We start from the raw sequence: 72089 nt of genomic DNA on the forward strand, positions 1-72089 counted from the left end.
GTTGATATGATGAAGTCCATGGTGAAGCCAATAAATATTCTATTGACGTTGAAGGTGCATAATGACAACAATTATACAACAATCAAACAAATTTATAATGCCAGACATGCTTACCGTTCTTCCATAAAAGGGAATAACACCGAAATGCAACAACTGATGATGCTGCTTGATCGAAATGCAACAATTGGCATAGGCTGAAGGATGATAATGTTGTACGTGACTTGTTCTGGAGTCATCCTGATGCAGTAAAGTTAACAAATTCTTGTAATTTGGTTTTCTTGATCGACAGTACCTACAAAAAAAAATAGGTACAAATTGTCGTTGCTTGATATTATTGGTGTTACATCAACATGAATGACATTCTCTGTTGCTTTTGCTTACTTGGAAGGAGAACGTGTTAATAATATTGTTTGGGCTCTACAGCGGTTTTGGGGTCTTTTCATGAGAGTTGATGCACTCCCCAGGGTTATTGTCACTGGCAAAGATTTGTCTTTGATGAATGCAGTGAAAACTATATTCCTAGATGCTATGAACGTGCTGTGTCGGTTCCACATTGACAAGAATGTGAAGGCAAAGTGCAAAATCCTGGTTGCTCAAAAGAATGCATGGGATTATGTGATGGCGGCTTGAGGGAGTTTGGTTGACTGTCCATGTGAGAGTTCTTTTGATGAGTACCTTAAAAACTTTGAAATGGCTTGCTCTCTGTGACCTATGTTTGTGGACTATGTGTGTCAAACATGGGTGATTCCGCACAAAGAAAGAATTGTGAAAGCATGGACCAACAAAGTGATGCATCTAGGAAACACAACCACTAACAGGTATCAATATTATTTTTTGTTTGTTTTCATTTGTTTAAGTGTTGACTTAAATGAAAATGTTGTAGTTGTTTACATGTTGTTGTATATTTCATTTGTAGGATTGAGAGTGCTCATTGGTCATTAAAGAGACTCTTACAAAACTCTCTTGGTGACATACGCAGTGTTTGGGAAGCAATGAATAATATAATGATACTTCAACACACCCAGATTAAAGCATCTTTTGAGACAAGCATGCACGTGGTTGGACATGTCTTTAAAGTTACCTTGTACAAAAAAAAAACTACTTGGCATGGTATAAAGGTACGCTTTAAATGAAATTACTGCTGAGTATGAGCGTGTACCTTATGCAGGCAAAAACCCTTCACATTGTGGATGTGTCATGAGGAGTACCCACGTCTTCCATGTGCATGTGAGTTGTATAAATATGTTGTTAGTTATATACCACTCGAGACAATCCACATTTTTTGGCGGAGACTTAGTTTTTCATATCAAGGGTTATGTGAGACACAAGTGACCATAATTGAGGAGATGGAAACCATATCGAAATGCTTTGAGCAGATCGATGTTTGTGAAAAAGTACATTTGAAGTCAAAGCTGTGAGAAATTGCTTATCCTGATATAAACTCCATGTGTCCTCTTCCAGAAAAGGTGAAGACCAAGGGCGCTCCAAAAATATCATTGACCAAACAACAAAAGTCAACAAAATGCGATCCGTCTTATTGGGAGTACGTTGATGCGTTACACTCTGTGTAAAATAGTAATTCTTTAGTGAAACATAGTGCATCATCATCTGAGGAACCAATACAGAGAAGGATCAATTTCATTCGTGCATCCAGGATTCAATTGAAAACATTATTCATGTCAAAGTGGATGGTAATTGTGGTTATCAGGCAATAGCTGCATTATTGGGTATGGGTGAAGAATCGTGGTCATTGGTGCGCAACCATCTTTATAAAAACCTGACAAGCTGGTCAGAGAAGAGTATATCAACATGCTTGGTAGCATAGAGAGATTTGAGGAATTAAAGCGTTCCCTACTTGTTGACTGATTATCTATGTAATGTAGCTCCATGTGGAGCTTGTAGGCCTTGGATCTTCTTCATCAATGGATTCCTTTGCTTCTTGAATATCATGGCAGTGGAATGGAGAAGGAACAAAGATGATTGGAGATGCCACTTCAAGGAGAAGATGAGTCAAGAAGAAGTTCACCATGATAGGAAACCATGGATAAGAGCTTGAAGGTAGGAGAAGATGAGTGAAGGGAGAGGGAGAGAAGGGGCACGAAATTTTGTGCCTCAAATGAGATCTGAACTTTGAAGTGTAATTCTCAAATGATCAAAGTTGAAAAAATGCACACTCATGGCCTCTATTTATAGCCTAAGTGTCACACAAAATTGGAGGAAAATTTGAATTTCTATTCAAATTTCACTTGAATTTGAAATTGAATTTGTGGAGCCAAATTTTGGAGCCAAAATTTCACTAATTATGATTAGTGAATTTTAGCTATGGTTCAGCCCACTAATCCAAGATCAAGTCCAAGATTCTCCACTAAGTGTGCTTAGGTGTCATGAGGCATGTAAAGCATAAAGAACATGTACAAAGTGTGACTATATGATGTGACAATGGGATGTAGCAAGAAAATGCTCACCCCAAACTAAAATTTAATTAGATTGGACTTCTAACAATTCAATTAAATTTATTTCCCAACACACACATCAAATATTCACTCAAGGCATGTGAAATTACAAAACTACCCCTAATACAAAAACTATAGTCTAGGTGCCCTAAAATACAAGGACTGAAAAATCTTACATTTTTAGGATACCCGACCTACATTATGGAGCCCTAAATACAAGGACAAAAAATAATGAAACCTTAATCTAATATGTACAAAGATAAGTGGGCTCATACTTAGCTCATGAGCCCGAAATCTACCCTAAGGCTCATGAGAACCCTAGGGCCTTCTCTTGCATCTTTGGTCCAATCTTCTTGGAGTCTTCCATCCAGTGCCCTTGGGTGGGGGGGGGGGGTAGGATTGCATCATTCCCTCCCCCTTGAAAGGGATTTGACCTCAAATCCAGAGGTTCTTGAAACTCTAGGCTTCTTTCCTCAACACCTGTAAAAAGAATAAAAACATATATATTAGTAGTGTTTGGTATGTTTGATGCAATCCTCCCTAGGAAGGGACTAGTCACCCGAGCCATGAGCAAGAGGCTCCAAGAGGATTGGGCTACAGCTGCTGAAGAAGGCCCTAGGGTTCTCATGAACTTCAGGGTAGATTTCTGAGCCCATGGGCCAAGGTTGGGTCCACTTATCTTTGTACATATTAGATTAAGATTTCAATATTTTTGGGCCTTGTATTTAGGACTCCATAATGTAGGTAGGATACCCTAGAAATGTAGGATTTTGCAGCCCATGTATTTTAGGGCACCTAGACTAGTCTTTGTATTAGGGGCAGTTTTGTAATTTCACATGCATTAAGTGAATATTTGATGTGTGTGTTGGGAAATAAGTTTAATTGAATTGGGAGAAGCCCAATCCAATTAAATTTTAGAGGGGGAGCTGAGCATTTGCTTGCTACACCCCATTGCCACATCATATAGTCACACTTTGTGCATGTCCTTCATGCTTTACATGCCTTATGACACCTAAGCACACTTATTGGAGAATCTTGGACTTGATCTTGGATTAGTAGACTAAACCATAACTAAAATTCACTAATCATAATTAGTGAAATTTTGGCTCCAAAATTTGGCTCCACAAATTCAAGTGAAATTTGAATAAAAATTCTAATTTCCCTTAAATTTTGTGTGACACCTAGGCTATAAATAGAGGTTATGTGTGTACATTTTTTCAACTTTGATCATTTGAGAATTACACTTCAATGTTCAGACCTCAATTGAGGCACAAAATTTCGTGCTCTTTCTCTCCCTCTCCCTCCACTCAACTTCTCCTACCTTCAAGCTCTTATCCATGGCTTCCTATGGTGGTGAACTTCTTTTTGACTCATCTTCTCCTTGAAGTGGCATCTCAAATCATCTTTCTTCCATCTCCATTTCGCTACCAATTTATCTTCAAGAAGAAAATGACTTCATTGATGAAGAAGATCCAAGGCCTACAAGCTCCACATGGGGCTACATCAACGTTGGAGTAAGGTAAGGTCTGAAAACCCATTTCCTGGGCATCTTCCCATGATCATGGTTTCTCACCAACTCAATGAGTGGTGCTGCAAGTATAAAAAATTATGGGACAAACCTTTTGTAAAATTTTGTTAAGTCAAGGAAGCCCCAAATTTTTCTTATACTTGGTGGAGTGGGCCACTCAGGAATGACCTTTATTATCTTAGTGTTTGTGGGAACCCCTTGATTACTTTTTAAAAAATTAAAAAAAGTAATTGAATAAAACATACCTTTTTTTGTATTTTCATGTTGATTATTCCTACCAAAAAGTATGCCAAACCTAAGGTGTCCCATATGAGCACCTAAGTTTGTATTAAAACTAAAAATAAGAACAAACCTACCTAATGAGTTCCTATCTACATGAATCTTGAAGTTGTTGGACGCATAAGTGATTTTACAAAAGAGGGTTGTGCCACTCAACACATTCATCATATCACCTATTTTAGGGATTTGATACCTAGTAATACCTATTTTGGGCACCAACAAAGCACAAGGATTTAAGCTCTTACGAACCAAACCCTCCTCCAACAACTTCTTTACTTGAGGAATAATATCAAGCCCAAGAGATGTGGCAGTGCTAACAAGTGTCTTTTTACAAAGGAGAAGATGTGGAGGTTGTCTAAGAGGGGAAGTTTCTTTAATATTTGTATTTATTTCAAAATGATTTTCCTTCTTAGCTAACCTCTTGGAGGAGACACTTACCTCCTTACACTCCTCCTTAACCATTAAAGGTTGTCCTTCTTCTTGGGGGTAGATTTCTTCACTAGATTCTTCCCCTTTTGCTTCTTCACTTTCGCTAGAGGAAGGGGAAGTAGTAGCCTCATCTTGGCTACTATAAATGTCTTGGTCCCTCATAATTATGGTTTTCTTGGTGGGGTATTGAGAAGTAATGTGTCCTCTTCCAAGACATTTATAACACATTATAGAACTAGTCTTCTCTTGCATACTAGCCTTAAGGGGTTGATTTTCTATTGTCTTTCCCTTATCATTTTGGGCTTAGAAGGTGTCACCCCTAAGATTCATTGACCTTGGTCTTTCTTTGGATAAGAGTTAGAGCCATAAGATTTTGAAGTAGACCAAACAAAAATATGATTAGAAAGTAGATCTATAAAATTTGAACCATAGAAATGCAATAACAAGTGCACATCTAAGATTTAATCGGTTTATGTTTTTTAATCAACTCTAAATAGCACCAAAACACAAGACAATGGAGGATATACATGGAGACAAAGATGAAGAACAAGGAATTAAAGTGAATTGACCGAACAAAAAGATAGAGGAAGTAAAAGAACATCACCTAGATGAAGATGCTCTTGATACCACATGATGTAGCTCCTATGTGGAGTTTGTAGGCCTTGGATCTTCTTCATCAATGGAGTCCTTTGCTTCTTGAAGATCATGACAGTGGAATGGAGATGGAAGAAAGATGATTGGAGATGCCACTTCAAGGAGAAGATGAGTCAAGAAGAAGCTCACCACCATAGGAAGCCATGGATAAGAGCTTGAAGGTAGGAGAAGATGAGTGGAAGAAGAGAGAGAGAAGGGGCACGAAATTTTGTGCCTCAAATGAGGTCTGAACTTTGAAGTGTAATTCTCAAATGATCAAAGTTGAAAAAAATGCATACACATTACCTCTATTTATAGCCTAAGTGTCACACAAAATTGGAAGGAAATTTGAATTTCTATTCAAATTTCACTTGAATTTGAAATTGAATTTGTGGAGCCAAATTTTGGAGCCAAAATTTCACTAATTATGATTAGTGAATTTTAGCTATGGTTCAGCCTACTAATCCAAGATCAAGTCCAAGATTCTCCACTAAGTGTGCTTAGGTGTCATGAGGCATGTAAAGCATGAAGTACATGCACAAAGTGTGACTATATAATGTGGCAATGGGGTGTAGCAAGCAAATGCTCACCTTCCCCTCTAAAATTTAATTGGATTGGGCTTCTCCCAATTCAATTAAATTTATTCCCCAACACACACATCAAATATTCAGTTAATGCATATGAAATTACAAAACTACCCTTAATACAAAAACTATAGTCTAGGTGCCCTAAAATACAACAGCTGAAAAATCCTACATTTTTAGGGTATCCTACCTACATTATGGAGCCCTAAATACAAGGCCCAAAAATAATGAAACCTTAATATAATATGTACAAAGATAAGTGGGCTCATACTTAGCTCATGGACCCGAAATCTGTCCTAAGGCTCATGAGAACCCTAGGGCCTTCTCTTGCATCTTTGACCCAATCGTCTTAGAGTCTTCTATTCAATGCCTTTGGGAGTAGGATTGCATCACTATGGTGCGTAAGTTCATTGTTATATCACTTTTTCTTAAAATAACCTTTAAGTAATTGTCATTTGTTGTCTTTTAGATGTTGGTTACTATGGACAAGTGGATGAATATTATGGATATGGGATATGTCATTGCTTCACGATACAACATGATCATTGTTTCTCTTTCACAACAACAAAGCATGACATTTTTCCCTCTTAGAAGTTAGACGCCACTAGATTCTTCTGTGCATCGCGTAATATGCATTGGTCATGTGCATGGAAATCATTTTGTACAGGTAATTGCATAATTATGATGCTAGTATAATGGTGACACTGTAGTTGGTTATCTTACGTTCAATTTGTCATTCTCAGGCAAAGCAGTGGCCCACTCCGTACATAGGTAGAATGAAGCGTTACACAAATTTGTCTAGGCTGAAAACCGAATTTGTTGATTTAGGTGAACCATGAACATAAAATATGTTATTACCACTAACGTTTGTGTAAATAATTATTTTTTTGACATTCATAATTTTGTTTTCAGTCATTATTTTTAAATGTTAGGAAATAATTAAGTACTTTGAAAATAATAAACATACGGTTTCATTAGCTAATGGACACGAATTCAAACATTACATTAACTTCAACATAGTTGAAACAAAAGAAAAATGCATGAAAAACTACAATTATCTAATACCAATTTTGCATTGAATCATGTTAACCAAAAACAGCTAAAATTTCTATTGGCCCAAATTGTTTCCAGTAGGTAGACTGGACTAAGACCTTTAGCACGTCATCGTCAGTTTTTAGCTCAATAATTTCAAATTTGATAACTTTATCTGAGTACTCATAATGACCTGGTTTTCAAAAAAACAAGCGCCTTACTGTTTGTGATTCATGAATACCATAAGAGGAAATCCCTTGAGGTGGAACTTGCTTGATCAAATCCTATCGATGGTACATCCCGAAGGAATGTCAATTTTTTTTGGATTTTTTCCTTTGAACGAGTAATCAAGAAAGTCATGTTGGCGTGGCATGTTCCACCTCCCGTTGTAATATAGTAGGGCATCATGAGTAGGGATCATAGTGACTTCAAGTAAGTTTAATATGTCCTCTGGTGTTCTACCAATGGTGCATAATAACTCAATCGGGCGAACACACGAGAATTGATCATTACGCATTAACATTGTATTAACATCATCATCATTTTTCAATTGCATAGATTGAAAGGGAAATTGGTTACCTACGTCTGTGAATGACCGTCGATAGTAAATTTCATCCAAATATTGATCGTCGGTTAGGTGAAGGGTATTGTGCATTCTGCTTTTTAGTGTTTGAAAACCACAATCGTCAGGTACTCGAATGGGTATTGGAGTGGAACTTTGGAAATAAACACCAGTTTCGTTGTGAATAATCGATCCATTCAGAAAAATAAAAGCTAATCTGGAGTTCACAATGGTTTGACTGCTTGTTTCTTCCAAAAATGCCATATTTTGTTGTAAAATGTGGTTTCTGAAGTTGGATTGGGGGAGAGTCTGTGATTTTTGAGAGTGTTGGTGTCGTATATATAGATGGTGTTCATTGAGACTGATTGTATTATTTTTTTTTTAAAATAGAAGCACGCAAATTTGTCAATGTCTTGTCCAGTAAAACAACTGAGTACTCATTTCTATGTCAGTACATACGTGTACTATTCATTTTTTTTAAAAAGTACACATGTAATTGACAGTGTGTTGTCAACTTTGACAACGATTTATGATTCTACGTGCTTTATTTTTTGTTGGACGAATTAACGAATGACAAAAATTTATATCGCATAATTAAAAACGTGTCCATACATAAATGAACCAAATAAATAAAGTATCCAAAAAATTAAAAAGTTACCAAATGTTACTATCAATAAATAAATGTACCAAATAAATAATTTATCAAAAAAATTATAAATGACATATATAAGGCACAAATAAAACAACTTCAATGACCGTCCGTACGCCGCCTAAGCCTCGATCTGTGACCTACAGTTGGTTGCCTAATGTAGCTTCTTGCGATTCCCAAACATTCTTCAGCAACAATATAGGCTTCTGTTCCTTCAGTCAGGATGCTCAGGTTCAGTAGTCTCTCCAACTTGTCAGCAATTGCTACATAACCATCCTAGCAAGTAAAAAAAAAAACAAAAGAAAACAACAACAAACATAAATACCAAAAAAATATATTACCACTGCATGTTGAAGATGATGCACAACAACTATCTCATTAGGTGCCGCTACCGCCATCGGTTGCTGATACACATCTAGTTCAACAAATGTGTCATACTGCTGTGCTAGACTCATGATTGGGTGCGAAATCATGTAGAACCAATCCATGTAATCTAGCGAACAGTGGCCAGGCACTGCACAGAGTTGCCCAATAGGTGCAATGTAGTCACTGAAGTGCATCCATCTATCATCCATTTCTTTAATAGAGACTAAAGACACAACTAGATGTGGCGAAATAGTTTGGATGTATCCAAATTGTCATACAACCCTCTTCGGTCGGTGAATGACTGTCAAGGGGACCCATCTGAGATGGCCGAAAAATAATGAGATGATCTCAAATTCTCTAAATGAATGGTGGTCACCATACGAAATCCAGCACACCACATTAGGGGTTAGTTTGTCCAAACGCCTACGATAGGTGGAAAACCGCTAATCGAGGTCGTACCCGAATCAAATAAACATGAAAATGTAGTAACTAGGAAGTGATCCTAGGTCGTTTCCCAACGAGCAATGATAAACCAAATGTTCATAATACACTTGCAGTAACAGTAACGATTAGGGGGGGGGGTTGTTTGTTTTATGATTTAAAGGACAGAACAAGTAAACTGGAATACGAAACTACTAATATTAAAAATGGGTTGTTTCCTCTGATTCAGAAGCCATTCTCTTATCCTGGGTTATGGAGAATTCGTCCCTAACAGTTAACCACTTAATCCAACCCTATTTCAATTTACTAAGCGAAAATCAACTTAGGGTTGTCAATACGTGATTAGGCAACACATACACCAGTTAACCCTTCGTCCATTATGCATGAATGCAAGTTAGGCTCAGAGACAATTAGTCGAACACGAAGCGTGCATGGATTAATGTTCACGAATTTGGGTTAACTGGTGAAGAGGAAACTGCCAGGAAACCACATTATAAACGAAACCTCAAAGAGAGTTGGGCTTCGTCCTCAAAAGGAAACAACACCAGAAAATCTAGCCTTCCATAGATTCAAACAGAAAACGCAAATGAAACTAAAAGCAGAAACGTAAATGAAGCAGAAACTTATATGAAGCAGAAACGTAAATGAAGCAGAAACGTGAATGAAAGTAGAAGAAGAAACAAGAACGAAATTGTTATTAGAAGCAGAAAATGGAAAATTGCATTAAGAACCAAACAGTAGCATTCAAGCAGAAAAACGTAAAACCTAAACAAAGCTCTGAATAATGAATAACATAACAGAATAGCCTTCACAAATCCCAAGGCTGCTATTTAAAAAGAGTCACCCAAAGTCACTGGGCCCTATTACAATACTCTGGCCCAAAACGAAATAAACATTAAACCACATAAAATAAAATTACGAAATTTCCTAATTAGAAATTAACTAAGGTAAGCGCTGCTTTATTTGCCCTCTTCAAGTCCTCAACCAAAATCTGAATTAAGCCGAATGTTTCATTAATTCCTGAAATTAGATTAAAAACATCAAATTAGTTAAATGAGCCCAAATAATAAAACTGCCTAATTAATTGACAATTAAGACCAATCAGTAATTAAAATGGTGCAAAAAGGGTTTAGAAAATAGAAGAAAATGATGGCACATCAAAACCCCCCCATACTTAGCCTTTTGCACTCCTGGGCAAAATGAAACAAAGAACAAAGTCCAAGGATATCAAAGAGAGACAAACGAAAACATTCACATATTTCTCAATGAACATCAAGGAATGAAAGGAATGGGTAACATCTAACATAAGGAGATCCGAAAAGTCAAGACATTCATGAAAATCATCCAAGCAACCCAATCATGGCAAAATAGTTAATCAGCTCAAAAATGAAAAGTGATAAAGCCTCACAAGATATACACTCTATCTCTCAAGTGTCTAGGCTACTATTTACCCTCAAAGCACCCATGAAAACAAACACCACATAAACTTGGCAACATTCTAAAATTGACAATCAACCCATAAACACAAGCACATGAGGATCAAAAGGTCTTTTAAGGTTGTAATGGGGCCAAGGACAAGGTATGGAAAAATATGGAATAAGTGGCTGAATCCCAAAGGAATAGATGAGCAATGGGGAATAAGTGCATCTTAAGAAAAAAAATATGAAAATAAAAAGAAGTAAAGATAAAATTTAAATATAAAGAGTAGAACAGAGAGTCTCATCATTCTTTTGTCATTTAAGATCTTATTCACTCAACCTTACTGCTTTTCTTTTTCTTTTTCGATTTTTTTTGTTTTTTTTTTTTGCGTACGCCTTTGAGAAACAACATCTCATTCAACATGTCCAATATTTAACCAATATACAATGTACATGAAGTATGGCCCAAAATACATCATGAAGCATAGCCAACAAAACATGTTATCCAATGAAACAAAAACCCCCACACTTATTCCCAAAACAATTCCAAAGCTCCAAAATTCCTTAAGGATATGGTGATATCATGGTTTTTCATTTAAGGCTTGTAGTGAGCTTCAAAACAAGGAAAGGGAGACAAGGCTCAAAAGGGCTATCAAAGGAATTAATTCAAGGTAAGTCCATTTGGCTAGAAGCTTATAAGAACAAAATTGCCTCAATCATTTCCAAATATTCATGTGAATTAGGAAGCATCAACAAGAATCAAGCCAAGGCTATTGTGCAAGCAATCAATGGGGCAAAACACACCAAATGATTATGATGATCGATGGCTCAAATTCTCACAAAGGTAAACTCATCACTTTCAAATTGAGCTTTCAAAACTATCATGACATGTAGAGGAGAATCAAGGATTTCAAGTCACAAAATGTCAAGAACTTTTATTTTCAAAACAATTACCCATTTCTTGAACATATCCTATAATTCAAATAAAAACATGCAAATTCGTACATGCACACAAAATTGACCCAAAATATTAAACTAGAAGTCTAACAACATTAACAAATTAACACAACTAACAAATTAACAAAACCGACAAAACTAGAAAAACCAAAAGAACACTCCCCCCCATACTTAAACAACACATTGTCCTCAATGTAGCACAATTAAAAGATTAAGAAAAATTAAACCATCAAATAGAATCGGACAAGTGTAATAAAAGAAAAGAAGGAGATAGGAAAAGAAGAACTCCCTAAGTCATGGTGGAGGGAGGGTAGGGTGGAGTAAGGAAGTCTCTTCCACCACTACATCCACTAAAGAAGGGTTTGTGAGGAATGGCTTAAGTCGATGTCAGTTGACCTTGAAGCTCTTGTTTGTGGAGTCGCTTTTGATCTCAACTGTACCATAAGGAAAAACATTAGTAACAACAAAAGGATCAATCCACTTAGACCTCAACTTACCACTCATGAGTCCAAGCCTAGAATTATACAATAACACTTTTTGCCCAACCATGAAGTCCTTCTTAACTATCATGCTATCATAGAACTTCTTGGTCTTTTCTTTGTAGAACTTGGCATTCTCGTAGGCTTCTAGGCGGATTTCATCTAACTCACTCAGTTGCAACTTTCTTTCCTCACCAGCTTGATCCATAGAGAAGTTGCAAGTCTTCACTGCCCAATATGCTTTGTGCTCAATTTCCACTGGAAGATGACATGCCTTTCCAAAGACAACCCGATAAGGAGACATTCCTATGGGTGCTTTGTAGGCAGTCCGATGTGCCCAGAGAGCATCATCAAGCCTGGTACTCCAATCTTTCCTGCTTGGTTGCCCAATCTTCTCTAAAATTCTCTTGATCTCCCTGTTAGAAATTTCTGCCTGTCCATTGGTCTGGGGGTGGTATGGTGTGGATACCTTGTGTACCACCCGTACTTTTTAAGTAGGGCATGCATTGTTCTGTTGCAAAAATGGGTTCCTTGATCACTAACAATTGCTTTAGGTACTCCAAACCTGCAAAACAGATTAGACCTGACAAAATCTGCAACAACTTTAGCATCATTAGTTCTAGTGGGCTTGGCTTCCACCCATTTTGAAACATAGTCAACTGCAAGGAGAATGTAAACATAACCAAAAGAGACAGGAAAAGGGCCCATGAAATCTATACCCCAGACATCAAACACCTCACATAATAGCATAGGTTGCTGAGGCATTTGTTGTCGCCATGTAAGTGCATTTCCTGCTCTCAGACACTGCTCACAAGTGCTGCAGATCTTCCACGCATCTTTAAAGACGGTGGGCCAATAAAAACCACAATCAAGCACTTTGCGAGCTGTCCTTTGAACACCCAGATGACCTCCCGGTGCGGAAGAATGACAGAACTGTAGGACTGAGTCAGTCTCGTGATCTGGAATGCATCGTCTAATTACCTGATCACTGCACAATTTCCACAAGTAGGGGTCATCCCAAATAAAATACTTAGCATCACTTTTAATTTTATCTTTTTGGGCCTTAGATGCTGAGGGAGGAAAAACAGAAGCAACTAAATAATTGACAATGTTGGCAAACCAGGGAGTAGAAAGAGAGTAAAAAATACTATATAGTATATACAAATGATCATCCGGGAAATCATCCCGAATGGGTGAATCCGCATCCGTTACACGTTCGATCTGACTCAAATGATCAGCAACAAAATTTTTTGCTCCGCTCCTATCATGGATCTCCAAGTCAAACTCTTGAAGCCAAAGCATCCATCGGATCAACCTAGGCTTAGAATCAACCTTCTTCAACAAGTACTTTAGAGTTGCATGGTCAGTATAAACAATAATGCGGGTACCAAGAAAATAAGATCGAAATTTTTCAAGAGCAAAAACTATGGCTAGAAGCTCCTTCTCAGTAGTAGTATAATTCGCTTGGGCAGCATTTAAAGTCCTAGAAGCATAATATATCACCCTGGACAATTTATCAATTTTCTGAGCAAGGACAGCCCCCAATGCATAATTTGATGCATCACACATAAGCTCAAAAGGGGTTGTCCAATCAGGTGCCTGGATGATGAGGGTGGTAGTCAGTGCTCTTTTGAGGCAATCAAAAGCCTCTTTGCATCTGTCATTAAAGTCAAACTCCACCTCTTTTTGCAACAAGTTGGACAATGGAAGGGCTACTTTGCTAAAATCCCTTATAAAGCGCCTGTAGAATCTTGCATGACCAAGAAAAGATCGCACCTCTCACACACAAGAGGGGTAAGGCAATTGTAAAATAACAGAAATTTTTGCAGGATCTACTTCAATGCCCTTATTGGAAATAATATGACCTAAAACTATACCTTGCTCAACCATAAAATGACATTTTTCAAAATTTAGAACAAGGTTAGTTTCAATGCATCTATTCAAAACTTTTTTCAAACTATCCAAACAACCATCAAAAGAGGATCCATACATAGTGAAATCATCCATAAACACCTTTATGCAATTTTCTAAAAAATCACTGAAAATACTAATCATGCACCGTTGGAAGGTACCAGGGGCATTGCACAGGCCGAAAGGCATCCTCCTATAGGCAAAAGTGCCGAAGGGGCAAGAGCAATAGTAATTTGCATATAACCAGAAAATCCATCAAGGAAACAGTAGTGAGATTTACCTGCCCGGCGTTCAAGCATCTGATCAATGAATGGCAGGGGAAAATGGTCCTTTTTGGTAACCTGGTTCAACCTCCTATAGTCAATGCAGACTCTCCAACTGTTCTGCACCCGAGTAGGAATCAGCTCCTCTTTCTCATTTTTTATCATTGTGAGACCGGTCTTCTTCGGGACTACCTGGACGGGACTCACCCACTGGCTGTCGGAGATAGGATAAATGATTCCAGCTTGCAAAAGCTTGGTTATCTCCTTCTTCACTACATCAAGAATCACCGGGTTGAGTCTTCTCTGTGGCTGTCTTACTGGTTTAGCTCCATTCTCTAAATTTATTCGATGCATACATGTGGATGGGCTAATACCAGGAATGTCCGCCAGGGTCCAGCCTATAGCCTTCTTATGCTTCTTGAGAACAGACAACAACTTTTCCTCTTGCTCGACAGCAAGGGAGGCAGATATAATCACTGGAAAACTTTTGCTATCATCCAAGTAAGCATATTTTAAATTTGATGGCAGAGGCTTCAATTCTGGTGTGGTCGGCTGGATAGTGGTAGAAGGAGATGGTTTCTCAGCCTGTACCTCATAAAGAAAGTCAGAGGTACGTGTACTTCCTGAAACATGGTTAGTCCTATCTGACTCTATAAAATCAATCTCGAGAGGTAAAACACCACCACCAGACATGCAATCAATATCACTTTCAGCATCAAATTCAGACATATGATCATGTGCAATTTCAAACTCAATGCATGAAGAGTGAGAGGCATGCAGATTAGAGTAAAGATCAGTCATGTATTCATCAACAACATGGTCAATTATTTCAGCACGAAATACAGAAAGATCTTCAGATGGGTATTTCATAGCATCCAGAATATTAAAATGAACGGCTATATCACCAAACTCCATGGATAGTGTGCCTACATAAACATCTATCTTAGTTGTAGCAGTTTTCATAAAGGGTCTGCCTAAAATGATGAGAACTGATCCTTGAGAAAATCCATCTTCCATATTCAAAATATAAAAATCAACAGGGAAAATCAGTTCACCAACTCTAACTAAGACATCTTCTATGAAACCAACAGGGTAGGCAACACTTCTATTAGCTAAATGAATTACCACATCAGTTGACTGCAAGGGACCTAGAGATAGAGAATTAAAAATAGACAGAGGCATAACACTAACAGAAGCTCCTAAATCTAGCATGGCATTGTCAAACTTACTATTCCCTATAATACAAGGTATGCTGAATGTACCTGGATCTTTACATTTTTCAGGAATTTGGGGAATAGATTTACCAATCAGTGCGGAGACATTTCTGCCCATGCTAATTCGTTCACATCCTTTAAGCTTCCGCTTATTAGTGCACAGTTCCTTCAAGAATTTAGCATATCTTCGAATTTGCTTTATTGCATCCAGCAGAGGTATGTTTACCTCAACTTTTCTAAATGTTTCCAAGATCTCTTTCTCTGCCTCTTCCATTTTTTTGTTGGAAACTGCTCTTGGAGGGAATGGAAGAGGAGGGATGTGCTGCTTCTGCAAATCAGAATTACCAGTGGAAGATTCACCTACACAGAAATTGTTAGGTAAATTTTTGTCATCACCTTTTTCTGGAGTAGACTGAAGTTTAGCAGGTTCATTTGCAGATGAGGAAGGTGCTACGGGTTGAGGCCCTTGACACTGCTTTTCCGACCTCAATGAAATGGCACTGACATTTTTGGGATTTTGGACAGATTGAGAAGGCAGCTTGTCAGAATTCTGGGACTGTTGTTGATTTAATTGTGTAGCCAATTGTCCCATATGATTGGTTAAGCTCTGAATGGAGGCTCTGGTCTCTTGTTGAAACTACATGTTCTGCATGGTCATTTGCCTCACAAGTTCTTTGAGGGAAGTTTGTGGAGGAGCCTCAACTGTTGGCTGTTTCTGGGGCTGTTTCTATTGTTGGATTGGTGGAGGAATGTATGGTCTGCTTTGGCCAACAACATTTTGGAAGGAAGGAGCAGACTGCTGTTGTTGTTGCTGAGGGCTAGACCATCTGAGATTAGGGTGATTCCTCCATCCAGGGCTGTATCTGTTGCTAGAGAGGTGATAATTGTTCTGTTGTGGTTGATTTTGCTGTTGAGGTTGAGGGGGTCTATTGTAAATATTTGCAGCATAAGCTTCAGGCTGCTCAATTGCTCCAGGTTGCTGCATGGAAGGGCAAAGGTCTGTATGGTGGTCGGCAGAGGAGCACAAACCACAGACTCTTGCGACAGGTACAAATTTCTGGTTCAAGGCCAGCTGGGTTACCAAGTTAACCAATGCATCCAGTTTGCCTTCAAGCTTCTTAGTTTCAGATGATGCAGCTGAGTTTGTAGCTACCTCATTCATTCCTCTAATGACTATAGCATCATTTCTGGCGCTAAACTGCTGAGAGTTGGAATCCATCTTCTCAATTAAATTTCTGGCTTCAGCAGGAGTCATGTCTCCAAGGGCTCCACCACTGATAGCATCTATCATACTTCTCTCCATATTACTAAGTCCTTCATAAAAATATTGGAGAAGCAGCTGCTCCGAAATCTGATGGTGAGGGCAACTGGCACATAGTTTTTTAAATCTCTCCCAGTATTCATACAGGCTCTCTCCACTGAGTTGTCTAATACCTGAGATATCCTTCCTGGTGGCTGTGGTCCTGGAAGCAGGGAAAATTTGTTTCTAAGAATACTCTCTTAAGGTCATCCCAGCTAGTGATGGACCTTGGAGCAAGGTAATACAACCAGTCCTTTGCCACTTCCTCTAAAGAATGAGGAAAAGCCTTCAGAAATATGTGATCCTCTTGGACATATGGGGGTTTCATGGTGGAGCAGACAATATGAAATTCTTTCAGATGTTTGTGCGGGTCTTCACCTGCAAGGCCATGAAACTTTGGAAGCAAATGGATCAGTCCAGTTTTAAGAACATGTGGGACATCCTCATCAAGGTATTGGATGCACAAGCTTTCGTAGGTGAAATCAGGTGCAGCCATTTCCCTTAGAGTACTCTCACGGGGTGCAGGTTGTGCCATGTTCTCAGAATGTTCAAAATCAGAATGCTCAAAATTATAATGCTCAAAATCAGGATGTTCAAAATCACCAATAACAAAATGCACAGATTCACCAGTAATGGAATGCTCAGGATGATCAAAAGGTATAAAATGATGCCTAACTAATCTATGAAATATCCTATCTATCTCAGGATCAAAGGGTTGTAAGTCAGATGGATTGCCTCTAGTCATACACTACATTCAGCATGCACAACTAGTTGCCTTGTCATGTAAATAAAGGTGTAGGTTTGAACTATAGCTACCCTCAAATGATATCCAAATGACTTGAAATTTTGTGACCAATCTTATAAAATGATGAGAAGATAGCACAAAAAATTTCAGGCAAAAATTCAAAGTCTAACTATGGAAGCTAAAAATGGTAGGTTAAGAAAAATAAGTGAATAAAACTTGAAAAATAAAAAACTTTTGACAGAATCACTATTTTTTGACGATGGAGACCTCAGCCGGCCGGCCAGCTATCATGGCGTAGGAAATTTTTTTCTACCCCAAATACATATATAATAATTGCGATTCTGATAACCGGAGCAAAAGTTATGGCCGTTTGAAGTTTTGACAAACACAAAATTTGCTACTTTTTTGGAACTTTCAAATCTGACCAAACTAAAGGCTCTAGTTATTTTTCCCACAAAATATAGATTAAAAGAAGTTACCACAAAAAAATTCAGCCAAAAATAACAACCCTAGCTACTAAAATAAAAAATCCAAAATAATTCAGCATGGGTGGTCGCTAAAATCCGTCGCTACATGATTTCTACTACTACTTTGTTTTGCCGCAAGCAAAAGTGGTTGCTAAGTCCGTCACAAAATACTATTCACAGAAAAACACCCAAAACTGAAACAGGGGAAACGCTTAATAGGAAAACTGAAACAGAATACACACTAAACAAAATACCAGGACATTAAACAACACTAACACACATACTAACACAATACTAACAATTAAACATAAAACACGAAGGAATTAAACACACAACGCTAGCTATTATGAACCTTTGGACACTGCTCCTTGGCAACACCGCCAAATTTAATCGAGGCCATACCCGAATCAAATAAACATGAAAATGTAGTAACTAAGGAAGTGATCCTAGGTCGTTTCCCAACGAGCAATGATAAACCAAATGTTCATAATACACTTGCAGTAACAGTAACGATTGGGGGGGGGGGTTTGTTTGTTTTGTGATTTAAAGGACAGAACAAGTAAACTGGAATACGAAACTACTAATATTAAAAATGGGTTGTTTCCTCTGATTCAAAAGCCATTCTCTTATCCTGGGTTATGGAGAATTCGTCCCTAACAGTTAACCACTTAATCCAACCCTATTTCAATTTACTAAGCGAAAATTAACTTAGGCTTGTCAATACGTGATTAGGCAACACATACACCAGTTAACCCTTTGTCCATTAAGCATGAACGCAAGTTAGGCTCAGAGACAATTAGTCGAACACGAAGCGTGCACGGATTAATGTTCACGAATTTGGGTTAACTGGTGAAGAGGAAACTGCCAGGAAACCACATTATAAACGAAACGTCAAAGAGAGTTGGGCTTCGTCCTCAAAAGGAAACAACACCAGAAAATCTAGCCTTCCATAGATTCAAACAGAAAACGCAAATGAAACTAAAAGCAGAAACGTAAATGAAGCAGAAACTTAAATGAAGCAGAAACGTAAATGAAGCAGAAGCGTAAATGAAAGTAGAAGAAGAAACAAGAACGAAATTGTTATTAGAAGCAGAAAATGGAAAATTGCATTAAGAACCAAACAGTAGCATTCAAGCAGAAAAACGTAAAACCTAAACAAAGCTCTGAATAATGAATAACATAACAGAATAGCCTTCACGAATCCCAAGGCTGCTATTTAAAAAGAGTCACCCAAAGTCACTGGGCCCTATTACAATACTCTGGCCCAAAACGAAATAAACATTAAACCACATAAAATAAAATTGCGAAATTTCCTAATTAGAAATTAACTAAGGTAAGCGTTGCTTTATTTGCCCTCTTCAAGTCCTCAACCAAAATCCGGATTAAGCCGAATGTTTCATTAATTCCTGAAATTAGATTAAAAACATCAAATTAGTTAAATGAGCCCAAATAATAAAACTTCCTAATTAATTGACAATTAAGACCAATCAATAATTAAAATGGTGCAAAAAGGGTTTAGAAAATAGAAGAAAATGATGGCACATCAACGGCAGTGCCTTGCCAGAGGTCCATCGACATGCACGCGGTCTCCTTTCATCATAATCCTCGACAGGTAGGGAGGAACCAACGGATGGGAAATGCTCGTAGATCCAACACTAAATATATTTTGCAAACATATTCAGTAAAATACGCAACAACATATATAATATTCAACTCCAAAGAAATAAAAAAAAAATTCAAATGTTAACTAACCTGTAACAAAGTGATGTATCCTGCAAGCTACCTCGCTGTGCTCTTTGACGCGTCATTTAAATTATCATACATGAGCACAAGTGCAGCAGTGTCCCAAGCGTAACTCCCACTCTGCGCCAAGTCACGCAGTGCATCCAAGAATACCACGTGCACGTGTGTGTCACTCGATCTTCGTCCAGTGGCACTCGATCTTCATCCAGTGACATGCAATAAGAGTGTGCATCCAAGCAAATGCAATAAATACGCTCGCGCTGCTACAATCTAGTGACATGCCTCGATCTTCGTCTCATACGCGCCTCTCAGCCATCATAGTCGAACATAAGAGTCATGACACTGAATCGTCTCAGCTCTCGCCTCTGCAGTGCTGACCTCGAGTAATTCCACCAACATATCAACAGCGTCGTCGACATGAAGTTGCTTGAAGTTGTGGAATGCCCCTACAATAGGCAGATGTAGCAACGATGTGACGTCATCCAAGGTGATGGTCACCTCTTTGACGGGCAAATGGAAACTACTAGTTTCCTTATGCTAGCGTTCCACAAAAGTAGACATTAGTCCTCGATCGCCCGTATCTAAGGAACAGGCGATCAAAGGACTTAGTCCACTGGCAGCCACAAGGCCTTCAATCTCTGGAGCAGACCTTCCGAACTTAGTCATCTTCCTTCCATGGGAAGATAGCTTCAGCTCAGGACTTTCCTGCAAACAATAATATCAATCATGTAAAAAAATATTAACTTGTAAACTACGTGCTTTATGTTTTTTGAAAATTACATACCTCTCCATTCCAAACACTCAGAGCAATGTGATTTTCAAAATCTCTGAGAATTGATGTGTCATGGGGTCCGCCTGGAAAACCCTCAACATCAGTAGGAGGATCCTCAATAGGTGCTTCTTGTTGCTCTTCATGTAATTCCTCTACAGTAGTAGGAGGATCCTTAACAACACGCTCTTGCTGTCGCTGCCTGCGAGCAGATGCAATAGGTCTTCGCTGTTGGGGGCATCATTATCATCATCACTTGCTTGTGTCCTCCCCAAGGCTTTTCCTATTACTCGGCCTAAAGCACGGCCAAGACTTCTTCTAGCTCTAGTTCTAACCATTATCTGCATAATTTTTGTTTCAATCTTAAACTATTTTCAATTTTTGTTTCAATCTTTTTTAAAAACTAACAATGTTAAAATATTTTGGCCAAACTAATATAATCTTAATTTTGCAAATCTAATCTAATCTAATGTAATCTTATTCTTAGTTTTCGAAATCTAATATACTCTAATGTAATCTTAGTCTCAGTTTTTGAAATCTAATCTACTCTAATGTAATCTTAGTCTTAGTTTTCAAAATCTAATCTACTCTAATATACTCTAATCTTATATTAATAAACTTAAAAATTAAATCACACAACATAATAATAAAAATAATTCAACGCTAATAAAAATATACCACACCACATAATAATAAAAATAATTAAACGCTAATTTTTTTTTTACGAAACAACATAACAACACTAATTTGATTCAAAAAAATAATTCCAGTTTATTAGTTTCAAATAATTTTTTTTAAAAAAAATATCGTACGGATCACTATGGTTCATATGTATACGCAATCCGTATGAACCATACCGGTCAGTTGTATGGTATCCACGCTAAATATTTTTTTTCATTGAAACTATATATTTTTTTTCAAATAATTGTCAGTAAAATTATTTAAACAAATAACTAAATTTTTTTACGAAACATAACAACACTAAAAAAATTTCAAAAAATAATTTCAGTTTATTAGTTTCAACTATTTTTTTAAAAAAAAAACAAATATACGGATTAGTGATTCGTATGGTATCTACGCTAATTTTTTTTCAAATAATTATCACTAAAAAAAGTAAATAAAATAACTAAATTTTTTTACGAAACATAACAACACAAAAAAAATTACAAAAAATAATTCCACTTTATTAATTTGAACTAATTTTTTTTATAAAAAAACATACAGATCAGTTCATATGGATTGTCAATCTGTATGAACCATACGGATTACTAATCCATATGGTATCTATGCTAATTTTCTTCAAATAATTATCACTAAAATAATTAAATAAAATAACTAATTTTTTTTTATGAAACATAACAACACCAAAAAAACTTCAAAAAATAATTCCAGTTTATTAGTTTCAACTAATTTTTTTTAAAAAAAAATATACGGATCACTGATCCGTATGGTTATACGGATTAGCAGTCCGTATGAACCATACAGATCAGTGATCTGTATGGTATCTACGCTATTTTTTTCAAAAAATTTAACGAAACATAACAACACTAAAAAAATTTCAAAAAATAATTCCAGTTTATTAATTTCAACTAATTTTTCTTTTTAAAAAATATAGACCACTGATTCATATGGTTCATACGAATTGACAATCCGTATGAACCGTATCATATCTACGCCGATTTTTTTCAAGTAACTGTCACTAAAAAAAGTAAATAAAATAACTAAAAAATATTTTACGATACATTACAACACTAAAAAAATTTTAAAAAATAATTTCCAGTTTATTAGCAAAAAAAATAATTTCAACTAAAAGAAATTTTTAAAAAAACCATATGGATCACGTATGGTTCATACAGATTGGCAATCCATATGAACCATATGGATCCGTATGGTTTTTACGCAAAAAAAAAATTTACAAAATAACAAATATTTTTTTACAAAATAACAACAGTAAAAAATTATAAAAAATAGCTATTTTTTTTCGAATCAGACAACAACAAAAATTGTAAAAAATATCATATGGATCATTGATCCGTATGAATAGTACGGATGATACGTCCGTATGAACCATACAGATTAGTGATCTGTATGGGTTTTTTCCAAAAGCCATTGACAGAAACCAAACATGAAGAAGAAGAAGAACATCGTTTTTCACACATTCATTCATTCAAACAACAAGAAGCAGTAACACAAGAAGCAACAACAACAAGAACATCATTCATTCAAACAACAATCATTCAAAATAAAAAACAATGGCAATAGGAAGAACGCAAGTGAAATATTTACCTCGAAGGAGAACTCAAACGCATGAACAAGAACAAGCAGCAAAGCATGAACAAGAAGCAGCAATGCACGAATGCCAAAAAATGAAGCACGAATGCCGCAAGAAGCAGTAACACAAGAACCAACACGAACAAGAAGAACTATCAACGCAAATGAGGAGAACGAACGCAAAGAAGATGGAGCAAGGTGAACAACACACAGGAAGGCGAAGAAGAAACACAAAGCGGAAGGGGCATCATGAAGACGAAGAAGAAACACGAAGTGGAAGAGGCAGTAGGAACGCGAAGAACAAACACGAAGCGGAAGAAGCAGAACACGAAGAAGAAGTAGGAAGGTGAAGATGAAGAATGGAAACGGCGCAGATAATGACTCGTACGGACGAGTCACTATTTCTTTTTAAATGCATAGGGTGAAGGGCATTTTAGTCCTTTCACCCAAGTTACTGGGTGTCCCAGCAAAAATGATGAGTACCCAAAGCAACTCTCCACTGTTTTTTGTCTGTCAATATGGACTTTAATCCTAATCCTAGCACAGCCCAGCGTAACCCTAATAGCAACTGACATGGAACTCCTTGCGATTATAAAACAACCCTTCTTAAAGGAAAATTTCTTCCTACACCTTAGAACTTGCTTCCTGTACCCTAATCCAAAATGTAATTTACATTCTAGATTAGTCATTTTGGAATGTAAGATTTACATTTCGAAAAGACTAATCCATAACGTAAAATTACATTTCGGATTATGCTTTTCCAAATGGTTAAAAAGGTGTAAAAAAACAAACCTGGAAGTGCAAGAAACAAATTGTCTTTGTAAAGTTGGCTAAGTAGGGTGAAGCATGATGGTGGGTTAATTGGTTTTGGTGGCAACAAGTCGAGTTCTAAGAATTAGCTAGATATGGTTGTGTAATCCTTGACATGAAAGGGTTGATGGTATAAAACTAAGCACGGATCCGAAAATCTAATAAAAGGAACTCCTATAATTATTTAAATATCTAACTTTTAATAAATAATAATTAAAAAATATATATTTACTAATTTTACGCACAAAATTAAAAATATTTTTTATTTTAAATGATATAAACCTTAATTATTATTGTAATAATAAGTAACATCAAATACAACTAATTTTATATAATTTTGCACTAGCTAGTTATAACCTTAATCATATTGTAGTAATAATAACACAATTAATTTTGCACAATTTTACACTAATTAATCTTTATCAATTTCTTAATAACAATAAACAAAACTAATTTTACGCTATCCAATTTAAAAGTATGTTATATACACAATAAGTTCTATTGGAAGGGGCTAGGACCCTTGCCTTCTCCCATCAGCATCCGTCCAAGGGTAAAACTGTCGCCTCTGGAAAAGAATATTAGGATTTTGGTCATGAAAGGCATATTGAAGCTACATGAAGTACGTGCTTGGTTCACTATTGAGGATACACGTTGAGTGCAAAATGACATTTAAAAAAATAATGTAAAAGCAACTATTAATCTATATCTAGTAGCAACCAACTTCTTAATGTAGTAGCAGACTTATATACACATGAGGGTGTGCAAATGCACCCCAACCTTTCATAAAATTATAAATAATCATCATCAAATTTTGTATTTCACTCCCCTTATATATATATATATATATATATATATATATATATATATATATATAAACTTCCTTTTTTATTTTAATTAGCTCTAAGACATAATTATTTGATTGGAAATATTAAAATTTTATGAATTTAACATTTATGTCTTTTTTATATTTATGATAATAATAATTTTTTAAAATAAATTGTCCCTTTGACTCAAGTTCTAAAATCTGATATGGTACGTGTTATTATTATTATTATTATTATTATTATTATTATTATTATTATTATTATTATTATTATTATTATTATTATTATTATTATTATTACTCTTGTTATTGTTATTATTGTTGTTATTATTATTGTAATTATTATAATAATAATTATTTTTATTATTATAATTATAATTATAATTATTATTATTATTGTTATTATTATTGTTATTATTATTATTATTATCGAGGAAAATAACAATATGCATAAAATCAAGAAAATTAAGGAAAGAATTAAAAATCTACACAATTAAGGAAAGAAATAAAAAAGGTAAATAAAGGAAAGAAATAAAAAAAGGGAAATAAAGGTAACAAATATTGATTTGAAGATTGTAACGAAAGTAAATCAACATACATAAGATTGCATAAAAATAAGAATTAAAAAACAAAAAGATTGAGTTTTGAAATTATCAAACACTTGGCGTGAACAGAAAACGGGAATTCAATCAATGAGAAGGATCGTCGGGGTTTAACTTCATTGGACTTCTTAACAGGCAGTCACCATAAATTACTATTCAATTAAATTTATATTATCATTAACCCACAAAATTATTCAAACCTTAATCCCTTAAGTGAGAGAACCTAAGTTCCTTAATTTCATCATCAATCCCTTGAATTAGTGTAACCAAGGTACTTGCATTAAGAAAAAGGGTTTTAATGATGACTAGTCCTTTTGATCCTATCCCTAGGCATAAAAACAATTGGTTGTCTTCTTTAGTTCATAATTCAAAAGAATTTTCCAATTACAATTGAAATTATATAATCATGCAAACGGGTGATCAACTTATATACAAGCATTAAACATAGAAGAAGAACAATAATAATACTTTATTGAATAGAAATAAGATAGCAATTACATGAAAGTAGGACCAACTGCATTAAACCCAACAAAAGAGAGAAGTAAGGACCAAAGCTGTCAAGAACGTCTCAGTCTCCTTTTTTCTCTACAACATCAAATGTGCATCCCCTAAACTAGATTAGACTTTTTCTATTTAAAGCAATGGGCTAAAATATAGTTTAAGCCAATTACAAAATGAAATGAAAAATAATAGGGAATTCTCACAGCAAGCGTTGCACAGGTGCATGATCCTGCTATGCGAGTGTATAATTCTCAACCACTTCAGATTTCTACATAGCACAAGTACATAGATTCCTTCATAATTTCTTGTAGAAGTGTGTGAGGCTCCTAAACTCTCAAAAACTTCTTTTGCCTTCGCAAAACCTCCGAAGCTCTAGAGTTTGAACAAAAGGATCCTTGACACCTCAAGATCACTCTTAGGACATTTCCTTTGCTCGGTCCTTACTTCCACAAAGCTCCTACAAAACATAAGAAAACAAACCAAGATCAAACACAAAAGTCATAAACTAGTAAATCCTAGTTAAACCTTGCTTTTTATTCAAAATTTACTCCAATGGACAAAAACAAAATTCAAAAGCACAAGAGATATCAACTAATTGCCCCCAAAACGACACCAAAATATACGAATTTATGGTAATTATCAACATCCCAAAATTTGAGCCTTGCTTGTCCTCAAGCAATAAAACAAAACAAGAAAACAATTAAAATTCCTAAAATATATCAAAACAAAAAGACAATACCTACAACAAATTCCCACTCATCATCATCAAGCATGATTTCAAAATAACATTTCAGAATAATTCAGTCCAAGAAAATTGTGGTACCCACACAGAGTCGAAGTGGAAATTCATTAAGAGATTAATATGGATGACAAAGAATGAAATGAATAACCTATGCTCCTTGGTCCTCACAAAGTGTATCACACAATCACATGCCAAAAGATGAGTGTATCTCCCTAGCAACAAATTGAAACCACACTTATCAACTTTGTATATGACAGAGTCAAGAATAGCCACTGAACAATTGGCTAATTTCAACAAGATTCTTGATGATTTGGAAAATATTGAAGTAAAGCTTGAAGAGGAGGATAAAGCTCTCTTGCTTCTAAATTCCTTACCAAAATTCTTTGAACATTTCAAGGATGCAATTCTTTATGGCAAAGATCAAGACATTACCCTAGAAGAAGTCCAGACCTCAATAAGGACCAAGGAGATACAAAAACAACAAGACTCCAAATCTGAGGATAATGGTGAAAGCCTAAATATTTCAAGGGGAAGGAGTGAAAAGAAGGGAACAAGAGGAAAGAAGTCCAGATCAAGGTCAAGGGATTCAAAGAATGGCCAGAAAACAAAGTTCAAATGCTTTAATTGTCACAAAACTGGTCATTTCAAGAAAGACTGCCCAGATAAGATCAAGAAAGGATCTTTGCACTCTGCTGACATTGTTGAAGCCTCTGAAGGTTATGAGAGTGCAGATGTTTTAGTAGCTTCTAATACCAAAACACAAACAGAATGGATTATGGATTTTGGATGCTCATATCACAGCAGCCCGAGAAAGGACTATTTTGAAACCTTGGAATTGAAACCAGCAGGAGCTGTATTGCTAGGAGACAACTACCCCTGCAAGGTACAAGGAATTGGAACTGTGAGATTGAAGATGTTTGATAACAGAGAGTATATACTAAAAAATGTAAGGTACATTCCAGAACTCAAAAGAAATCTTATTTCCATAAACATGTTTGATGATCTAGGATATTCAACTAGAATTTTTAATGGTGTTCTTAAGATTTCAAATGGATCTTTAATCATAGCTAAGGGTAACAAGAATAAAAGTAATGGCTTGTTTATTCTTGAAGGTTCCACTATTGTTGGACATGCATCGGTAGCTAGAAATACATTGATTGATAAAACAAAACTTTGGCATTTGAGATTAGGTCATGTTAGTGAAAGAGGATTACATGAACTTGAGAAACAAAATCTGTTAGGTGGTGATAAACTAGATAAACTTGAATTTTGTGACCATTGTGTGCTTGGTAAATCACATAGAATAAGCTTTGGCACGGGTATTCATGTTTCATCTAGGCCTTTTGAGTATGTGCATTCAGATTTATGGGGACCATCTAGAGTGAAAACTCATGGTGGAAGCTCATACTTTCTCACCATCATAGATGATTTCTCAAGGAGAGTATGGTTCTATGTTTTGAAAAATAAGTCGGAAGCTTTTCAAAAATTCAGAGAATGACATACTCTTGTTGGAAATCAACGAGGTACAAAATTAAAATTTTTAAGAACTGACAATGGCCTGGAGTTTGTTTCAGAGCAGTTCAATGAGCTTTGCAGGAAAATAGGCATCAAAAGGCATAAAACAGTCCCTCACACTCCACAGCAGAATGGTTTGGCAGAAAGAATGAATAAGACCATTTTGGAAAGAGTGAGGTGCATGCTTCTAAGTGCAGGACTGCCAAATACCTTTTAGGGAGAAGCTGCAAACATAGCAGCATATTTGATTAATAGATGTCCTTCATCAGCCTTAGATTTCAAGACACCAATGGAAGCTTGGAGTGGTGAACCACTTGATTATTCAGAATTAATGGTGTTTGGATCGCTGGCCTTTGCTCATGTTAAATAAGGAAAGCTGGATGCAAGGGCTATAAAGTATGTTTTCATTGGCTATCCTGAAGGAGTTAAAGGGTACAAGCTGTGGAAATTAGAATCAGGTGAGACAAGATGTATCATCAGCATAGATGTGACCTTTGATGAGAGCAGAATGACAATGCTAAATAAGGAGCAGAAGGATAACAGCTCAAGTGGTAAGAGTACCAATTTTAAGGTGGAGCATTCTGAAATTTTAGATCATGGCAATGGAGATGCTATTGATCTCACTGATCAAGGAGAAGCTGGAGATAATGAAGAGCTGGTTACTCAGCATGACTTGTCCAATTATCAATTGACTAGAGATAGAGAAAAAAGGGTGATAAAGCCTCCAAAGAGGTATGGTCATGCTGATATTATTTTCTATGCCTTGAGTGATGCTGAGGAGATTTAAAATTCAGAACCAAAGACCTGGAGGGAAGCAATTGAAAGTGAAGACAACCAGCTATGGCTTCAGGCAATGAGTGAAGAAATGGAATCTTTGAGAAAGAACAAGACCTGGATACTTGTGGATCAACCCAAGAAGCAGAAGGTTGTTGGATGTAAGTGGATTTTCAAGAAGAAAGAAGGCATTCCAGGGGTAGAAAGGCCTAGATTCAAGGCAAGATTGGTAGCAAAAGGTTTTACACAGGTTGAAGGAATTGATTACAATGAGATTTTTTCACCAGTTGTGAAACATTGCTCAATAAGAATCATACTTGGTTTGGTAAATCAATATGACTTGGAACTTGAACAGCTGGATGTTAAAACAGCTTTTCTCCATGGAAATCTGTAGGAAACCATTTACATGAACCAGCCTGAAGGTTTTGAAGAAGAGGAAAACAAGGTGTGCTTGCTGAAAAAATCTTTGTATGGACTGAAGCAAAGTCCTCGAATGTGGTACCTGAAATTTGATGAGTTCTTGATCAGATATGGCTTCATTAGAAACAGATATGACAGCTGTGTATATATCCTGAAAAAGGGGAAAGTGTGTGTTCTTTACCTTCTCATGTATGTGGATGACATCCTCATAGCAGGTGCAAACAAGGAGGAGATTAGGCAACTCAAAGAAAGCTTGAACACAGAATTTGAGATGAAAGATCTAGGGTCAGCTAGGAGGATACTCGGGATTGATATTCATAGGGATAGAGCAAAGGGTGAACTATTCTTGTCCCAAAGCAATTACCTCAAGAACGTGGTGAAGAGGTTTAGGATGCATCAAAGCAAACCTCTTAGCACACCACTTGGTCATCATACAAAGCTATATGTTATTCAAGCATCAGAAACAGCTGAAGAAAGGTCTAAAATGAATCAAACACCCTATGCCAGTGGTGTTGGAAGCATAATGTATGGAATGATTTGTAGCAGACCTGACTTAGCCCATGCTGTAAGTATTATAAGCAGATTCATGGGAGATCCTGGCAGCGTACACTGGGAAGCAGTGAAGTGGACACTAAGGTATCTAAATGGATCTTTGAAAGCTGGTTTAAGGTACAAGAAGACAGTACACGAGACAGCAGTCACAGGCTATGTAGATGCACATTTTGCAGGAAATGTAGACACAAGGAAGTCCTTAACAGGATATGTGTTTACTTTGTTTGGTACAACAATCAGTTGGAAAGCAAATCAACAATCAGTTGTTGCTCTTTCAACAACTGAAGCAGAATACATGGCCCTAGCTGAAGGAGTGAAGGAAGCAATCTGGCTTAAATGTATGATTAATGAACTTGGAATAGCACAAGCTTGTGTCACAATTCATTGTGATAGTCAAAGTGCCATTCACTTAGCAAATCACCAAATGTACCATGAGAGGACAAAGCACATAGATGTGAAACTACACTTCATCAGAGATGTGATTGAATCTGAGAAGGTGAAGGTGGAGAAGGTTTCAACAGAAGAAAACCCGACTGATATGTTCACAAAGTCCCTCTCTAGTGTCAAGTTCAAGCACTGCTTGGACTTGATAAATTTTGAAGATACCTAAAGCAGATTGGTAGAAGTGCAGCCCATAATCACAAGGTAGACACTTGCTGATTTAGAGTCAAGGTGGAGATTTGTGGTGTGTGACTCAAAATCACAAATGGCACAAGTGAGAAGACTTTAAAGTAGTGTTGTCATAACTGTTTTCAGTTATTATAACTAAATTGGTTTTGGCACCAAAGCATAGCTAGAGTGTACATATATATTCTTGATCATGTAATGCAGTGGTGGGGGTTTTTGAGAGTGGCTGAAAAACAGAGAAGCTGAAAAATTGTGGAAAAACAGAGAGTTCAATAGAGAAAGAGAGCTAGGATATTGAGAGATGTTTTGTTAAAAGAGAAACCAGGAGAGATCAAAGCTAGCTGCTGCTTGTATTGAACTTGTAATTACATGATCAATGTGATGATGAGGAGCTGCACTTTCCCAGTGGCTGAAAAACAGAGAAGCTGAAAAATTGTAGAAAAACAGAGAGTTCAATAGAGAAAGAGAGCTAGGAGATTGAGAGATGTTTTGTTAAAAGAGAAACCAAGAGAGATTAAAGCTAGCTGCTGCTTGTATTGAACTTGTAATTACATGATCAATGTGATGATGAGGAGCTGCACTTTCCCGTGGATGTAGGCACATTGCCAAACCACGTAAATCTTTGGGTTCTTGCTCTGCTGTGTTTGTTTGCTGTGTTTTCTGTTTTTTTCTTTTTTGATCTTGTGCAGGTTTAAGAGTAGCAGAATTTTACAAAGAACCAACACTTTCCATCTCCAACATCAATAACAACATTGGCAGTCTTCATGAAAGGCACCCTAAGATAATGGGAATTTGTGAGTCTTCATGAAAGTTGGCTTTACTTCCACATTCCCAACTTTGTCTATCTTAGATAGGGGAATCAAATTGATGTTAGTCCCCAAATCAAGCAATGCTCCATCAATAGAGAGTTTCCAATGCTGATGGGAATAGTAAAGCTCCTAGGATCCTCATGTTTGGCAGGCAATGTCTTTTGGATGATAACATTACACTCTGCCTCTAACTCAATGGTGTCCTTTTCAATAAAATTATGCTTCTTCATTGGAAGCTCCTTCATAAATTTAGCATATTTAGGCCTTTATTCTAAGGCTTCTAAGAAAGGAAGGTTAATCTGAAGTCTTTCAAAGATATTAAGGAAGTAGGCAAATTGTCTCTCTTTATCCTTCTTAGTTGGATTCTTTGGATAAGGAAGATCTTTAGCAATGAACGTTTTGGCTTTTAATTTTTCCTCCTTGACACTTAGGTCCCTAGCTTTGCTTACTCCAACACTGTCTGTTACCACTTCTTTTTCACCCTCACTTTCTTTTTCTTTTTCTTCATTCTCTTGAAAGAATGCCACTTTCCCACTCTTCGTCCTCTCATTGCCAGTGTCATACTCACCACCACTCCTAGTAAAGATGGAATTATGATAATTGCTATGCATACTTAGTTTGTGCACTTAAATTACGTAGCAATTACCCAATTTATTTTCTTTTAATGCTCCTTTTGACCTAAAAAGATAAGGAATTTAGGTTCTTTTGAGTTTTTAGCTTAAGAATGTTAAAGTTAGAGAATTTACTGTGTTTTCTTTATGTTTTGTAGAGTTTTGGTACATCAACAAAGGACTAAAATATGTGTGAAGATTTGGAGCATCGCGCTCAGCAGGAGAGGTCAAGCTGGAGGAGCACGTATCAAGTGTCTAGTGGCTTCCTTAAGCCAGCTATATTGTGCATGTGTGTGCACATGCAAGCTTAGTGCATAGTGACTTTTCGAAAAACATGACAGTGCAGCGTTTTGAAGTGTCTTATAAGGGTATGCACTATTCCATTAGAGAGGTGGTCTAAGGCATGTTTTTGAAGACAAAAATCCACTATGGGAGCTCTTCCTATTGCATTTCTTCCATTTTCTTTGTTTCATCTTCTTGTTTTGAGTCTCTCATAACCATGAGAGGTTAACTTACCCATGTTAGGGCTTAGATATCAAAAACTCTGTGATGTAATGATCTTTACTATCCATTTAATGTTATTTCAGTATTATTGCTTTCTTTCTATGTTTATTGCTTTGTTTATGGTTTGATCACCCATTTGCATGTATCTTATAAAATTTTAATCATTGGAAAATGTTTTTACTCTAAGAACTTGAAGGAACTTCTAAGTAACCCATATCTAGGGATAAAATGGTGTTAGTTAGTCTTATTTACGCATCTTTGTTCTTAAAGCAAATTGCTTGGTTTTACTTTCTAAGGGACTAAAAGTGAAATCAAGTGATTTAGGCTCTTTCACTTGAGGGATCATGGTTATAGTAGTTTAATTGATGAAGGTAATAGTTGGAATAACTTTAAAGTGTGAAAAATCTTCAACATTACATCAATAGTACTTTTGGTAGGCCAAACACCCAACACTTCTACAAAAATCTGCACCAAGTATCATTTTCCACACCCAAAGTGTTTATTTTTCTTGTCTCTTGGATCTTGTTCTGTTCTTATGTCCATTATTAGTGTTGAATTTTACACTTCTAGGCTATTACTTTGAAATATATTCTCTTTTAATCATTCCGTTACTTAAAATTTGGTATATATAAACTCCGAGTCCAATCAAAGTTCCTGTGAATTCAACATTCGATCTTACTGTTTATTATTACTTTGACGAATTAGTACATTTGCTAAGGAGTTAACACACTACAGTAAGTATGCTCATGAGAAAGATTTTTCATGACATTTATTTGGTCTTAGGGTTAGAGAGGCGAATCTAGAAAATCATAAGTTATGTGGTTTCGATGTTGCAAAGATAGAAATTACATAGGCTACTATTTAGTTTATGAATCACTTAGTTTGCTATGTCTGGGTATGTCTGGGTTTTCCCCCCTTCAGAGATCATATGTGAAAAGCATACTTCAACTTTTGTAGAGAAAGCATAGACACAATTGAATTATTGCAAGGTCAAGCTTTAGAGCAAATTAACACACGTGAAGTAGTTTCACACAAACTCAATATTAAGTTGTGTCCTTGTTCAATCAATGCGATCTCTCTCTAGGTTCTTTCAAGCTGAGTGTGTTCAGACTTTGGTAGGTTAGTTAGTAGTTTAATTTATTTGTGGATAGTGGTAACATTGATATTGGATCATAGCTTCATATGGTTAATTGAAACACCATTTCTCACCTCTCAATACGGTGATTTGGGTATATGAAGTTTACTTGCTAAAGGCTAATGTAATTCCATGCATGGTAATTAAATTGGATTTTGGGATAATGTTTGGGTTGGAATTCTATCTCACGTGTAATTGAAGGAATTAAGTATCCATCGTTATTTAACTTTCTGGTTTCTGCCAATGGCCCTTCCAATGCATGCCTCTATTCTTTTAGGATGAATTCAAGATGAAACTTAGTAAATGGGAGGTATCTTTGGTATTAAGAGTTTTTATAAATTGATCCAATCCCACGTGAAAAAAAAAAACAATCCAAAAAATCAAAAATCGAATAAACAAAAAATTAAATGGATCAAAAAATTGGAAAACTAAATTTTTTTGTTGAATCAGATCAGATTTCAAATTTGATTTTAGAAACCAATCCAAACTGAATTTATACATATGTATATATTTATACAAATTTATAATATCACTCTTTTCTATTTTTATTTCTTATATATTTATAAAATTATCATATATTCTATTTATTTACAAAAATTATATTTAATTAAAGAAAATTTTACTAATTATTTGAGTTTATATTCATAAATTAGTTATATAATAATGTATAAATGAAATATTTGATATTTTAAATTATTTTTTTATTATATATCTTACCTTTTATTTAATATTTTATATAAAAAAATTAAAAGTATGATTAAAACTGAAAATCGATCTCATCCAAATCATTTTAAATTAAATTGGATCAAATCAGATTAAAAATTTAAATTAAATTAATTGAATGATAAATTAACCAAATCAAAATAATTAGATCAAATAATTTTTCTGTTTAAAACTAATCCAATCCGTCAACATCCTTATTTGATATGGTGAATGGTTGGGAAAAAAATGGTTCCCCACTTAACATTGAAAAGGTACCTTTCAATCGTCAAGCTAAAGTTCATATCTTGATCAACCACGTTTTATGTGTATTACGCATATATCTATATATATATTTCATATATGATTTGACAATTTTAGGACTACCTGTGTTTTCTTTTTCCAGTTTTAACTAGTATATGTTATGCTTTCTTCGGGGAATATAAAATATATTTTTGTTATTTGTACTAAGACGTATTTTGATATTGAAATCGTGTTATTTTTAAAGTAAACCTTAAAATATTAAAAAATTCAGTTATTCTAAATTTTAGTTTTAAAAAAAGGTAGTTGTTTTATTAGATAAAATATATAATAATAATAATAGTAATTCGTATATCACTTTTTATAATTTTCTTTGTGTTAAGGATATTTTTTTTTTCAAAAATTGAAATTAATAAAACAATTATTTTATGCCTGTGAATAGGTTAACATTTCAGGAAGTGTTTGATAAAGTCAAACAACATTTTGAGCTGTTGAAAGCTATAGAGGTGTAAGTGGTGCGGGTTATTTACCAACTTAAATTGACCAAAACCAACTCAAATAGTTTCGATTGAATAATTTTTATATTTGGGTTAAATTCGGACCAAATTAATTAAATTCATTGAGTTTTGAATTGAGTCACAGGTTTTAATATCTAAACCCACTAACCCGATCAGTTAATTTGTATTAAATTATTATTATTATTACTATTATTATTATTATATGTAATATATAATATATATATTTTTAAATTTTAAAAAAATCAAATACTAATAACTATTGATTACATATACTTATCGAGTTAAATTGAGTAAACATCAGTACATCCTTAATCTTTAGGATCAAAGTGACAAGGATATTATTGATTTAAACCACTTCAGATAGACTTCTAAAAATATTTCAAATTTATTTACAAAGAGTAGACATCGTAATGTTCTATTGATTTTGGTAGAAAAAAGTGTTTGAAACTCATCGTCACTATACTTATTGAAACTCCTTATCTCGAATATGGTATGCTATAAATAGTTAATCGTCACTAGAGTGGAGTAGGGTGTAACAACATCACACATTTTTTTAATAAGAAAATCTAACAAGAAACAATTGTTTATGATTCATTTAGTAAAAAATTTAGCTTATAAAAAATATTGTGTTTTAAAAAAGAACAAAAAAAATTAAATATTTTGATCGTTCTGACCCAATCCAATCTAAACCATTTACGGGTTGGGTTTCATTTTCCCCCTTAGAAAACTGACCTAAACCAACCCATTCAAATTTGATTGGATTGAGTCATGTATTTGACCAAACTCTGTAGAAGCAAGCTTCATGATGAATCAAGATTGATTCAAAGAAGTTTTGATGATAACAAAGGTGATGACAAAAAGCTCAAAGGTCAAAAACACTTCATGATAACAAAGATGATGATCTCAAGAATCAAAGAATGAGTTCAAGATGTTCAAGATTGAATCAAGAACACTTCAAGGTTCAAGAGGAAACTTGATTTCAAGAATCAAGATTCAAGATTCAAGGTTCAAGCTTCCAAGAATCAAGATCAAGATTCAAGACTCAAGATTCAAGAATCAAGAGAAGAATTAATCAAGATAAGTATGAAAAAGTTTTTCAAAAACTGAGTAGCACATGGATTTTCTCAAAACATGTTTACCAAAGAGTTTTTACTCTCTGGTAATCGATTACCAGATTGTTGTAATCGATTACCAGTAGCAAAATGGTTTTCAAAAAGCTTTTAACTGAATTTACAACGTTCCAATTGATTTCAAAAAGTTGTAATCGATTACAATGTTTTGGTAATCGATTACCAGTGTGCTTGGACGTTGAAATTCAAATTCAAATGTGAAGAGTCACATTCTTTCACTAAAAATCTTTGTGTAATCGATTACACTGATTTGGTAATCGATTACCAGTGATAGTTTCTAAACAAATCAAAAGATGTAACTCTTCAAATAGTTTTTGACTTTTTCAAATTGGTTATAAGTTTTTCTAAAAGTCATAACTCTTCTAATGGTTCTCTTGACCAGACATGAAGAGTCTATAAAAGCAAAGCTTTGTTTTGCATTTCACAATAAATTCAATCAATCATTCTACATATCTATCTTTTCCAATTCATTCTTTACACAAGCAATTTTTCCACATTGATTTCTGAGTCTCTTTGAACTTCTTCTTCTTCCTTGTGCCAAAAAGTTTTCCAAAGTTTTCTGGTTTTCCAAACCTTGAAAACTTGTGCTATTCATCCTTTTCATTCTCTTCTCCCTTTGCCAAAAAGAATTCGCCAAGGACTAACCGCCTGAATTCTTTTTGTGTCTCTCTTCTCCCTTTTCCAAAAGAACAAAGGACTAACCGCCTGAATTCTTTTGTGTCTCCTTTTTCCCTTGTCAAAGAATTCAAAACGACACAGTCTGAGAATTCTTTTGATTCTTCCCTTTCCCATATACAAAAGATTTCAAAGGACTAACTGCCTGAGAATTCTTTTGTATCCCCATTCACAAAGTTTCAAAGGTTTAACCGCCTGAGATCTTTGTCTTAACACATTGGAGAGTACATCCTTTGTGGTACAAGTAGAGGGTACATCTACTTGGGTTTGACTGAGAACAAGAGAGGGTACATTTCTTGTGGATCAGTTCTAGTGGAGGGTACATCCACTAGGTTGTTCAAAGAGAACAAGGGAGGATACATCCCTTGTGGATCTTTGCTTGTAAAGGAATTTTACAAGGTTGAAAAGAAATCTCAAGGATTGCAGGTCGCTTGGGGACTGGATGTAGGCACGGGTTGTTGCCGAACCAGTATAAAACTCTTGTGTATTTGTCTCCTTCTTCCCTACTCTTTTAATTTTCAGTGTGCATTTTAATTTTCGCTTTTACTTTTGGTTAAGTTTCTCTTCTACTCCTTATTCACTTAACAACATAGTAAAAGCCTTAGAAAAGTAAATTTTTAATTAGTAAAGGTTTAGGAATAATTAATTCAACTCCCCTTCTTAATTATTCTGAGGTCACTTGATCCAACAAACTCAACCCAAACCGACCCCGCTTACATCCTGGGAAGCTAGGGGTGTTCATGGGTTGGGTTGGGTAAGGTTTGTAACTTTTTTTTTTACATATCCGATCCAACCTAACCCGATCGTAAGCGGGTTGGACTAATTGGGTTTAAATATTTAAAATTAATTTTATATTTTTTTGAAATTAAATTTTTTTAGAATAATAATTTATTTTTGTCTAAAATTTTGTAACTATAATAATGACTAAACGTTCTTAAAAGAGACCAAATTATGATAACATTTGACTAATAGAATTAATGATTTCAATGCTAATATGATATTTTTTTAAATGCAAATATATTGTATTAGCATGAAAAAATATAAATAAAATTAAAACACAGATAAAAACAATAACTAAAAAAGAAAAAAATCATTGATGATTTTATTTAATAATTTAATAAATTATGTGAGTTAAAAATTAATGTATTTTGTATTTATTAATGAATTTATATAATAATAATAAATTTAATCAAATGGCTTGAGTTGAATTAAAAATGATAAAACTTATTAGTCAACCAATATATAATCGAGTCTTAATTAAGTTGAATCAAATTGAATTCAAAACTCAATCTCACCCAGACTCACTATTATTGGAAGCCTCATACATAATAATTTATCCGTGGCGGAAGACTCGCATTGACCAAGTCGATTTTTGCGACTAGTATCTCCCCTGCGACGTTTGTGACTAGTATGCAAGGGTTCTATGGCCTAATTAAACTTATTTAAAAAAAGAAATTCCTATTTGTTACAAAAACAGATTTCGTCATAATAAGTGCACGACAAGTGGTTTCCGTGAGTTTTCCTATTACATATTTTTTAAATCTTTTAATCGATATTTATTTTTAAAAAAATCACCACCGTTCATTTTTACATTTGTACAATTCGTGTCATTTTTCTTTCATAACAAATAGCATGATAAACACACATTAAAAGAATAAAACTGATTACTACACTATTACAAAAATGCATTTTTTAAAGAGGGATAGTACTTGTTACGAAAGAAAAATTACACGAATTGCATGGATGTAAAAATGGATGGTGGTGATTTTTTAAAATAAATATTGATTAAAAGATTTAAAAAATATGTAATAGGAAAATTCAAGGAAATCACTTGTCGTGCACTTATGATGTAATATGCTTTCGCAACAAATAGGATTTTCCTTATCTAAATTATTTTTTTCTTAAAAATACTAGTTTTTAAATTGTTTTAAATAAATTCTAACTGCTTGTATAAAATCACTTTTTTTTAAAAAATATTTTCTTATTTTTTTAAAGTTTAAACATGAAGATTCTATCTTGATTGACACCCTACAACATATAAAGGTGCACAATGTGGCATGAAAGGTGAGAGAAAAATATACTTAGACATGATGGGGTTGGTAGCTAGAAAGTTTGTACTTTTTTAGGAATCTTATATTGAAAAATTATGATTTTTATGTTTGGTAGGTAATTCATTAAAAAAGATTCGTAGGAAATTATGATTTTTGAGAATTAATTTTAATCAATTTTCCAGCAGAAAGATTCCCAAGGAAGTGGGGGGAGTCCAAGTTTCCCGACCAGAGGGAATATTTTAATTACGCAAAATGATTAAATTATCTTTTTTTATAATTGCAAATTAAAATCTGTCACGATTGTTTATCCAAAAGCTTTTGTCTCCACTATTATTGTATTGTGTTTATGATATATTTTAATTTTTACATTTTTAAATTTTTCGGTGTTTCTCATTGTCAAAATTTTTTATATTTAACATTGTTCTTGTTAAATATTAGGTGATATAAATCACTTATGTTTATTTTTGTATTATCATACTATTTTTGATTATAGCAATTAGTGATCGTTATCTTCCATAATGTGATTTTGTGAATATAAATCCAAAAACAATCAAAGTTGTTAAGGAAATAATTCAATCGATGTATTTTTTTTAATGAAGGATATACCAATAAAAAATATTATATAGCCAGGATAATGTAACAAAATATTAGTTTTCTGAGTGTATTCTCTCTAATGCTAGAAATTTTCAGTAGGAGAGATAAACACGAGTCACTTATATTATTTTTGTGTATATCTTTCTCCTAGTAATTTTCCGGAGGATACACTCTAATTTGCTGGAAAATTTGCAAGCACGCTTTTGGCGCCATCTTAGTACTGCAGAGCCGTGATGTCAATTGTGTAAAGTGGATAATGAGAGAGAGACATATATATATATAGAGAGAGAGAGTGTATGGAAAGAGGTTGCACACAAAAGGTCCAGAAGGAGGGTTTCATACTCTCATTTAAGGTAAATTTTCTCATTTGGGGTAGTTTTAGAAACTATTTCCCCAGATGGGGTCGTTTCCAAATTATTTGCAATATGGGGCAGTTTTTTACGTGGAAACCATGCATGCAAGACCCAAACCGCCAGAACCAGTGGCGAGTTTGGTGTCCTTGAGCAAATCGCCAGCACCAATGGCGTTTCGTGCATGCAGAGACGAAACCGCCAGTCCAAATGGCGATACGGTTTGCGCTTTGGGAACCGCCAGTCAAACTGGCGAGTTCCATGGCCTGAGGCTGCAGGGCTACGTCCCTGCCATGGCAGTGCAGTGCTGCAGGTGCAGGCGAATGTTTGCCAAGAAAACGCTATTACCATTGGCGGGTTGCATTCCGTTTGAATTTTTTTTTGCCTCTCTTCCATTATAAAAGCAGAAGAAGCTTCGTGATTGCACTGCACTTCCTTCTTTTGCTTCCATTGCTTTGCTATTCTTCTTCCTTATTTCCTCTTATTTGGTTGTTGTTGCCTTCTTCTTATTTGGTTGCTGTCTTTTGTTTTTGGTAAGCATTTTTGAATGATAAATATTTATTGTGTATATATATATTTATATATGAATGGTAAATATTTTGTTAATGTTTGTAGGGGTGTGCTTTGTTTCAGTCTTGGTACGTGATTTCTCTCCTCTTCATATTACGTGAGTTCTTTGTGCTTGGTAAGTGATTATTAACTTGGTAACTTTAATTGATAGGTTAATGTTAGGTTTTAAAAATTATATGTTATTAGTTGTGTTATATATATAGATATATGTTAGGTTAGTTATAGTTAAATTGATATATATTATTTTCTTTAAATTTTGTAAATTAACATGGTATTAATTATTTTATATATACATATTACGTTTGTTGATGTTAGATGAAATTTTTAAATTTTAAGTAGTACATTGAAATATTTAGTTGGTATATTATGATTTGTACGTTAGTTGTAGTGGATTTATTAATATGATTTTGTTAAGATTTTTTAAATTTTTATTTTATTATTTGTGATAAAATTATTTGTACGTTAATTTTAGTTGTTATGTTATTATTATTTGGTTTAGATTTATTAGGTTTGTATGATATTATTTGTATTTTATATATGGTATTTTAGGTTTAGTTGGAATGTGAATATTATTTAATTGACTTATTTATAGTTTTTATTGAAATATATAATATTTTATTAATTATATATATATATATATACACGTTCTTTAAATTTGTTTATTCCATGAAAATTTTTTGATTTAATACCATTTTTTGTGTATAATATTTGTTATTTAATTTAAATTATAATAATTGGAAAAAAATATGGTTATTTAATTAAATTTATGTACGTAGTTGAATATTTAATTTTGTTATGTATAGAGTTTTTTAGTTAGTAAATTAAGTTTTGTTGTGTTAAATTTATGAACGTGTTTTATTTTATAATTTTATTATGTACGTATTTTAATTTGGTCATTTATTTCAATTTATGTTGCTATGTTAATTTTTAATTTTGTAGACTATTTTAGGTAGTATTTTAAGTTTATTTGTGTAAAATTTATGTACGTGTTTAAATTTTTAATTTTGTTATGTATTTTAATTTGGTCATTTATTTAAATTTTTGTAGTTATTTAATTTGTAATTTTGTTATTTGTAGACTATTTTAGGTAGTATTTTAAGTTTATTTGTGTAAAATTTATGTACGTGTTTAAATTTTTAATTTTGTTATGTATTTGAATTTGGTAATTTATTTAAATTTGGTAATTTATTTAAATTTGTGAAGGTATGTCATTTTTAATTTTTTTATTTGTAGACTATTTTAGGTAGTATTTTAAGTTTTTTTGTGTTAAATTTTTGTACGTGTAACAAATCTATGTATTTTAATTTGGTCATTTATTTTAATTTGTGTAGCTATTAAATTTTGTTATTTTAATTTGTGTAGCTATTAAATTTGTATTTTACGGGACATTACGAAATAAATATATAAAACTAATTTAATTAAAGAATTACTAAAAACTATACCTTCTAACTGCTATAAAAATATAGGTTAAAAAAATTATAACACAAATTATTAATTTCAAAATTACAAACTTGATTCAAATATTTAAGTTCAAGCAAACAAACTTAAAACTTTATGCGGATAAAAATCCCTACACACTCAGAAAACTCAAAGCTCTTTGTGCATTCAGAAAACTTAAACCTACTGATTGTGAGCACACACAACTACAGCTGAAAGAGGAAAGAATTTCTGATTTGAAGAACAGCTGAAAACGTGAGTGAGCACACAAGTGAAAGAAGAGTATTTATAACCACAAAATCGCCATTCGTGATGGCTATTTTTTCTGCCTAAATCGCCAATGGGAGTTGCAACTTGCAGGCAACTCGCCAATGGCAGTTGCAACTCCCCTTTCCCTGAAAAAGCTCCTGCAACCTAGCCACTGAAAAGTGCAACTGCCTGCGACATAGGCCTGCACCATCAGACCATGGAACTTGCCAGTTTGACTGGCGGTTCCCTTGCGCTGTGTATATCGCCATTCGTATTGGCGATTTGTGTCTTGCATGGACATATCGCCACTGGCAGTGGCGAGTCTTTCACTGAGACCAAACTCGCCATTGGCAATGGCGGTTTGGCTGCATGTCCCCATGCATTTCACGTAAAAAACTGCCCCATGTTGCAAATAATTTGAAAACGACCCCATCTAGGGAAATAGTTTTTAAAACTACCCCAGATGGGGAAATTTGCCCTCATTTAATGCTCCCGGGGTCCTCAGAAAATGTAAACATGGCTAACGACAAATTTGAATAGTCGTATCCTATCCTACATAGTTGGAGTGTGATATTTGCGTTGGCTTTGGATGTGATATTGAGGAGTCGCAGTGAGTTCGTTAGCTTTGCTAACTACTATTCTCTATTAGGAAACCTTACACTATTATCAGCTTTATTAATTATTATTGTTTTCAAAAAATCTAATTAATCATTTTTAATTAGTTGAGTTTCTTTTTTAATTAATTATACTATCTTTATTCATAATACTTGAATGTGAGAAATTTTTAAGAAAATTAATGTACAAGTTCAATAATACTTGAATCAATGACTTGATAGTGAGTGCTCCACATTTTGAACAAGTACAACTTAACGGTACTTAGCCGTGCTGTGGCTTTGAATGGCTATGTTTCTGTGCTTGCAGTAGGGTTATACACAACCATGTCAAAATCCCTAGTTTGGCATACTTTGTGCAAATTCATCAATTGTCACTCGTTCAGGCAAAATTATGGGGCATTTATATTATGATGGGTCACAAATGAGGTCTAAAACAAATTTGAACAGAAATATTTTACATGAAAAATTATATATTATTTTTTTTTTAAAAATATGATATTTTTTACTTTATAGAAACTAAAAAAAAATTATTAGCAAATTTAAAACTTGAATTTTGATTATTTTATTCTTGGATCGGTCTTTGATTATGACCTTAAGGTAATTTTTGATCGGTACATCTTCATTATTGAAAAAAGAGCTTTGACGACAGTTTTTTATACATTCAAAGACGGTTTTTGACACATTCAAGAGTTTTAACGACAGTTCCTAAAAAATCATTTTAGAATATCATTCTAAGATAATTTTTAGAAAAATATTTTTATTAAGAATAAAACTTTATAACAAGTCTGAAATTTCTATTAAATATTTTTATTAATGAGCAAGAAAGAACCTATCTCAAGGTTGGAAATTGACAATGCCTAGCAAGGTCCAATCTCTTGTAGTATTCATAGAAGTCAACAAGATTTTCAGCCTGCACAGTAATAATGACCATCAATTCAACAAGTATGACCCTTTAGGAACGCTTCATTGAGCACAAGAAACAATTCAAATTGGACAACAAAGACAACGGGTCTAAAGGAAAGCATCATAGTACTTGTCACTACCAGAAAAAGCTCTTTTTACGTTGTTGTATCTACGTCGGTTTAAGAAGAAACGATGTAAAATAAATGCGGTGACATTTTCGTAAATAATGGGAAGTGTTTTACATCGGTCTTTAAGAGACCGTGTTTAAAATTAGGCCATCTACGTCAGGTTATTTAAAACCATCGTTGAAGGGCACAAAATCCTAAGAGCCAGACATCTTTTTTCCTCTCTCTTTCTAGCCATTCTTCACCCTAATTAAAATCCACTAACACAATTTTCTTTTCTCTCTCTCTCTCCTCTCTTTAGTTCTTCGCAATCCTCTCCATGGCCCGTCGCTAGGGTTTTTAGTTGTGGTTCTTGTTTGCGAGATAGAAGCGTAAGCAGCGGCTACCCTAACCTCGTCCTCCTCTCTTCTAATTTCAGGTATAGTCACGACCAGTTCAATTTGAATAAACTTCTTTGAGAGGGAGCGTGAAATGCTTTAATGTTGATATTGTTTTTCCGTTTTATTTATTGTGGTTTTTGAATGTGTGAAGGGGTATGTTCCCGGTTGAGCAAGGGGATCTTCACAAGCGCTGGAAGTTGGTTAGTATGGAGTTGAGAAATTTTCACAAGTGTGTTGTGCTTCCCATTGGCAGCTTGTCTAGTGGGCTTTGTAGGCATCAAACTATTCTTTTTAAGGTGAAGTGTTCATGTGTTTCCTGAATTTATTTGTGGTATCTATTATCAAAGAACGTTTTTGTTGAGTTACTTGAGTAAGAATATTGTTGAGCTGAGTAATTATATTGCCGAGTGTGCTTGGGTGTATGAAGAAGCTGCATTAGTGTTGCTTGGGGTTGTTTTGGACCGAGTTGGATGCATTAATGTGTCTTGATAACCTTGTTACATATTAGTTATTATTTACTCTTTACTTGGGTTTTATGAACGCAGAGATTGGCAGATTATATTGGATTGCCCTGTCGCATAGCTCGAGGTTGCAAGTATTGTGTTGCAGATCATAGATCTTCTTGCCTAGTCAAAATTAAAGATGACAAACAGCTCTCATGGGTGTTTCAGGTGTGTAGAAATTAAATTAAATGAAGAAATTAAATTATTTAACTATATGGTATTTTAGGAAGAAGTGAAAGAATAATCGCTGTGTAATTTAAAAATTCAGATGTTGTAGAGGTGTTTCTTTTCTACTGTATAACTCTTATCTCTTGATTGGATCAGGTAAAAGTAAAACACTTCATACTAATTATACACAATAAAATTCTAAATCATTTGAGTGTTAAGGATTCATTTATATATAGAAAAGTTTCTTCAGTCATTGTAGGTGGAGTCAAATAAGGCTTACTAACATTATAATTTCTTTATACTAACAGTAGATCAAAATTAAGTAGTTTTGACTATACATTTATAACTTATACTTAATTTTAATTTATTGCTTGCTGTAGTTTTTGAATTTCCCTTTAGGACTCTAGATATACTCTAGTTGTTTGCCATGTGTAGGAGTATCTCTAGATATACTCTAGCTTTTTGAATTTTACCCTTTACAGAGAAATTTTTCTTAACTAGATTGTATTTTTAGTTTAATTTTTATATATTATTAATTATTAATGGGAAGTTTTTTTCTCGGTAATAATGGAAAGATTTTAATATTGGATCACTAAATAAATGGGAATTATTTTGTATCTATGGCAGTTTTTAAATAATAGTGATTTATTATTGTTGTAAAAAATAGTGGTTTATTCAAACAAACAATTAAAAAATTAATAAATTTAACATAAAATAGATCCTTAGTTTGTGTACTGATTGATTGGTATTGTTATCATGTTATGGACATTTAAAAAACACTATTATTAGGTACTAGGGTCCCCTTTCTGTCAATTATGAAATCCCTTTTGATTACAATTGACAGAAAACCTTAAGTTGCATACATCAATGGGTTTTAAGTGAGAAAAGGGCCCGTGATCAAAGTACTATTAATCACTGTTGTTGGCTTGCTTCTTGCACTGGACAATGTAAATTTGTTGGGAAAAGATGCAAGGATTCAAGTGAATCATGTAACTCCATTAACACTTAATAAAGTCTTTTCCTCTTTTTTCTTATTTTTCATTTGTCTGTTATACTTATATATCTTATTGACAACAGTGTTTCATTTATATGACAGCTTGTGCATTATGTTTTCAATCCTGCACTGGTGGGTGGCAATTTGGCCGACACGATCACTTTTTAGAATGTTGTTTTATTGTGAGTATTATTGATTTTATTCAGAATTTTGGTGATAATTTGAGGATTCGCTTTCTTCCTTTGAATTATGGTTTCTAACAATTTTTGGTTGTGATTTAGGTGGTTCATGCCGGTCAATATCCTCTTGACGTTTATAATAGGCTCTGCCTTAGGATGGATCCTTATCAAATTAACAAGGGCTCCCTAACACTTGGAAGGTTAGAATTTTCTATTCAAAATTAATGAATCCTGGAAGCCTAACATGTAATCTGTGTTATGTTTTCACTGTTTATTTCCCCTGAATTTTATTATTGAATAGTGAATACCAAAGAGTATATAGACCTTCTTTGCTACATGGGTTACTGGCATTGAAAAGTGTATCTGAGCAATCTTAAGGAAAAAAGATCTATGGACCTCTATTGGTGTCTACACCAAGAAAGATATAGGAAGAGATGAGAGATAGGTGATGTGAAGTGATAGAAGAGAGATAGAGAAATTGGGAGTATCAATCAGGCGATTAGACTGTTTAGGTGTTTAAAAATCAGAACTTCTTAAGGAAAAAAACTTCTTGCTTCTTGTTGTCCTGTTGCTGCATGCCATTATGTTTGAAATGCTTCATATTTTCTCTAAAGCTCAAGCTGTAGCATCGGTTCTTGCAGGATACATCTTGCCGTTAAGCTTATTTTTAGACTTACATGAATAGGAAATTTAGGAAACTTGCCTATAATCATTACTTAAAGAGAGTAAGCAATAAAGGGAGACACCCAAGTTCTTGTTTCCTAATTTTTCTCTTTCTCTTTAGCCAGTGTGACAGTTGACATAAAAATGAATTCAAATTGAATGTAGTAACACATAAAATTGTAAATTGAATCCCTATCCCTCAATAGTTTCTTATGTTATTTTAAAAATATTCACCTATCAGATGAACATTTATTTTTGGCTATGCAGATTGTTGGCTTTATTTGAAACTGGCTATTCATTTGTTCATTCCTTCCTGATTAATATAGACATTTTTACTTTTAATTTAATTTATAAATTTTGGACTTTTGGAACATAATACTTTAGTTTCCTATTTGAAGTAAAAAATAATAAATCAGGTGGGGCTCTAATAGGAGGAGTGATTATATTACCAAGCATGAAGGTCAAATTTCATTTCAAACTATATTTGAAGTTTCAATATGCTATAACTTTTAGGTTTTATGCTTTTAGATTTAAATATGTTTTATTTTTAATTATTTTCGTAGCTTACTATGCCCGTCAGAGATGCAATCATTAAATTATTATGCTTTAACTAGGAATGCTCATTTTTGACCTAGTGTTGAAGATGCAGTAGTAAGGAGCTTCAATGTTTGCTGTCATTTGAAAAGGGCTCAACTGGTATGCTACAAAGGTAGATCTTTACAAGGTCAATTATAGTCTAAATGCTGTAATATGTTACAGAAAATCATGGCCAAGAGCCATTTCTTAAAATTATTGAATTTCATGATATTAGATCCTAATGTGGCATCTCTGTGTGCTTTCACTACTTTTGAAGCCATTTTATTTCTAACATGCATGAATGTTGTCCATTTGTGCCTTGAAATAGAATTTTCACATTATAGAAATTAAACATGTATATAATTATGTCAAACATGTATATAATTTTTATTCTCTTGTGTTCGGCTTATAGATAAGAAAATAGACCAATCAAAACAAATATCTTTATTCTTTGTCCTACGCGTATTCTTTGGGCCACATACCAAATCATATAAAAAAAATAAAAATATAAATTAAGTACTTGCTGAAGTGCTCATATAAAAACAAACCCTTATTTAAAATTTCTACAGCCTGATTGGATGGGTTTTGCTGTTGTGTAGGATGAAACAAAAATAACACATTACTCTTCTTATCATACTGTGCTAGATAATTCCATACATTGCTGAGGTAATTTTTTTATTCTTTGAAAAACAATGTGCTAGATTCCATATATTGTTGAGGTAATTTTTTTTATTCTTTGAAAAGCAATATCCTGGTCTGGGTACTTCTGAGCTAGTTGCTTCTGAATTCTTGATTATATATATATATATATATATATATATATATATATATAAGCCATTTAAAGCTTAAAAATTGAATATGCCCTGCAGGTGAATAAAGCCTCTTGATGTTTTCAAGGAGATGTGCTGGATACTTAAACTAGGTGGACTGGCCATAATGAGGTGATAATCTTGTCAACCATTTCGGAATTATTTCATATTAACAGTTTTGTAAAATCTGATGATAATTGAAAGAATATTTTCCACAAACCATTTCCATATAAAATCACAAATTTCTTGGATATTTAATAATTTGAACTCAGCTAAATAATCCGTCCTCATAAATTTTCTGGACCCTTCTAACCATCTGGTATCTAGAATGAATATTTTAGATTAAGAATTATGTTTAGAAATTCCCTAATGCATCTAGTATTATTAAAATGTTATACTTTTTATGAAGTAAATTTTATATATAGTATAAAATTTTAGATTAAATAATAATTTTAGATCAAATAATTTTGTATTAAATAATAACTTGTACTTATAATTTTATATTGAACCAATATATAATTTTAGATCAAATAATAAATATATTAGATCAAATAATTTTGTATTAAATAATAACTTGTACTTATAATTTTATATTGAACCAGTATGTAATTTTAGATCAAATAATACATATACTAACGTTGCAAATTATAATGTCTTTTAATTTTATATTGAACAGTTTTATATAAATTATGCCAATGAGAGGATTCAACAAGTGATGATTTAAGATATTTTTTAAATTTAAATCTTAAATACCATATCACATCAAATATTAAAAAAAAAATTTGCCACTGATACCTAGTTTCTTAAAAAGACTCTTAACTGCCTCTATATTATAATAATAATAATAATAATAATAATAATAATAATAATAATAATAATAATAATAATAATAACATTTGTTTTATATTATTAAAAATTAAAAATCACATTTATAATAATAAAAATCACAGCTGATGACGCAAATTCTGCTCCATGGGACTCTTCACGCCACTGTCAATGAAGTCGATAAGCTCAATGGTGAGTGAAACTAATTTTAATAAAAAAAAATTAAAATAGATCCTTGGTTAGGAATATTTGTGAGTGAGAACTTAGTTTTGTGAGTGAAACTAATTTATAATAGCCAATTCATATGATGATAAACTCCTCTGGAATTTCAGCAAGGACAGAATACACGGTCAAATTAAATCAGCCTACTATATAATATTATGGAACCAATGATTGATAATTCTCATTTTTGTTCTCTTTTATGAATAAATTATATTTTTGTAAATTACTATATAGCTTCAGATGGTGGGAACACCTTTCTCACATAAAATATCTAATCTAGGACTAGGAAAAAAGATAAGTGAGAAGTTTTCAAACTTAAAAAGAAGAATACCATGCTTCAAACAAAGGAAGAACTGAATCCATTTTAAGAGATATTTAGAGATCATTGCTTGATCTCCTCTATGGACTAACCCTCTATTAGGCAAGTTCTTTGATTCTACCCAGCAAAATACATCACATTGGAGATTATGAAGCTTGTAGAAACCAAAGAGATCGAGATATATAGAGAAAATCCAGCTTGTAGAAACCATAGAAAGAAATAATTTTTTTGAATTGATTTTTTTACTGCTTTGAGTTGCTTACTAATTATAACAAAATTTCACATGAAGGCTTGTCTGTTTGGCCTTATTGTGAAATATTGTGGAGTACACACGTTGACAACAATTTTGTGTGTCTGCTACTCTGCTGTCATATAAAAACACTAAAAAGAATTTTGGCAAAACACCATGAAGAGTTAAAAGATATGTCTAGTTTTCTACATCGGTTCGGCCAAAATCGATGTAGAATTCTAGACATTCTAAATCGGTTATTAGAATGACCGATGTTGAAATCTGATATTCTACATCAGTTACAATGACACGTGATAACCGATGTAAAAAGGTGCCGATAACCGATGTAGAAAGCCTATTTTTTAGTAGTGTGTTGGCCAGCTCTTTTATAAATATGTAACGCCTTCACTGCATCATATTTTGGCATATCAAAGAACTGCAACTTTCATTAGTTAGTACAATTTAAAAATCAAGTGAAGTAATCAAAATTACATGTTAAACTGAGATAGACATTACCACATCCACAAGATTTATGATTCCATCATTTAGGGCGCACTATATTTTGAAGCTCTCTTTCAATATCTGAATGATATTTTCCAAAAGCGGTAAAATAAAGTTAAAGAAATAATAAAAGTAGTAATAAAAATAGCATGGAAAAATTAATGTGTGAATAAAATTAAAAGGCAAAGCACACATAGACACCTGAGTTTTAGTCAGTGATGGTTTTGTTAATCTCTCTACTTCGATGTGATATCTTAGGATTCTAAAACATTCAAGCTTTTCTTCTAAAAATAGTGGGTAGGTTCGAACCCTTGCTGAGCAGTCCCAAGCTACATAGAGAAATCTAATTAAGCAAAAAATGAAAGAAAATTTAGATAACAAGAGGACTTACTATCCAATTCCGTGTCTTTGAAAGCCTCTTGGCTAGTGTGTGTATGCAGTAAGCTATCAGTTGCCAATCAAATTAATTAATCAATGATAATATATAACAATTTTTGTTGGGAGAGATATAAAAATATTCATTCCCCTCCCCTCCATAAAAAAATGACAAATATTAAAGGTTGAAGACTTAGTTCATGAATTACCCTTTTCTGGAAGTATTAAATTTCAGTCAGTAGCATCTCATGCTGTTGTAGTTAGAGAAAAAAGAGGAACAAAAACAATATTAGCAAATGGCTAGCTAAAAGATTTAATCATTTTTCTAGTGGGAAAATCTCAATTAAAAGGTAGAACTAGCTTTAGCTTTAGATATGCCAAATTATATCACGTTTGAATACTACAAATTATTAGTTCATCACCCATATAGTCGTGGTTGCCTAACACTACATCAACCATAATTGAAAAATAACATGAAGGAATGAGCAATTGTTAGAATTTTATGTGCACAACTACAAATGATGGGAACAATTAATTAATTTGAGCATGTTTGGCTTAACTTATTTTGAAGAGCTTCTAAAAAATAAGTGATTACTCTCCTTGAAATAACCTAATCCAAATATGCTATTAGATGGATTCATCATATAATTGAGCCTCTACCTCTATAGTAATAATATAGCAAAGGGTGTGTTTGATTGTGTTTTTTTTTCTTAGCTTTTAAAAGCTATTTTATAAAAAAGTTTAAAACTAATTTTACTAAGCAAGAATGAGGGAAGAAGATGAAACACTACAGGAAAGAACATAAGTAATAGAAAACCACAAATTAACAACTAAAACAACTTACAAACTGGAGATATTTATTAAATATTTTTTCAAAAACTGCTGTTATCAAACAAGTTTTAAAAACAATCGAGCCCTGAGTTCCTAAAAACAACCTATACAATTATCTTACTAAGTCACAACTTACAATTTAAATTGTTAGACTTGATGTGATATGATAGATAAGATATGCTATGGAATGGTCATGGCATTACACTGTTCCAGTTGTAAAATAACAACAAAACTTTTATCGTGGATGCATATGTTGATGGCCTTCCAATCCCAAGCTCCTCAAGCTTCTTAACCTATAATATCATTGGGTAAATCACACCATAAAAGGAAGCCAATATATATACATACATGTATATATATATATATATATATATATATATATATATATATATATATATATATATATATATATATATATCAAGCCCCCCTCCTTTTTGAGAAAACAAATGGCAAAGCACACCATAAGGAAGCCAAGAACAACATCCTATCTAAATAAACAAAATTAGAAAATAGGTGTATAGAATTAGAAAACATATATAGCAGGAAAAATTGGTTCCATTTCATTATAAATAGATTATTTATTTTTAAGGGAGATACATACAATCTCTTGATTCATGTAACTGAATTTTATCAGAACAAATTAGTATACATTTTCATAACTTCACAATCTAAAGGATTCATCATATAAACATATAAAAATAAAGGTATGAAGGTAAAGTCATTAAAGATAATAAATATCTGACCTCAGGTAGTCTGGAAGCAAAATATTTTACATAATCTTGTCCGGCATTCTTAACAATATTGTCTATGAGATAAAGAGATGACAGTTTTTGATCACTTGGAACCTAGGAAGTCACGAACTCATTTCAATTAAACGAGATCTATTTTCTATAATACAAAGACACAATGAGAGAAATAACATTGCCCTAACATATGAAAACAAGGGAAACAACTTCAATCAACAATATCTAATCCAATTAAAAGTTAGCATCAAATTTCACCAAAAGTGAACTTTAGCATTGATTGAGATTGAAAACTGTTAGCGTTCACAAATTAAGACCTCCAGAAATTCTTCTATGAGGCTCTAGATCCATGAGCACTACCCTCAAAAACAAAAGAAACATAATAAAATTGACTCACAAAAATACACACACATCTCAATGTTAACAACTTTGTAGAGAAAGACCTTAAGGAAAACAGAGCATCATAGGGAAATAAAAATAGAAGGAGAGAATATAAAGAAATAGACATTCATTGCCATCATCATGGATGATTGAGCCCTGTCGTGCTCCACTTCCGGAACAACTTTCAACAGTTTCCTTCTCCTCGTTTTCTTTTCTTCCCTTCCTCTATTCATGGCCAAAACGATTGTCGAATCAGAGAACAAACACCATTACTCCTTATGTCCCCTTTCCCTAATCGCCTTTCTCTCGCTCGTGCTCTGTCATGCTACCACGATGAGCCCCACGACAATGGTGTTACTGTGGTTCTTTTCCCTTTCCTATCTAGCATGTTTCCCTCACACACCGTGACGACGACGTTCGTAACTAGAACAATACCCATCGTTGTGCCTCCATGGCATGGCTTTCCTCCCTCACCCGCGCATTCTATCACAGCACCACGGAGCCATGTGGAAACGATGTCATTTCCACACGATTGTTAACTTCATTAATCTTGTTGTTGTTGTCGAGTTTCTTTGAAACGTCAACGCTTTTCTCTGGAAACCCTTCGTTGTTGTTGGTTTGAGCAATGGTAGAGGTGTTGTCATTGTCACTTCTAGAAGATTTGGATTCTTTGGTCTATGAGAGTCAAATTGATGCTGATGCCTTTGGTTGTTGTTGTTATCGATATTGTTTGGAGGGTGGGGTGGATGAAATTATGCGGATAATCTTTAAGAAGCACATTTAGGCCTTGGAATACTCATGGCATGAGGAAGCCATTGATGTTGAACAAATAAAGAGAAAGGCTAGGGTTTTTCTTCTTCAGTGGAAGCGTAAGGTCCTGTGAGTAAGCCAAAAACACTTGCCTTTTCAAAGACGGTTTTGTTCCAAAACTGTCTTTGAATTAGTGCTTACAAAGATGGTTCTCCAAAGAACTGTCTTCAATTTCCTGCTTCAACATTATTTTTTCAAAAACCATCGTTGTAATTTTACTAATAATTACAAAAATGCCACCAAATTTTTAACTACCAAAACCATCACCGAATCACCATCGTTGAAGCTTTCTTATTTAGTAGTGGTTGAGACTAACTTCACGCTTGCAATTGGCATGTTGCATATGTCTTCTGAATAGTATTGTTTGTGTTGCTTCCATGTCCAGTTTCACATGTTGTTGGCATGTTTTTGGTGAATCAAACCAGGTTTCGGACATGCTTCTCAAGAAAGGTTTTAGCTTAGAGGATGAGTTGTATATTTGTATATACCCGTTTAGCCTCAAACTTAATTGTTAGCTTATGTTTGAGCTGTTCATTAATTTATATCTGGATTTTAGTTTTGGTTCCTAGCTAGCTAAATTGGTTTATTAAACAAATAATGTCCATTTAATTATTTATATTTTATATCAATAAACTAATAATAAAAATTTCATTTGAAATGTTATGATATACATATATAACATAATTTGTGATCAGTTTAGTTTATTGTGAAGATTTTTGTGTGTATATGTAGTTATTTTAATATATTTTAAATTAGTTTAGTTAGTTAGCTAATTATTTTTATCTTTTGTAAATAAATAATTCATTAAAATTTTATAGAAACTATTAAATAAAAAAGAAATACCGTAGTAATGAAAATTTGATGGCTTATACTTCACATGAAAAAAAAAGATTATTATATACATAAGCATACTTTTGCAATAAGTGAAATATTTAATTTCTTTGAAATCTATACTTGAGAATGTTTTTCTTTGCCAAAAAATACCATGGATGTTTTCAATGGCTTTTTGTTTTGTCAAACATAGTTTTTTGTATGTCGTAGTGTATCTTTTAGTGCTTTTGACATGTGTTATCAAGGCTAACACTAAAGTTAATGGGTCATTTTCAATCAATGAGTGGATACTTATACTGATGAGCAAATAAGATAACTTTGCATGATCTTGTGATATGACAGGATTCGAACATGTATGGAGTTCATGAAGCTTTCTGATTTGTGATTTCTTACTTGCAAGTATGTATGTTGCACTGTATCTCCAAGCAAATTCATAGTCATCACAATTGACAATTAACTTTGTTGAGTTTGATAGTTATGTCTTGTAATTAGGCATTTTGCTCACATGATACTGTTGCAAAACATGTTGAACTTTTTCTTTGGTTTCAAAACACATTCCTTCAAAGAAAGTTCTCATTGGATGTTGGACTTTTTCACGATCCAATGTATGACAACATTCAAAATCTTGAAAATTAGATTCAAGGTCTACATTATGCATGTGAGGTGGCATGTAGTATGGTGATACGGTTGTCAATGGAGATACATGCTCAACTTCTTCGTCACAATCTTTTTGGGGTTGATTGTGTAAAATTTCATCTTCATTCTTACTAAAGGGACCGAGTTCTTCGTTAGGCAAGCCAAACTCTATAAACTCAGGCTCATTTGGTTGAGTTAATGGGATAGACTCTGTTGTAGGGGTAATTTAGTATGCATGAGGTTGATCCTCAGTAAGACCAAATGATTGTGAGCCTAACAAATTGATGAAAAATGGTGCAAAAAGAAGTTGAGTAAAAGAAGATGTGGCTGGTTGGCATTCGTTTACTTGTGATTAGGTTAAATAGAATGTTTCTTGGTACTAATTGACATGAGTATATGATGGGGTTGCATATGATACATGTGAAACATTGGACTAGGGATTTAAATAATATTGGGGTTCGTGAGATAATGGTTGAGGATTTAGGGTGAGAAGCATATTTAGCTCAATATTTGCATACAATTCAAAACATGTAAGAATCTTATGTTGGCAAAAAACAATAATCATACATTTAAAGTCTTCATCGTCAACAAGTTACACTGTTGTATAGTTGAGCATTTCATGTAACACCCCAAATTTTTTTTATATATTGTGAAAATAATTTTTTTAATGATTAAATAAATAAATATTATTTTAAGTTATTATTGTGGAAAAATAAAATGAGTTTATGTTAAAAATAAAATAAAATAAAATAGTTTTTTTTATTAGAATGTGTTTTATGAGTTAAGTTTTGGACTTTGTCTTCATGTCTCAAGCCTTTCTTAATCCAAAGCCTGACCCCTTCTCTTCTCTATTTTTCTATAAACCTTGCCACTGTAGAGTCTTTGGAGGGAGCCCGTTAGCAATACTAGAAAAATACAGTTTAGCGATCGCGAATATTCTATCGCTATCAGCGATCAAAATAGCGACTGAAAAGTTTTAGTCGTTCTTTGCGACCCATTTTGTGACTGAATTTATTTATGGTAGATGACGTGTCAACCACCGAAATAGCCACCAAAAGGAAGGGTCGCTGAAACATTCAATCACAATTTCGATAACTAGATATATATAATTACTTAAGTACTACAACGACTTAATTAACGACTGAAATTTAATTGGATATAGCGACTGAAATTATATTCGGCCGCTATGTAATGATGTTAGTGACCGAACATACTGCAGTCGCTAGGTTATGATGTGAGCGGCGAGATATCTTTTGGTCGCTATAAGACAAAATTGTAGTTCAGGATTGGTGACCGCATGCATATTTATGTAAAATAGATTAATAAAATAAAATTTAATTTTCTATAAATTATTGTAAATATTTAATATACTTAAATACACTTTATACTTGAAAAGTATTGAAATTAATATATTAACAAACCAATATTTTATAAATCATAATAAATATATAATATTTTTAATTATACTGTGATAATTTTTAATAAAATTAACAAACCAATATTTATATTATTTTATTATGATAAATAAATCATGCTCATCATTAGTCTTTTAATTTGTGTTTTGTAAAAAATAATTGTTTATTTTATATAATTATTGAAATCTTATAATAAAAAATAGCATTTACATTATGAAAATATGTCATAATCAAAATTTGTAAAATTAAGTATTTTAAAATATAAGGCATAAGTGTAACACTAATTATTCATTAAGGTTCAACATGATTTAAGGCTTAATTGTAAAATTTGTCCCATTATTTTGCCTATTTCACCAAATCGATCCTCCTATTTTTTTAATTCACTATAGTGACCACACTAAAAAGTTGACCAATATTTTCGAAAAATATAAGAACTTTAAAAATGCTTGAGAAGGACTAGAACTATGGTCCTTGGAGTGAGAAACACACTTATTCATCACTACAACCATGAACTCATTTGAAAATTTGGTGTAAAATATAGTATTAATATAAGTTTTATGCGAAAATAGTTTAAAATTTAAATTTTATTCTTTTTTAATATATTATATTTTATAATCTTATATATTATCTTTCAAAATATAATGTATGATATTAAATTCTATTTTCACATAAATTAGAATATGTATATTTAAATAAGTTTAACTTAAATAGAATTTAATCTTATATATTATATAAGTATACATATGATTGATTGAAACCCAATAAGACTTAATCAAGGCTCAACATCACTTTAGTATAACATATATACCAACTAATTAAAAGTTACTAATGTGTGTTCCCATGTGATGCATAGGTTGATAAACTAATAATATTTATCATTTTATAAAAACTAATTTAAGAATAAATATATTTAAAAAAAATAGTAAAATTAATTATATTATGAGAAAAAAGTCATGCACTAACACATATAAATGTATATTATACTCTCACCTTTTTTAAGACTTAACTTTTTTTTTTGTGATACCACTCTTACTTGATTATGTAAAAAAGTCAAGCTCAAGTTTTTATTCTTTTTTAATTTCATATATTGCATGTTAAGCTTCTTTTTTAATTATCTTCTATAAAAATAACTATTGAATATTATATTAGTAAAATTATAAAATAATTTAAGAAAAATCAATAAAGATAATTGAGTGATAATTAAGTTAGGAAAATTAACAAAAATAATTAAATTTTAGCCACACACATAAGTTTTATACGGATATTACCCACAAATAGAGTTGTGTTAGTCAACTACGATCCAATGAATTTTTTGGCCAGTCTGTCATACCCTAATTTTGTCCGGGGATCATTATTTGTTGACATGCGACCTCTGCTTGACCACCTCAAAATGTTTAACACCCATTGTTGTGTAATCTGTAAAGTCTCGCAACATTCTGGAAGTCAAAACAAGCATTGTTGCGCAATCTGTAAAGTTCCGCAACATTTCGGAAGTCAAAAAGAGCATTGTTGCATAATCCGTAAAGTCCCGCAACATTACGGAGGGCAAAAAGAGTATCTTTGTGTAATCTGTAAAGTTCTGTGATGTTTTAGAAAGAAATCGATATAAAAACACAAAATGGGGGTGTATTTAGTAAAATGAGTGGTGGAAATAGCAATTACCAAATCTGGGCCCTTCTAGAATATTCTGGGCACTTCCTTGCTTAAGGTGGAAGCAACCTAGCTCGCTTGGGCGAGCTGGGCAGCAACCACCTCCCCCGATTTGTCAAAAAATTGTTTTCGGGACTTCCGTAATGCTTCCGTAAAATTTCTGAAAACCTTGGATAAACATATTTCACTTGGTATTGGTGAAAGGGAAGAGGAAAAAGAAGAAAATGAAGTCCTATATGTTTCCGTAACTTTTGCGTAATTTACGAAAAAGGGGGGGGGGTGAACTTATCAAGATAGGGGTGCAAATAGAAATTTTCTAATTTTGAATCTAGGCCCTTTCAGAACATTTTGGATGATGGGTTACTTAAGGAGGAAGCAACCCAACTCGCCTGGGCGAGCTGGGGGGCAACCTGCTCCCCCCTTTTCCTATAAATAGGCGAAGGGAGGTTGTTCCAAAGGGTCCCTAACCCCTATGCTATGCATTTCAACTGTTTTGGGTGAAAAAAATTGTTTCCGTGAAGAAAATCCAAGCCGAGGTGCTTCCGTAACGCTTCCGAGACGTTTCCGTGAGCAAATCCGTGAAGGTTTTCCGTCGTTCTTCACCCGTTCTTCGTTCTTCAACCGGTAGGTTTTCGAATCTGAGAGTTTCAATTCATTTCTTGTTTTATTGGCTTTCATCTTTATTTCGTTCACTTTCGGTTTTCTTTTCTTCCGTTTTTAACGAGCTTTAACCGATCGTTTAAGCCGTTATCTCGCCTAATAAATGATAAAATGAATTTCAACCGATCATTTGTGTTGTAATCTCGTTTAATCACTATTAAAGCAAAATCTAACCGATCCTTCACATTGTTATTACGGTTAAACCAAAAAAAGGCAAAATAATAATAAAATAATCAAAATATCTTGAAAAAATAATAATAGAATAATCAAAATATTTTTGAATAAAATAATCAAAAAAATAATTAGACGTTTTTTCTTTGGAAGTTTCCTTGAATGAATTGACTAATAACCAAAGTGAAACTAAAGCTAAAATCAACTCACAAATCAAGCTTTTGTCCGCAAAAATCACTAAAAACCGTTTTAAGGTCCAACGCCTTAAACAGTCCTCTTTGCTTTTATCGGATAACATGGACCATTCAAAAAGCATAAACTTAACATGTAACTTTGCCGCTTTTGCAAGAACTACGTAGGTCTGATTTCCTCATCGCAATTAAGGATACGTATGAGCAAAAGCCCCGCTTTTGTCGACCACCCCAAGAGATCGTTAATGGTCCAACGCCTTAACGTTTCTCTCCTTTCAAAAACAAGAGAACGTTTAATGGTCCAATGACTTAAACGACTTTTGTTCGATTAAAATCTATCTTGCGAAAAAGATAAAAACAACTTAACCAACGTTTAGTTCTCAAAGAACTACGTAGGTCTGATTTCCTCATCGTAATTGAGGATACGCAGGAGCGAGGGAAACACCCTTGTCGACCACAAAAAGATAAAAAAATACAAAAAAAAAACATAAAAAGCATAAAAAACACAAAAAGACATAAAAAAAGGGAAAATAAAACATTTTGAAGTCATATTTGCACACTTGATTAAAAGGCTGTTGTCCCTTGTGACGGACGCGTGGGGCACTAATACCTTCCCCGTGCGTAAAAACAACTCCCGAACCTTTCACACTTAAAGTTCGTAGACCACACCTTTCCAGTTTTTCTGACCTTTTCCTCGAATAAACGTTGGCGACGACTCCGTGCATTTTCCTCCCATGGAAGACACACCCGTGAGCCCTCGCATCGCCCTCCCGCCGAAGGGTAGGTTGCGACAGTTGGTGACTCCACAGGGGACTGTTTTTAGAGAGTTAGGCCTTCTAAATCTCGTGCAATATCATGACTTCCTCTTTTGTCAGTTTCCTTTTATTTCTCTTACGTTCTTGTATATAACTCTTTGATGCATTTAGTGTGTTTTTGAAATGTATGCATGAGATAGATATTTATTCATTTGATGCACACAAACACCAACACTATTTGTACACACGATGAGTTGAAAAGGGCCCTATACCCGGGTCCATGGGAACATAAGGAGTGGAGGTGAATCTGTGGTCATGCCGAGTCTCCGACTTGCTTGATGATAGTGAACCCTCATCTAGAGTTTTTCTCTTTGACAACATATTGTTGCTGGTAGTCCCTACTACCGTAATATGTTTTTTCGAAGGGGGTGATACCTCTAGAAACCATCAAGAGAGATATGATAACCTTGGGAATTATCACTAAAAGCCTTTTAGTTCCTCCCGTTTAGGTCCCTAAAATAGGGGCTCGAAGCGAACACGCTGCGTGCCTTTTAAACACTGCCATGCATATAACCTAAATGTCATGTGTGCCTTTGTTGTGTGATTATTTAATGATATTGCCATGTTGTGTACATCCCCCTGTTGCGCTTTTGCGCATCTGCATCATGTCGTCACGCATGCTTTGTATGTTAGTCTCGTCTGTTGTCACGGGAAGCCGAAAGGTCCATATCACCTTCTTAATTGCACACATGGGGCACCGCGCCCTTGAATGCGCAAGTAAGAAGAGATGATTTTCCGGGCTCTCGTGTCCGTAAATGCCTTCATATCATGCATCGCATAAGCATCTCTTCATGGCATCGTAATGGACGTATCGTTCCTGCATTTGTCACTTATCATTTCATGCATTGCATTTTGCATAAGTCATTTCATCACCATGCATCTCCATCTAACATGATTTTTGCATACCTTTTATTTTCATGTTTACTCATGCATGATCCTTGTGTTTTCCTCTACAAAACAAAAAAACAAAAAAGGGAAGCGTGAAAATTCACACTACATTCTTAGTTGCCTGTGTTAGGTACCATGAGCCAACCATGTTGGGATCATAAACCCATTTCTGAAAAAAAAACACAACAAAACAAAATGATTGAGCATGGTACCTAATGCATGGTTAACTAGGAAATGATGTTTCTTCGGGCATCTCAATCTCATAATTACATTTTCCATGCATAGCATACGTATTCCCGAGTCTTTCATCTCTATGAAATGTTGTCGAAGTATTGGCAATCAGAATTGCCATTCCTTGGATTATAGGGTTGAACCAAGCTCATGCTTTTACGAAAAGGTTCATCAAGTCAAGTTGAAGCATGGAAGTAACCATCTTGCAAAAATTGGGGCAAAAGATGGATCGAGTTACATTGCTTCTTCGTTTACTGCCAAACACATTTAAGATTGTTGATGTCCTTGTTACTTCCAGTTTCACCTTGACAAAGATGTCATGGACCATGCTGAAAATCTAAATTGATTCAACCCCATGTCCTGCATAAAAATTCACAATACTTCAACTGTGCATCATTCGCATACATCCATGCTTTTCATTGGTTGCATTGCTCATTGCATTCTTTCCTTGAAAAAAAATGAACTTAATCATTGTTATAAAAAAGAAAAGAACACGCTTTACGGTGCCCTTACCGAACTCGTGCTAGAGCTAGGGTAATGGGTGAAGTAGAGGAGGTGCAAGAGCAGATGAAGGCCGACATGGAGGCCATGAAAGAGAAAATGGCCACAATGATGGAGGCCATGATGAGAATGAAGAAGATAATGGAAGCCAAGGCGATTGCAGTTGCCGCTACCAGCGCTGTTGCTAAGGTAAACTCGATGCCCCCATCTGATCTCAACCAAATGAATCATCCAACCTCAGATATGGTAGGCAAAGATTTGGGAAGTACGGACGGCCCCATGATGTGCAAATTCAAAACGAGCACGCCTTCCCGCCATATGGCTTGCCTCCTAACTATACACCACTCAATGTGGCGTACACTCCCAATGAGAATGTCAATAACTCTACTCCTATACTCATTGAGAGCCAACAACCTCAATGTGATCATGCACATGTCTCTCAACCCATGGGGGAGACACATGAAATACCCCACCATAATCTAGCCGACTTCGAGCCTTGCTTCGGATATGCCACTGAAGGGCAAGCAGTTGGTGGTATACCCCTCCAAAACACTTTGGAGGGCCCTCAATTTCGCCCCCAACCACAACCCTTGCATTCCACAGCGGGTAAAATCCCTCCTGCTATGGAAGAAATGGGAAAAGTTGGATCATCTAGAGGAAAGGCTCAGGGCCTTTGAAGGAGGCAGAGATTATGCCTTTACTGACATAAAAGAGTTGTTCCTAGTACCCAGACGTGGTCATTCCCAAGTTCAAGGTGCTGGACTTTAACAAGTACAAGGGGACTATTTGCCCCAAGAACCATCTAAAGATGTATTGTCGGAAGATGGGGGGCTTACGCAAAAGATGAGAAACTACTGATACATTTCTCCCAAGAAAGTCTTATTGGGGCAGCGGTCATCTTGTATACTAACTTGGAACCTTCCCGAGTCCATTCTTGGAAGGACCTAATGGTTGCCTTTGTTAGGCAGTATCAGTACAATTCTGATATGGCTCTAGATAAGATGCAACTATTGAACATGTGCAAAAAATAGCATGAATCCTTCAAAGAATACACCCAAAGGTGGAGGGATCTGGCAGCCCAAGTGGCACCCCCAATGATGGAAAGGGAGATGATAATCGTGATGGTAGACACATTACCAGTATTCTACTATGAAAAGGTGGTGGACTACACACCTTCAAGCTTTGCTGATTTAGTTTTCGCCGACGAAAGGATCGAAGTGGGTTTTAAAAGAGGCAAATTTAATCATCCTTCTTGGACGAATGAGAAAACTGGGGCAAATGAAGAGGGAAAGAATGAAGGGGAAACCCATGCTGTGACTGTCGTTCCTACATGGAAAATCCCCCACCAGCTCAACAACATCATTACTCAGCCAATATCAGCTCTTCTCATTACCCACCACCCAGCCATCCACAAAGGCCATCCCTAAATCAACCACAAAGCCTGTTTACCGCACTTTCAATGACGAACACCACCTTTAGCACAAACCAAAACACCAACCAAAAATGAATTTTGTAGCAAAAAGCTTGTAGGATTCACCCCAAATTCCAGTGTCATATGCTAACTTGCTCCCATATCTACTTGATAATGCAATGGTAGCCATAACCCTTGCCAGGGTTCCTCAACCTCCATTTTTCCGAGGATAAGACTCGAACCCAACATGTGCATATCATGAGGGAGTTCCAGGACATTCCATTAAGCATTGTATGACCTCGAAGCGTAAGGTGCAAAGTCTAATTGATGTGGGCTGGCTGAAATTTGAGGAGAATCTCTTGTGAATCCTAACATTGACAAGCGACACCACACATGGGGCAATTTTGAAAGTTGTTGTTAGATGTCTCTAATGACTCATCAGGATTTTCAAGTTTATGCCATTATTGTAAACCACAGTTACAATGCTAAATAAAATGAATAAATTTGACATCTTTGTCCCTCATCCTCTCGTAATTACATCTTTGCTTCCACTAGAATGTGGGTGCAAGCCATTGGTTTGTTTGCTCAAGCGACCTGCGCTCCTGAGTTTGGACTTCCAAGACCATTCAATCAGAAGTTACTCGTGCTACACATTTGGTGAGGGTGTCGTAAACAACGAGTAAAGCAGAAAAGTTCAAAAAGAAAAGGAAAAAAGCATTTGATTGACTGTATTTTCAAGTAAAATATAGACGTTCATGTGACCTCATTTTATCATTCCGGAAAGTTTGCCTTTTTTAGAGAGAAGTGAGTTATCAAGAATAGGAGTCATTTGACTTAACCCGTTAACTGAAAAAATCCTTCAACTATTTCTCGTCCTTGAAAAATTCTTTTTGCGAGAATCAACTGATTCTTTCATTCTTCCTTGCTACAAGGTTGTGAAAACAAAACAACGATGGATACCTTAGAGCCCTACATGGGGCAATGAGGGGCACCATATATGAGCCTCAAGCGAACCTAGGGGCAGATCAAAAGTTCTCACTTGTCAATGTTTTTTAAACAAAAGAGGGGACAAACTTGGGGATTTTAATGGATTAATTAAAAGTCAAACAGCTCCATTGTCGTCACTCCAAAATTATCAAGTGAGTAAATAAAAAAAGACATATACTTTGAGGGAGTTCCCGGAGAGATTTACGAAAGATAGGATAAGGTTGCATGAATTATCACTGCTTTCAAAAGGACAACCAATCTGTGTTTTTTCAAAAAATCAAATCAAAATAGAAATCACAAAATAGGGAAAGAATGTCATGAACATTGTACAACTTTCCATTACATTGCATTGTTGCATACGAAGTCCGCATTTACCGCATTTCAACACAAAGGTTGCATGCATCTGCATCCCTAAAAATCATGTTAAGTGCATAGATTTCCAACATTTATTGTCCAATCTTTTTGAATTTCGAATGACCGGCCCTCTCAATGAGTCAATATCTTGCTTTCTCATAAAGGTGGACCCTTGGGTACTAGTACCCTCACCTTCAGAGGGCTACACGCCCTTGCCTTCAGATGACTGCACATCCTCGCCTTTAGAGGACGACACGTCCTCACCTTTAGAGAGCTACACGCCATCGCCTTCGTAGGGCTACACGCCCTCACCTTTAGAGGACTACACGTCCTCGCCTTCAGAGGACTACACGCCCTCACCTTCAGAGGACTACACGTCCTCACCTTCAGAGGGCTACACGCCCTCGCCTTCAGAACACTACACTTCCTCGCCTTCAGAGGGCTACACGCCCTCACCTTTAGAGGACAACACGTCCTCCCCTTTAGAGGGCTACATGTCCTCACCTTCAGAGGACTACACGCCCTCACCTTCAGAGGACTACACGTCCTCACCTTCAGAGGGCTACATGCCCTCGCCTTCAGAACACTACACTTCCTCGCCTTCAGAGGGCTACACGCCCTCACCTTTAGAGGACAACACGTCCTCCCCTTTAGAGGGCTACACGTCCTCACCTTCAGAGGACTCCACGTCCTCAACTTCAGAGGACTACACTTCCTCGCCTTCAGAGGGCTACACGTCGTCGCCTTCAGAGGGCTACATGTCCTAATTTTAGAAGGACTACACGTCTATGCCTTAGAGGACTACACGTTCTCTCCTTCAAAGGGGTACACGCCCTCGCCTTTAGAGGACTACATGTCCTCACAATGAGAGGGCTACCCGGGCTCACCTTCAGAGGACTACACGCCCTCCCCTTCAGATGCCTACATGCCCTCGCCTTCGTAGGGCTGCACGCCTTCACCTTCAGAGGACTACACGTCCTCGCCTTTAGAGGACTACACGTCCTCCTCTTCAGAGGGCTAGACGCCCTCATAGTCAGAGGACTACACGTCCTCGCCTTCAAAGGGCTACACGCCCTCGCCTTCAGAGGAGTACACGTCCGCCCCTTAAGTGGGCTACACCCCCTCGCCATCAGAGGGCTACATGTCCTCATTTTCAAAGGACTACACGTCCATGCCTTAGAGGACTACATGTCGTCTCCTTCAAAGGGGTACACGCCCTCGCCTTCAGAGGACTATACGTCCTCACCTTCAAAGGACTACACGTCCTAACCATCAGAGGGTTACATGCCGTCGCCTTAAGAGGACTACGCGTCCTCCCCTTCAGAGGGCTGCACGCCCTCGCCTTGAGAGGACAACATGTCCTCGCCTTCAAAGGACTACAGGTTCTCACCTTCAGAAGACTACACGTCCTCACCTTGAGAGGGCTACACGCCCTAGCCATCAGAGGACTACATGTCCTCGGCTTTAGAGTGCTACACGCCCTCACCTTTAGAGGACTACACGTCATCCCCTTCAGAGGACTACACGTTCTCGTCTTCACAGGGCTACACGCCCTCATCTTAAGAGGACTACATGTCCTCGTCTTTAGAGGGCTACACGCCTTCACCTTCAGAGGGCTACACGATCTCACCTTCTGAGGAGTACACGTCCTCGCCTTCAGAGGGCTACACGCCTTCACCTTCAGAGGACAACACGTCCTCCCCTTAAGAGGGCTACACGCCGTCGCATTCAAAGGGCTACACGTCCTCATCTTCAGAGGATTATACGTCCTTGCTTTAGAGGACTACACGTCGCCTCCTTCAGAGGGGTACACACTCTCGCCTTCACTGGGGTACATGTTCTCCCCTTCAGAGGGCTGCACGGCATCTCCTTTAGAGGACAACACGTCTTCACCTTCAGAGGGCTACATGCCCTCGCCTTCAGAGGACTATAAGTCCTTACCTTCAGAGGACTACACGTCCTCACCACAAGAGGGCTACACGCCCTCGCCTCTAGAGGGCTACATGCCCTCGCCTTCAGAGGACTACACGTCCTCACCTTCAGCGGGCTACACGCCCTCGCCTTCAAAGGACTACACGTCCTCGCCTTCAGAGGACTACACATCCTCCGCTTCTGAGGTCTGCACGCCCTCACCTTCAGAGGGCTACACGATCTCACCTGCAGAGGAGTACACGTCCTCGCCTTCAGAGGGCTACACGCCCTCACCTTCAGAGGACAACACGTCCTCCCCTTAAAAGGGTTACACGCCATCACATTCAAAGGGCTACACGTCCTCATCTTCAGAGGACTACACGTCCTTGCTTTAGAGGACTACACGTCCCCTCCTTCAGAGGGGTACACACCCTCGCCTTCACTGGGCTACATGTCCTCCCCTTCAAAGGGCTGCACGGCATCGCCTTTAGAGGACAACACGCCTTCACCTTCAGAGGGCTACACGCCCTCGCCTTCAAAGGATTATAAGTCCTTACCTTCAGAGGACTACACGTCCTCACCCCCAAAGGGCTACACGCCTTCGCCTCTAGAGGGCTACATGCCCTCGCCTTTAGAGGACTACGCGTCCTCGCCTTCAAAAGACTACATGTCCTCACCTTCAGTGGGCTACATGCCCTCGCCTTCAAAGGACTACACGTCCTCGCCTTAAGAGGACTACACATCCTCCGCTTCTGAGGTCTTCACGCCCTTACCATGGGAGGACTTCACGTCTTCGCATTTAGAGGACTACACGTCCTACCCTTCAGAGGGCCACACGCCCTCGCCTTCATAGGAATACATGTCCTCCTTTTCAGAGGGTTACACACCTTCACCTTCAGAAGGCTACACACCCTCGCCTTCAGAGAGCTACACGCCCTCACCTTCAGAGGAGTACGCATCCTCGCCTTCAGAGGACTACACATCTTAACCTTCAGAGGACTACACGTCCTCCCCATCAGAGGACTACACATCCTCACTTTCAGTGGACTACATGCCCTAGCCTTCAAATGACTACACGTTGTCGCCTTGAGAGGACTACACCTCCTCCGCCTCTGAGGTCTGCATGGCCTTACCTTGGGAGGACTACACGTCCTACCCTTCAGAGGGCCACACGCCCTCGCCTTCAGACGACTACACGTCCTCCTCTTCAGAGGGCTACACACCCTAACCTTCAAAAGGCTACACACCCTCGTCTTCAGAGAGCTACACGCCCTCACCTTCAGAGGACTACACGTGCTCCCCTTCAGAGGGCTACACGCCCTTGCATTCAGAGGACTACACGTCCTCCTCTTCAGAGGGCTACATGCCCTTACCTTCATAGGTCTACACGTGCTCACCTTTAGTGGACTACATGTCCTCGCCGTCAGAGGGCTACACGTTCTTCCCGTCAGAGGGCTACACGTCCTCGCCTTCCGAGGGCAGCACGCCCTCGCCTTCAGAGGGCTATATTCCCTCGCCTTCCGAGGGTAGCACGCCCTCACCTTCATAGGACTATACGCCCTCACCTTCCGAGGGCTGCACGCCCTCGCCTTTAGAGGGCTGCACGCCCACACCTAAAGAGGGCTGCACGCCCACACCTGTAGAGGGCTACATGCCTTCGCCTGCAGATGGCTACGCGTCCTCGCCTTCAGAGGACTACACATCCTCACCTTCAGAGGGCTAGACGCCCTCGCCTTCAGAGCACTACACGTCCTCGCCTTCAGAGGACTACACGTCCTCCCCTTCAGAGGTCTGCACGCCCTCACCTTCAGAAGACTACACGTCCTCACTTTCAGAGGGCTACACGCCCTCACCTTCAGAGGACTACACGTCCTCGCTTTCAGAGGGCTACAGGCCCTCCCCTTAAGAAGACTACACGTACTCACCTTTAGAGGGCTACACGTCCTCACCTTCAGAGGGTTACACGCCCTCGCCTTGAGAGAACTACACGTACTCGCCATTAGAGGACTATACGCACTCCCCTTTAGAGGTCTGCACACCCTGACCTTTAGAGGACTAAACGCCCTCGCCATCAGAGGGCTACACGCCCTCACCATTAGAGGACTACACGTCCTTGCCTTCAGAGGATTACACGTCCTCAACTTCAGAGGACTACACGTCCTCCCCCTGCACGCCCTCGACTTTAAAGGACTACACATCCTGACCTTATGAGGGCTACACGCCCATGCCTTCAGAGGACTACACGTCCTCACCTTCAGATGGCTACACGCCCTCACCTTTAGAGGGTTGCACGCCCACACCAGCAGAGGGCTACACGCCCTCATCTTCAGAGGACCACACGTCCTCGCCTTCAGAGGACTGCATGTCCTCACCTTAAGAGGGCGACACGCCCTCGCCTTCATAGGGTTACACGCCCTCACCTTCGAGGACTATTCACCCTCGCCGCTAAAGGACTACACGTCCTCACCTTCAGAGAGCTGCACTCCCTTGCCTTCAGAGCACTATCCGTCTTTGCTTTTAGAGGACTACACGTCCTCCCCTTCAGAGGTTTGCACGCCCTCACATTCAGAAGGCTACACTCTCTCACCTTCAGAGGACTACACATCCTCGCCTTTAGAGGGCTACACGTCCTCACCTTCAGAGGACTACACTTTTTCCCCTCTAGAGGGCTGCACGCCCTCGCCTTCAGAGGACTACACGTCCTCCTCTTCAGAGGGCTACACGCCCTTACCTTCAGTTGGCTACACGCCCTCACCTTCAGAGGACTACATGTCCTTGCCTTCAGAGGGCTACACGCCCTCACATTCAGAGGACTACACATCCTCCTTTTCAGAGGGCTACAAGCCCTCGCCTTCAGAAAGCTACACGTCCTCATCTTAAGAGGACTAAACGACCTTGCCTTAGAGGACTACACATCCTCGCCTTTAGAGAGCTACACGCCTTCGCCTTCAGAGGGCTACATGTCCCCACCTTCAGAGGGCTGCATGCCCTCGCCTTCAAAGGGCGACACACCCTCGACTTTAGAGGACTACATGTCCTCACCTTCAGAAAGCTAGACACCCTCGCCATTAGAGGACTACACGTCCTTCCCTTCCGAGGGCTACCCGCCCGCGAGTTCAATGGACTGCACGTCTTTCTCTTCAGAAGGCTACACGCCTGCGCTTTCAGAGTACTGCATGTCCTCACATTCAGAGGACTAAACGTCCTCACCTTCAGAGGGCTACACGCCCTCGCCATCAGAGGACTACACATCCTCGTCTTCAGAGGACTACACGTCCTCTCCTGCGGAGGTCAACACGTCCACCTCTTCAAATGGCTACACTCCCTCGCCTTTAGAGGACAACACATCCTCGTCTTCACAGGACTGCACGTCCTCCTTTTCAGAGGGCTACACGCCCTCACCTTCAGATGGCTACACGCCCTCATCTTCGAAGGACTACACGTCCTCGCCTACAGAGGGCTACAAGCCCTCACCTTCAGAGGACTACACACCCTCAGCTTCAGTGGGCTACACGTCCTCGCCTTTAGAGGAGTACATGCCCTCGCCATTAGAGGACTACACGTCCTCGCCTTTAGAGGGCTACATGCCCTCACCTTCAGAGGACTACACGTCCTCCCCTTTAGAGGACTACACACCCTCACCTTCAGATGGCTACACGCTCTCACCTTCAGATGGCTACACGCCCTCACATTCAGAGGACTACACTTCCTCGCCTACAGAGGGCTACACGCCCTCGCCATTAGAGGACTACACGCCCTCACATTCAGAGGACTACACTTCCTCGCCAAGAGGACTAGAAGTCCTCACCTTCAGAGGACTACATGTCCTCACCTTCAGAGGACTACACGTCCTCACCTTCAGAGGACTACACGTCCTCCTCTTCAGAGGGCTACACGCTCTCACCTTCAGATGGCTACACGCCCTCACATTCGGAGGACTACACATCCTCGCCTAGAAAGGGCTACACACCCTCGCCATTAGAGGACTACACGTCCTCACTTTCAGAGGACTACACGCCCTCACCTTCAGAGGGCTACACGTTGTCGTCATTAGAGGACTACACGTCCTTACCTTCAGAGGGCTACACGCCTTCGCCTTCAGAGGACTAGACGTCCTCGCCTTTAAAGGGTTACACGTCCTCACCTTCAGAGGACTACACTTCCTCCCCTTCTGAGGGTTGTATGCCCTTGCCTTCAAAGGACTACACGTCCTCCTTTTCAGAGGGCTACGCGCCCTTACCTTCAATGGGCTACACGCCCCCCCCCCCCCTTTAGAGGACTACACGGCCTCACCTTTAGAGGGCTACATGCCCTCGCCATCAGAGGACTACATGCCCTCGCCATCAGAGGACTACACATCCTTGCCTTCAGAGGACTACACGACCTCCCCTTCAGAGGACTACACGTCCACCTCTTCAGAGGGCTACACGCCCTCGCCTTCAAAGGACTACACGTTTTCACCTTTAGAGGACTACAAGTCCTCCTATTCAGAGGGCTACACGCCATCACCTTCAGATGGCTACACGCCCTCACCTTTAGAGGACTACACGTCCTCGCCTACATAGGGCTACACATCCTCGCCTTTAGAGGGCTACACGTCCTCGCCTTCAGAGGACTTCACGTCCCTGCCTTCAGAGGACTACATGCCCTCTCCTTCAGAGGACTACACGCCCTCGCCTTTGTAGGGCTGCACGCCCTCTCCTTCATAGGACTTCATATCTGTGCCTTCAGATAACTCAAGGTCCTCCGCCCTTAATGCTTATTCGAGGCCTGCGCTCCGGGGTTAGGTGCTAGTAGTTTTCTTTTATTAGTTCCTGGGCCACGCCCTGATATTGGAGGGCGGCCAATGGTGCTAGCACAACCAGAAAGGGAGGTTATCGCGCAGCTACTATGTATACCGGGGTAAGATTTCACCCGTGTCGCTACAAAGAAACAAGTGCAGATCATGCACACCAACATGACCACTCTTACACAGATATGGATGACGTTGCTACATAGCAACGTTCTGCCCAATGACCACAATGCCGATCTCCCCTTTCGGAAGTATCAGTTGGTCTGTGCCGTCATGACATAGGTAAGTATGCACGTGACTCAATTGATTTCTGATGCTATACACTATTTGCAGGGATCGCGCCCACAAGACACCTAGTGGACCCAGAGAAGTCCAACAGGGCCCTGGGGTTTCCAGCTCTGATTACGGGCCTCTGTCAGTTCTACGAAGTGTCTGTCACCCCTAGTGGGGTCATCAGACCCCTATTAACAGGGCTTTCATCGAGAAGTACTGCACCCCCAGGCAAGCGCAGGGCGAGGCATCACAGTAGTGGGCAACAGGCGCACCGCCACCACCTCTAGAGTTCACGTCAACTCTTCCACAAAATGGTTAGAGCGTTGCCTACGACACATGGCCGACCAGCAGGCGACCAAGTCCAAAGCCAAATGTAAGCAAAGTACTAGGTCCGTGATCGACAAGTCATCACGCGTCCAGCTAAAGACGTTAAAGAAGCACTACTAGGAGGCAACCTAGTACCTTTTAAATCTCTGCTTGTTATTAGATCACCTTTGTTTCTTAAGTCATAGTAGGACACACCTAGTTGCTCATGATTCTAGGAATTTAAATAAAACAAGCACAAGCTCATACCTCACATTATATATATATATATATATATATATATATATATATATATATATGTATATATATATATATATATATATATGTATGTATGTATGTATGTTTAGGTAGCAAGATACCTTGGATACGCATGTATATAGCAAAAATACCTCACAAAAATATACATATGTTTAGGTAGCAAAATACCTCATGAAAAAAAAACAAAAAAGTAAAATAAAAATATATTGGTTAGCTAAGAAGCCAACATGCTTTTTGAGAGGAAATAAACTTGCCATTCAGAACACAAGGTTTTTGAAGAAAAATGTGTATGCACCTGAAGGGTGAATGCTGTGAAAATTTTCCCGAACGCCCAAAATGGACTCGGATGAATGCATGAATTGATAAAACAACATGTTTTGGAAACACTGGATTGACTTAAATAAGGAAAATGAATCCTGAGCCCTAGTGTCACATGACCATAAAAACTTGATGCTTGAGTGTCCACATGGGAGCATGCATGACCAGTTTTGCATAAAATTTCCTAATCATCATTGTTGCATGTGTCATGGAAATAATGTGGGACATCCCCTTTATCCATGAACCACTAGCCAAACCAACACCCTGACATATATCATGTCCAGCCGTTCTACAAGCTTTTGACCCAAGACCGCAAACCACCATAAACCTTGACCCAGGATGAGAATTTCCATCCCTGTCCTCGGAAGAAGGAACAATGGGGTTTCCCAAGTAAAAAAAGTCATTCACTATTGAGCTGCTAACACGCTTCAAGAACAAAGAAAGTTCTTGATCAAAGATCAGAAGAAAAAAAAAGAAAAAAAAAGAAAAGTTCTCGATCGAAGATCGGAAGAAAACAAAAGAAAAACACAGAAAGGTCTTCGTACCAGACAATATTTGAATTGTCACAAGCAAATAAGAAAAGAAAGGAAACCACAGCTTGAAGTGGTCCTCTCCCTTTGATTGCCAACCAAAATCCTGTGCGTCGGTGACTTTTTCGCCCCGCACTAAACAGAAACAGAAAAGGAAAAAAAGGCCAAAACACTCAGAGCCAAATTCCCCTCCAAAAACACTATTCCCAAGAAAAAGTCCTATTGATCCATGATCACGCATGTAATCTTTGATTTGATAGGAAATGATTTGCAAAATCAAGTCATGACATATCTATGGTTCAGAATTAGGATGAAACACTTGCCTGTGTGAGGTTTATAC

The 72089-nt window shown here is 36.3% G+C and overlaps 1 protein-coding gene and 1 non-coding gene across 2 annotated transcripts; both read left to right on the forward strand.

The window, feature by feature from the left end:
* The first annotated feature begins 16546 nt into the window (after nucleotides 1-16546).
* LOC114369089 lies at nucleotides 16547-16655 on the forward strand. Its single transcript, XR_003657547.1, has one exon. It is a non-coding gene; the product is annotated as a small nucleolar RNA R71 (small nucleolar RNA).
* A 25997-nt stretch (nucleotides 16656-42652) lies between these two features.
* LOC114368254 lies at nucleotides 42653-47232 on the forward strand. Its single transcript, XM_028325575.1, has 8 exons — nucleotides 42653-42663; nucleotides 43626-43674; nucleotides 44020-44145; nucleotides 44990-45134; nucleotides 45242-45321; nucleotides 45421-45518; nucleotides 46617-46690; nucleotides 47157-47232. Exons 1-8 carry the CDS (start codon nucleotides 42653-42655, stop codon nucleotides 47159-47161), a joined length of 588 nt encoding a protein of 195 aa, XP_028181376.1. The 3' UTR covers nucleotides 47162-47232.
* Nucleotides 47233-72089: the final 24857 nt, after the last annotated feature.

This window comes from Glycine soja, chromosome 9, assembly GCF_004193775.1.
Source record: "Glycine soja cultivar W05 chromosome 9, ASM419377v2, whole genome shotgun sequence".
In the NCBI taxonomy this organism is placed as follows: domain Eukaryota; kingdom Viridiplantae; phylum Streptophyta; class Magnoliopsida; order Fabales; family Fabaceae; genus Glycine; species Glycine soja.

Coding starts and splice junctions, on each gene's coding strand:
- LOC114368254 (XM_028325575.1), top strand. Junction 44,146..44,989: donor AGCTCTCATGGGTGTTTCAG/GTGTGTAGAAAT, acceptor TACAATTGACAG/AAAACCTTAAGTTGCATACA. Junction 45,135..45,241: donor CAAGGATTCAAGTGAATCAT/GTAACTCCATTA, acceptor TTTATATGACAG/CTTGTGCATTATGTTTTCAA.